The sequence below is a fragment of the Mauremys reevesii genome, linkage group 2 (assembly GCF_016161935.1).
Source record: "Mauremys reevesii isolate NIE-2019 linkage group 2, ASM1616193v1, whole genome shotgun sequence".
NCBI classification, from domain to species: Eukaryota; Metazoa; Chordata; order Testudines; family Geoemydidae; genus Mauremys; species Mauremys reevesii.
Window position 1 is genome coordinate 89607760 of NC_052624.1, and position 72089 is coordinate 89679848.

Here is a 72089-nt window from a genome sequence, read left to right on the forward strand (position 1 = left end):
GTATGCAGAGTCCCTAGGATGGGGGGCGGGGAGGGGAATGGAGGACAATGGTATGGGGGAAAGTGGGACACACAGAGACCCTACCATGGTGGGAATGGGGAGCCTCTGGAGAAATGGGGGGGTGCCACACAGAACCCTTAGCATGGGAGAGAGGGGAAATGGGGAGAGGAGGAGGCAAGAGGAGGAAGGTGGCACACAGGGAGTTTGTGAGGAGGACTGGAGGGATGCAAGGAGCCTCTGGTGCATGCAGTGTGCTCGGCCTACAGAAACAATGCAGTATGTGACCCTCTAGTAACATGGGACTCAGGCCTGCAGGCATATTTCTTGCTCAGGCAAAAGTGCCCATTTAGAATCTGAGGTACTTCCCTAACACTACAGAGCACTGAAACTTTCTTCTTCTTTGCTTTCATACACTCTGGACTCTGATTCTCATACACTGAGCACGGTAGACCTGATTCTCATTTCCATTAAGGCCCTTTACCCCTCTCTGACAGCCTACAGGAGCCTTAAAGGGGGAGTCAGTTACAATTACATTCCCGTTAAGGCCCTTTCACAGTGCCAGAGCAGAATAACAGGGCTTTAGTGCAAAGTGGAATCAGTCCCCCTGTTTTTACATACAAAATATTTTAATATATTAATGCCCTATATATGGGGGAAAATAGTTCACGTAAAAAATCTGTTTTTTGTTTGTTTGTTTGTTTGTTTTTTTAATTTCAGAAGCCACACTCAGGAAATTAGGTTTGATCTGCCTTACATCTTACATATATTTGTTATATTGTCTTGCAAGATTTTCAGGGCAAGACCTCGTTTTATTGTAAAGCATCACAGGTAAAATTTTCAAAAGCACGTCAGTGACATAATAGCCTAAGTCCCATTTTCAAAGGTGGCACTTGGGGCCAGATGTTTAAAAGTATTTAGGAGCCTAAAGATGCAGATGGACACCAAGTGGGACTGTCAAATGTGTCTACGTGAATTAGAAGCTTAACAGCCATTAATTTCAATGGGACTTTACATTAATGTATTCATTTTTTACTTGAAATATCCAACCTTCCAACCTATTACTATTGCATTCTGGGAAAAATCAGGGAGCTCTCCTGTAGTTAACTTCATGTTTGTGAATTCCTAAGCACAATACCCAATGACTGTGTAATCTCGTGTGTATATTCTTTTATAGGGCGAAGGTAATGAGCTCCAACTCTCTGGGGATGTGATTTTAGGAGAAAGCCTTCACAGCTTTTATTTTCTCAGCAGCCAATAGAGGCCTACATTTTCAACAGTTCATTATCATCATTCCCCAGTATCTGTGATTTACTGAAGTATTTGAACAACCTTTGCTTCAAGAAGCAAAACGTGCTGTACAACTGATTATTTCCACGAGGCTCTGCATGTGTCAACCTTGTTATGAATTAAGCACCTTGTCTGAGCTTTGTGGCTGAAATTTTCAAAGCTGCTTAAGTGGGGGGAAATGAATGGGAATTTGACAGCCAAATCCCCCAGGTGGCTTTGAAAATCTCAATCGATATCCGTATTTTTTAATCATGTTTTCCTGCCAGTTCTCCTATTGGTTTGACTGCATTAATTCTGCCATCTTTCTTTCTTTCTTTCAAAACAGCTTTACTTCTCTCCCCCTCTCTACCTTCACTTCTCTCAGCACTCCACCTTGCCAGAGATCACAGCAAACTTCTCAAAATCAAACCCCAACCCTAACCCTAAGAGGATCTGTGAAAAAGGCAGTACCTTCTCCCCATCTTTCTTTCCCTTCTTCTGCGCTCTCAATGGCCCCCCTTCAGTGAAATGCTTAAGCACATGCTTAAAGTTAAACATGTACTTAAGTCCATCCCTATCATCACAATCCTTAAACATTCAATTAATTTTAAGTGTGTGCTTACACCTCATGGTAGTCAATGGAATTTAAGCTTAAGGCTTAACTATGCTGCTGCCCTGGGGCCAGCGGGACAACTTGTGTATAAACGTAAGCATACATGGAATCAGGATCTATGTTTGTAAAGCCATGTGTAAATGTACAGAGAATTTATCACTATGGCCCTGATTCAGTGAGATACTTAAGAAAATGCCCATTGAATTCAACAGGACTACTACATACATGCTTAACTGCATCTGATCCTGCACTACTGAAATAAATGGAAATTTTGCAATTCACTTCAATGGGACCAAGAGTAGGGCCAAAGTTAGTACTCAAGGCCCAGATTTTTGAAGGTATTTATACGCTGCTATGCTCTTTATTACAATCAATAACTGATTTAGGAGCCTAAATCTCATTTTCAAAAGAAATTTAAGCATCAATGGAATTTAGACTCCTAAGTGCCTAATCCCTTTTAAAAATGAGATTTAGGCTCCTAAATCAGCTAGGCATTGCAATGCTGAGCACAGCAATGCCTAAGTACCTTTAAAAATCTAGGCTCAAATGCCTTGCTGAATCAAGGCCAAGGTTATGATATTTAATAATAACAAATTAGAAAAATATTGGCACTCTCAAGCAGCCAAATGCCACCACATTAACTGTGTGGGGAAATTTTTAAAAGGAAATTATTTAAATTAGTTCAGCCTGATCCTACAGACACTTATGCACAGGACTAAACTTTGCCCACCCAGGAGAGAACAGACATGACTAAAATGGTGTATTGTGCCAGGATAGCACAATACACAGTAAGAAGTTACTTTTCACCTATATTTTAAAACATATGGTAGTTACTCAGGATCATTCATGGAAAAAAAGACATTAGCCAAAAGTACATTACTTACTGTTTCAAATATAAAACTGAATTTAAAAAAACAGAGAGAGAAAGAAATGAAAGTGATAAACTGACCAATTTATTTGACTTGAACTTTCTCTTCATATGGGAAACAAATGACTATTTACATATTGTAAAGTCAAGTGTCTAGCCACCAAAGTAATGTCATCAAAAAGTCATCAGAAGAAAAAAATTATTATTTAAAAACACTTTTTCCTTCTGTGGTTTCTGCTTCTTAAAAACTAAATAAACATTAAAGCAGCAGCCACATTCCATCTATTGGGAGTTTGGGAGAGGTTGTGAGCCTTCTGGTTTAAAGTGTGAAAACTCTACCCTTGGTAAACAGTATGCACAGGCCCTCAGGGAGAGACTCACAGAACTAAACAATCCCCACGTGCCTTGATTAAGATATGGCATTGTAGGATAGGAAGACTTTTCCAATGCTCCTCAGCTGCAGCAGAAGGGAAATGAGCACTTCTGAGTGGTCCATCAGCAATATGTAACTTCCTCGTTACATATGTCACAAAATGTGTGATAACACTGGTCAGGTGATCACCACCAGATGGGAATCCTGTAATCAGGGCATGTAAAGCTACACACACCTCAATAATTTACTGGCCAAGGCAGTTGTTTTGTCATGGTACGTATTCGTACAAGGTGATGGTTTTATTCTACAAGGCCTTGAACCTGACAGGTGCTGAGCACCCTCAATTTCTTTTGACTCTAGTGGGAGCTAGAGGTGCTTAGTGCTTCATAAGATCAAGTCCTAAAGCCCTAGATGGCTTGGGACCTGCTTGCTTGAAAGACCTCCTCTCTCTGTGCTATCCCACCACAGTTGTGGTCAGCTGAGATGCTGAAGGTGGAGTCCCCTCCATTTAACAGGCAGGGAAAGGGTGGTAGAGCATTCTTCATGAGAGGCCCTCAGGTGAGGAATAAGCCTCCACTGCTGGTCCAAAAAGTCAGGGATGACTGACTTTTATTGCACACTGAAAAGTACATCTCTTTATGCAGTCATTTGAAGACAATGGTGCCTGGCCATACTGCCGATGGAGGATATAATTTTGGTGTAGAAAGTCCATCCAAGTGTGTTGTGGCATGGGTGGAGCTTTCCTGGGGATTTGTTGTGGTTACGTTACATAGTTCTTTTAAATAATGTCAAAGGCAACCAAAGGAGCAGGGTGACACCCTTTAAAAATTATAAACTGAGAAAAATATTAATAAAATACAGTCATAGGAGATCACCATGGGAAATTCCTGTGCTGAAAGTAACAGGATTAGTAAATTCAGCTGTAGCTGGCTCTCTTGCATCTGATTCAGGATTGATCCATTAATCTAGCACAGTGCTAAAGGAACTGTGTTGCTGCAGGTGCCATCTTTCAGATGAAAAGTAGAACTAAGGCCATGTTTATTTGTAGTCACTGTAGATCCTTTTACAAGACAGCTCTTATAAGAGGAAGGATGTTAACGTTATGATCTTGGACAAATGGTAATTAAGTTACACTGATCTAAATTCCCCCCAGGGCCATCTCCAGGGTTTTTGCTGCCCCAAGTGGCGGGAAAAAAAAGAAGCCACAATCGTGATCGGCAGCAGCTCCACCGCGCAGCTTTCTTCTTCAGCAGCAATTCGGCAACAGGTCCTTCCCTCCGAGAGGGAACGAGGGACCCGCTGCCGAAGAGCCCAACTTGCCGCCCCTTCCCCTTGGCCACCTCAAGCATCTGCTTGCTGAGCTGGTGCCTGGAGCCGGCCCTGATTCCCCCTGCAGTTTTACTTGGATAAATTCAACAGGCTTTTTCACTTCCAATATTGGTTAGGTACTGAGTGCGAAACAGGCACTCTCTCTCAGAATAGGAACTAGTCTACAGTGGCTGTTGCTCAATTTTAAGCCCAATTTAATCTGCATAAACCTCTACATAGAGTGCTTCCGCAGATGTGCACAGGCTGAAATTGTGAACAAACAGCACATAACCTCAGCCATACAGAACGCAACGCCATCCACAGCCTCAGAAACAACTCTGACATTATAATCAAAGGGGCTGACAAAGGAGGTGCTGTAGTAATCATGAACAGGTCCGCTTATGAACAGGAGGCTGCCAGGCAACTCTCCAACACCACATTCTACAGGCCATTATCCTCTGATCTCACTGAGGAATACCAAAAGAAACTACACCATTTGCTCAAGAAACTCCCGGCTACAGCACGGGAACAAATCTACACGAACACACCCCCAGAGCCCTGACCAGGGGTATTCTATCTGCTACCCAAGATCTATAAACCTGGAAACCCTGGACGCCCCATCATCTCAGGCACTGGCACTCTTACAGCAGGATTATCTGACTATTTGGACTCTCGCCCACTTCATCGGATGCACCCACGAAAGCTCATGCTCCAATACGTCTGTTAGTCTATAAGGTGCCACAGGACTCTTTGCTGCTTTTACAGATCCAGACTAACACGGCTACCCCTCTGTGCATTGGTGATCTTGAAAACACCATCCTGGTCACCAGGGATGCAGGAGCGCTTTACACCAATATTCCACATGAGGATGGACTACAAGCTGTCAGGAACAATATCCCTGATGAGGCCACAGCACGCCTGGTGGCTGAGCTTTGTGACTTCGTCCTCACCCACAACCATTTCAGATTTGGGGACAATTTATACCTTCAAGTCAATGGCACTGCTATGGGTACCCTCATGGCTCCACAGTATGCCAACAATTTTATGGCTGACTTAGAACAACGCTTCCTCAACTCTCGTCCCCAGTGCCCCTCCTCTACTTGCGCTACATTGATGACATCTTCATCATATGGACCCATAGAAAAGAGGCCCTTGAAGAATTCCCTCTGGATTTCAACAATTTCCACCCTACCATCAACCTCAGCCTGGACCAGTCCACACAAGAGATACACTTCCTGGACTACAATGCAAATAAATGATGGTCACATAAACACCACCCTATACCGGAAACCTACTGACTGCTATACTTACCTACATGCCTCCAGCTTCCATCCAGGACACATCACACGATCCATTGTCTACAACCAAGCCCTAAGATGCAACCAAATTTGCTCCAATCCCTCAGACAGAGACAAACACCTACAAGATCTTTATCAAGCATTCTTAAAACTACAATACCCACCTGGGGAAGTGAGGAAACAGATTGACAGAGTGAGATGGGTACCCAGAAATCACCTACTACAGGACAGGCCCAACAAGGAAAATAACAGAACACCACTGGCCATCACGTACAGCCCCCAGCTAAAATCTCCACAGCGCATTATCAACGATCTACAACCTATCCTGGAAAATGATCCCTTACTCTCACAGACCTTGGGAGGCAGGCCAGTCCTCGCTTACAGACAACACCCCAACCTGAAGCAAATACTCACCAGCAACTACACACCACATCACAGAAATACCAACCCAGGAACCAATCCCTGTAGCAAACCTCGTTGCCTACTCTGTCCCCATATCTACTCTAGCGACACCATCAGAGGACCCAACCACATCAGCCACACCATCAAGGGCTCATTCACCTGCACATCTACTAATGTTACATATGCCATCATGTGCCAGCAATGCCCCTCTGCCATGTACATTGGCCAAACCGGACAGTCCCTATGTAAAAGAATAAATGGACACAAATTGGACATCAGGAATGGTAACATACAAAAGCCAGTAGCTGAACACTTTAATCGTCCTGGAAATTCTATAGCAGATTTAAAAGTAACTATTCTTGAACAAAAAAACTTCAGAAACTGACTTCAAAGAGAAACAGCAGAACTAAAATTCATTTGCAAACTTAACACCATTAATTTGGGCTTGAATAGGGACTGGGAGTGGCTGGCTCATTACAAAAGCAGCTTTGCCTCTCCTGGAATTGACATCTCCTTATCTATTATGGGGAGTGCACTACATCCACCCTGATTGAATTGGCCCTGTAAATACTGGTTCTCCACTTGTGAGGTAACTCCCTTCTCTTCATGTGTCCTTATCTAATGCCTGCATCTGTAATTTTCACTCCATGCATCTGAAGAAGTGAGGTTTTTTACTCACAAAAGCTTATGCCCAAATAAATCTTTCAGGTGCCACTGGACTCCTTGTTGTTTTTGTGGATACAGACTAACACGGCTACCCCATGATACTTGATATAAAACACTTTATCACCCTTGATGTTTTGCTAAATCTTTGCTTTAAGACATGCACTTCCATTTTCAATTGATACTACCCAACACTGAGGCATCATTCCCCAGAGGATCTTGTGTTGTATAGGTCCATATGAGACAAGGCAGCCTCACTCCCATCTGGGTTGCCAGTCCATTGTTCCTGGCTGCCACCAGTAAGCTAATGTAAATAATTTACACAGCCTGATCCCATCATAATAGAGATTTTTACCACCATGGGCGTGTGAACATCTCGGATGTTAGCCGGGGCACCTCACATGTGATACGAAATGAAAAATAAAGACACAAGCATTCCATTCATACCAAGCATTCTCCCAACAGCACATTTAAACAAATCTAACTATTTAAGGGACAGAGCAGAACTGGAGACTGTCTGCTTCCATTTAAATCTGTCCCTGAATGATGTCCATGAGTTAGCAGGGAGAATTACAAGGAAAGGAACAAATAAACAAGAAGAGAAGTAAAAATAAAAAGAAAACCAGACATTTTAAACAATCAGACTCCTAGATGGTTCCCAGGCTAGCATACATACATTAAAAAATTCTCTTCATGAGCATACCACAGTTAGCAATTCAAGAAGTATAACATATCCATGAATGAAGACACAAATATTACAGCATCAGCTAGTTGCAGACATGCAATACTTGAACCAAAACTCAAGTCTTCTCTTCCAATAAACAAAAATCAAATACCCCAGAACTCTAACACTTGAGCTTTAGCTACCATTAGCAATAGGTCTTATTTCACTTGTCAGGCCCAGAAGGCAAAACAATAGAGCTGGTTGGAAACTGCATAGTGTAGTCTTTTAAATTCTCTCTCCATATATGTATGAAATCTAAACAGGCATAGAGAGGTTATTTACCTGTAGCTTTTGTCCTTAGTGAGTTGCTTCTAGGCATTCACACCTGTGGGATAGAATATTGTTGATGGAAAACTGCACAACTGCCTTGAAATGTTGTCTCCACAAGAGATCTCATGTGACAATGACATCATTGCTTAAGGGAGTTCAATCCAAATCACCTCAGTTTCTTCTCCTTAAATTGAAGGGTCCTGATCTAAAACGCTGAGATACAGGAGAAAGTGGGCAGATAGTGTGAATGCAGTGAGGACTCTTGAAGAATAGTTACTAGTAAGTAACCTCTTCTTCCTCTTTGAGGGCCTCTGTGCATGCCCACTTGTAGAGAATAGCAGGCAGTGCTCCACCAGAAGGCTGATGGGTGAGGAGGTCTTAGCTAAATATGGACTGCAGCACCGCTCTGCTAAACTGAGCTTCAGAGCATGATGCTAAGGTCAAGGAGCAGTGCCTGATGGAAGTGTGCACAGACCTCCAAGTCACTGCTTTGCATATCTTCACCAGAGGAACCCTCCTGATACATGTCATAGAAGTTGTAATAGCTTTTGTGGAGTGGGTCTTTAAACCACAGGATACTGGCTTTCCAGCTTACATGTAACAATGTTCTATACATCTCCTAATGCAGTAAGAGAGTCTCTGTTTGATGGTAGGTTCTACCAGGCCTCTCTCCCCACATGCTACAAATAACCAATTAGATCTTCTAAAGGGCTTGGTCTTTAATAGGAAGAATAGTGTGACCTCTTTACATCTAAAATATGGAGACAAGTTTCCCAATGAGTGAGAATATTCAGGGTTTTTACGATCACCCTCTCCTTTCATAGCTGTGATCACTTGAACAGGATTGGATCTGAGGAAGAACATAGGGAGGGAAATACATTGAGAGAGGTGGAAATCTCAGATCAGTTTAGACATGAAACTGGGATGAAGCTTCATAGTGACTTTGTTCTTGTGAAAGTGAAAAAAGAGATAACACTGAAGAGTTACTCTGAAAAACTAGTTAGCAGAGCGTGCCAGAAACACACTGGGGCAAAAAAGTAGCATGCAGCAAACAGCAGTGCTGCAGAGTGTCATAACAAATGGGCTCCTTCATTACAAATCCTTTACCAGGGGCCTGGATACTAAACAGTATCCATTTTTGTCTATAATATTTCAGAGTGCAGCTTTCCCTGCATTGCACTAGGATGGCCTGAACCCTCTGAGAGCAGAAACAGTCCCCATAGTCAGCAGGCTAGCTCTCCTCCCTTGCTCTTCAGACAGGAGGTCTAGGGGGAAAGACAGCAGATATGGTGGCTCCTTGGCCAGCTGCAGGAAATCTAGTTATCAGGGCTGATGAGGCCATGTTGGGGCTGTTAATACAATCCTGCCTCTTTCTAATCTGATCTTCCTTATGACCCTAGATATCAGGTGAATGGGAGGGAAGGTGTATAGAGGACATTGCCTCCAGTCCAGCAAAAAAACATCTGAGAGATGGTTTTTCTTTTCATGCTCTTGATTAACTTGCCATTTGGTGTTTTATTCAGCCACAAATAGGTCTATTAGTGGGTGGCCCCACTTGGGAAATAGTGCATTGGTCACTGTTGGTGTTGATCCTGAGACCTCCTGCTGAGCGAGTTTGCCTTAACGTTCTCTTCCCCAGCAAGATGAAGAGCTGCTGTGTGGATTTGGGTCTGGATGCATCATAGCCAAAAAAAATTTAACTCAACAGATAAAGACTGGGAGCTTGTTGATGTAGTACATGGCTGTAGTGCTGTCTGTAAGCCCCTAAACTAAATACTGCTGCAGGGACGGGCGAAAGGCCTTGAGGGTCCACTGTAACAGCCCTGAGCTCCAGTATGTTGGGCTTTCACTGAAAGCTGGGCACTTAACTGCCCTTTGTGGCTTTGGAAATCTCCTCCTAGCTACCTAATTTTATGTGCCCAAATTTGAAAACTTTTGATGATGAACTTCTGATGAAAGTGGCCTGATATTAATTAACAGTGGTGAAGAAATGCAAACGCCTACAGCCACTACAAAATAAGGAAAACCCCAAAACTAACAACAGCAGGTTAAGTGATTTCCATATCCATCACAAATCCAATTTTGTCTGAACCTCTTGATCCATGCAGTATAAAAATTGTGTCCAAGTTTAATGTAGGAATTTTAGAGCTTGAGTGTAATGTATGTATTTTATATCTATCTAGAAAATATTAAACAAAGTCAATATAATGAAAAGCTTTCCCCTGTCTCTCTCCTGAAACTCCTCTTCAGCTTAACCCAATTTTCTAAGTCACTTAGAGGCCTTTAAACAAAATGAAATCCTAATGATGTCGCTGCCATGAATAATTAATTGTACTTGTACAATCTCCCAAACAAAATCCATTCTCATTAGATTAGAGGTTTTCTCAAGACACACGAGTTCATTATGGCATTTATACATCCTTCTTGTCTCCTATGTTTCTTTGTCTTTTCTTATCTATGTCTGAGATCAAGGATTCCATCACTCCTACAACCCTCCAAGATGTAGATATGCCCAGGTTGGAGATCGTAGAGAAACTGCACTTCAGCTGATGGCTTTTTCCTCTGTGGAACTGGCTATATTTTCAGGGCAAGGACTCTAAACACCAGATAGTATAGATGTAAGAGGCCACTGGTACTTCTTTCTGTCTGGCTTTGTAGGTATTTCACTATCAACTCTTTTCAAACTTCTGGAAACTCTTACAAGTTTGCCTTGTGCTAAAAGCTCATAAGCCACATAACAGCTTGGGGAATTATGTTTTTAGTTTTATGCCAAATTTTGTTGAAATTAATGAAAGTATTTTTAAGTTACAGGAGTGCAAAGAAGTAAAGTTTTATATTCAATTTTTGTGCATATTTCCATATTTTTCATATAGATTCTCACTGATAATATTGATGTCATTTGTAGTAGTGAAGTTAAGGATGGAGGATCAAATTTACCCCGAAACAAGCAGGCACAACTCCAAAGGCAGTGGGATCTGCCTCTGCTTAGACGAGAGCTGAATTTTGCTCACAGGCTGAGGAACCTGTTTTGGTCTATGGTGGCATTAGCCCATAGATAGAGCATCCCTCATAACTGACATAATAGATCATTAGTCTCTGTCTAAGCAAAGGACCTGTGTCACAATTAGAGTTCAGACACTACGAGGGGAAAACAGGGGTCTAAACACTAAAGAATAAGCAATTCAATCAACTAATTGTATATGTTATTGTATATAAAAATACATTGAGTAAAGTCTTTATGAAAGCTTGTAATGTTCTGAACTTGGTCATGATGAGATACGTATAGACTGTGGTTATGAATTTATGTATTTGTGTATAGAGAAAACTGTGCTCATAACCTGTACTACACTTTCACATACACCTCACAGCAGGGAGGAGAGCCTCCCAGGCCAGGTGTTTACACAAAACCAGAGGCAAAAAATGATCCATTTTACAATCCAGGAAAAGGCAACAATGGACAATTAAAGTTAATGGTTAAACACTGAGGCCTGGTCTACACTACGCGTTTAAACCAAATTTAGCAACATTAAACCAATTTAACCCTGCACCCGTCCACACAACGAGGCCCTTTATATCGATATAAAGGGCTCTTTAAACCGATTTCAGTACTCCTCCCTGACGAGAGTAGCGCTGAAATCGGTATTGCCATGTCGGATTAGGGTTAGTGTGGCCGCAAATCGACGGTATTGGCCTCCGGGCGGTATCCCACAGTGCACCATTGTGACCGCTCTGGAAAGCAATCTGAACTCGGATGCACTGGCCAGGCGGACAGGAAAAGCCCCGCCAACTTTTGAATTTCATTTCCTGTTTGGCCAGCGTAGAAAGCTCACCAGCACAGGTGACCACGCAGAGCTCATCAGCACAGGTAGCAATGCAGTCTCCTGAGAATCGAAAAAGAGCTCCAGCATGGACTGCACGGGAGATACTGGATCTGATCGCTGTATGGGGAGAGGATTCTGTGCTAACAGAACTGCGTTCCAAAAAACGAAATGAAAAAACATTTGAAAAAATTTCCAAGGCCATGATGCAGAGAGGCCACAGCAGGGACTCAGTACAGTGCCGTGTGAAAGTTAAGGAGCTCAGACAAGCCTACCAGAAAACCAAAGAAGCAAACGGAAGGTCCGGGGCAGGGCTGAAAACATGCTGCTTCTATGCTGAGCTACATGCAATTGTAGGGGGGGTCAGTCACCAGTACCCCATCCCTATCCGTGGATTCCGAGGTGGGAGTGGTAATCGCAGCCATGGCTGAGGATTCTGCGGACGGGGAAGATGAGGAGGAGGAGGAGGAGGAAGAGGACGACAAGCTTGCAGAGAGCACACAGCACTCCGTTCTCCCCAACAGCCAGGAGCTTTTTCTCACCCTGACGGAATTACCCTCCCAAGCCACTATCCCACACAATGAAGCCATGGAAGGGACCTCTGGTGAGTGTACCTTTGTAAATAGAAAACATGGTTTAAAAGCAAACTTTTTTAATGATTAATTTGCCCTGAGGACTTGGGATGCATTCGCGGCCAGTACAGTTACTGGAAAAGTCTGTTAACATGTCTGGGGATGGAGCGGTAATCCTTCAGGGATATCTCCATGAAGCTCTTCTGGAGGTACTCCAAAAGCCTTTGCAGAAGGTTTCTGGGCAGGGCAGCCTTATTCTGTCCTCCATGGTAGGACACTTGACCACGCCATGCATGTAGCAAGTAATCTGGTATCATTGCATGACAAAAAGCCTAGCTGCGTATGGTCCCGGTGTTTGCTGGCATTCAAGCAACATCCGTTCTTTATCTCGCTGTGTTATCCTCAGGAGAGTGATATCGTTCATGGTAACCTGGTTGAAATTCAGGAATTTAATTAAGGGGACAGAGATGGCCATTCCTACTAGGCTGTTTGCATGTTGCTAAAAAGAAATCCTTCCTTGCAGGTAGCCAAGCAGGGGAAGGGGGGGAGGAGGTGATTGGCGCTGAGCTTTTTTGGATTTGGCTAGCAGGGATCTTCCCTGCTACCAGCCATGCGGTGGGGCGGGGGGAAAGAGGGGTGTTTAGCAGTGATCTTCCATGATACCAGCCACGCGGTGGAGGGAGGGGTAAAGCGATCATCCCAGAGAATTGGATGGGGGGTGTGGTTTCTGCTGCTGCATGTTAACAGGAAAGAAGCAGCACTGAACGGGCTTTGCTTGGTATTTGGGAAAGGAGGGCACTGTGTATATGAAGGGTGCAGAAGCCGAAAGACAATGGCTTACCATGGCCGCATGCAAGTTGAATTCTGCTGCCCGGACCTGCGTCTGTGATCTCTAACACCAGAGCCGCAGGCACTCAATATTAAGATGCAAAATGCGACCTTGTAGTGAAATCACATGTGCTATGTAAGGTGAATAGTGTTGTTCACTGTGAAAGAGTATAACCATTGTTCTGTAAAATGTATCTTCTCTCCCTTTTTTCCCTCCCTCATGCAGCTGCAAATTTTTCAAGCCTTCCTACTCCATCCCAGAGGCTATCTCAGATAAGGCGGTATTAAAAAAAGACACGAGACGAAATGTTCTCGGAAATCATGGAAGTGACCCGCAATGAAAGAGCTCATCTGAATGAGTGGAAGGACGTGGTATCAAAGTACAGGAAAGATGCCAGTGAATGTGAGGACAGGAGGGACGCTAGAGATGAGAGGTGGCGGCAAGAAGATCAGAGGAGGCATGATGCAACGCTGGGGCTGCTGCGTGATCAAACTGACATGCTCCGGCGTCTGGTGGAGCTTCAGGAACAGCAGCAGGATCACAGAGGGCCGCTGTAGCCCCTGTGTAACCACCCTCACCATGTTCCATATCCTCCTCACCCAGACGTGTAAGAACACGTGGGGGGAGGTTCCGTGCACCCGCCCACTCCATCCCCGTGAACAGCCCAACCAAAAGGCTGTCATTATTTTGAAATTTTTTTAGTGGCCTTTTCCTTCCCTCCTATCCTCCTCCCAAACCCCACCCGGGCTACCTTGTCAGTTCTCTCCCTCTTTTTATAATGAATTAATAAAGAATACATGTGACAATGAGCTAAGGAATGGAGGACCACTGAAATGATTAGACCCTCCAAGCAACTGTTACTACCTCAGTCTTTCAGAAGAGACATAAAATTGAAGTCCTGATCACTGACACCCATTAAAAATCCAATGGGACTTTTCACAAGAGTAGGGAGTTATTTTCTGTATCCTGAACGAATTCCATCTTTGGAAATTGTTTTGCCTTTTTAAATTTCCCCTGCAGTTTCAGTTACAAATTCTTTGTAGTGTTGCTGTGCACTTTTAAGCCACAGGCCTTGCAAAGTACTGAACACACATACTTAGCTTTAAGCAGATGAGTAGTTCCATTGCCTCAAACAGCTGCTGTTCGATTTTTTTTTTTTAAGTGAAGGCTGCATGACATCAATGAGTCAAGGATTTCACATATTTATAGTTTACATATAAAATACTTCATAATCCTCTGTAGTTAATGGCACTATATAAATGAAGACATAAATCAATGGGAAAACTTTAAAGAACCCATTAAAATCAAAACTATGTTGGTTTGAGACATCATCATCCATGATTCCAATGAGAGTTAATGTTTTAGAATTGGAAATTGAACACAAAAACTAATTAAAATAAACTCACTATAATGATTCCTCAAGCTAGCCTCACACCTTTGTGTTTAAGCATAGCAGGGTCCAGAAAACAGTAAGTGACTAAATGCACGTGTGTACATTAGTACCAAGGCACCATGGCATAAACTTCAGGCCAAAGGGTTAAATTCACCCAGTGAATTGGCATTGTGCAAGGATTTATGTGCCGTTTAAGTGATGAGTACAGCCTCACACAAGCTTGGTGCACTGGGCAGGAGGTGGAATGTCACTATTTCCTGGGGTTTGTGGATTCAAGCAAATCTATTTGAGATACATTTTAAGGCAATGGGACTATTCATGTGCTTAAGTTCCTTTTTGAATAAGGACAAGTGGATAAAAATCAACCCCCATCTGTTCATCTGGGACAGAGGTGGGCAAACTACATCCAGCAGGCCACATCCGGCCCGCGGGACCGTCCTGCCCGGCCCCCGAGCTCCTGGCCCAGGAGGCTCGCCCCCGGCCTCTCCCCTGCTGTTCCCCCTCCCCCACAGCCTCAGCTCACTCTGCTGCCAGTGCAATGCTCTGGGCGGCAGGGCTGTGAGCTCCTAGGGCAGAGCAGCTGCAGAGCCCAGCCTGACCCGGTGCTCTGTGCTGCATGGTAGCGGCGGCGTGGCCCGGCTCCAGCCGGGCAGTGTGGCTGTAGCGCCGCCGGTGCTCCAGGCAGCACGGTAAGGGGGCAGGGAGAAGGGGGGGCAGTCAGGAAGGAGGGAGGTTGGATGAGGCTGCAGGGGGCAGTCAGAAGGGGTGGATGGATGGGGCAGGGGTCCCAGGGGGGGCATTTGGAATGAGAGGAGAGGTTGGATGGGGCGGCGGGGGTGTGTGGATGGGGCAGGGGTCCCAGAGGGGCCATCAGGGAACCGTAGGGATTGGATGGGGCAGAAGTACCAGGTGTGTGTGGATAGGAGGTGGGGGCTGGGCCATGACCCCCTCCCCTAAGCAACCCTCCATACAATTTACAAAACCCAATGCAGCCCTCAGGCCAAAAAGTTTGCCCGCTCCTGATCTGGGATTATAGATGGAGTTTAATCTGATGTCAATGTGATGTGGTTTTATTAGCCCTAGCTCAGGCAGAAGCATTCCACCTTACCAAATTCCTAATAATAAAATTCAGGACAACATGGAAACATTGGCAAGCCCAGCTCAGGAAAGGCCTAGCACTCAAATTGTTGTGCTACTAAATGGGGGGAAACAGAGGCAGAGATTTCCCCAGATTACAATCCGTTGCATTCATGGAACTTGGATATATATCATGATACCTAGCTTTGATATAGTGCTTTTCAGCAGTGTCTCTCAATGCACTTTACAAAGGAAGTCAGTATCATTATCCACGTTAATTGAATATAAGTGCACCAATAGGAGCGAGGTGTGCCATAGTCTTGTTCTAGGCAAAGAAAGAAATGCCACTACAAGGCAGCTTGAATGAAAGAACAGAAGTAATTCTTACCCTGTAAAAATTATTCAAGGGGAAAACAGCTAGACTATTGCATAGTGACCTAGATACATTTCTTCAACTTGACTGAAAAGAAAAAAGCAAAAGAAAACAAGACACTTCCCTTTTTTCCAGAAACACTAAATTGTATTTGCTCCTGTGCAGATGTCCGACATGTTAGAATGTTTGTATAAAGTAGGACAAAAGAAGCCTAAAGAAAATGCCTCCATCCCCCAAAAGTTCCCCTAAAGTATCATCATCAAAAGAATCTAAACCTGTTTCTATAGCGGCCTGCCTTCATACTGTACCAGTCAGCCTACAGAGGCCAAACAGGGATGCTTAGTACAGTGGAGGAGGGAGGAAATTAGAAGCACAAGCATTAGTAGCATCATGAGCATTAATCAATGCAGCAATAATTCAGGTTCTCAAATTTAACACATAAGAGGTTATTAAATTACAGTAACAAGAAGGGAGGAGGTATCGGGACACTGAAGGATGGAAGGAAATTTGGCTCTATTTCTCATAATGTGTGTTTGACCTCTCATAAATCAGATGTAACAGGATACAGTGGAAACACAGTCTAGCCACAGACACGGTCCCATGTAGTCAGAGACAGCTGAGAGATAACAGTATATACCTTCAACAGGCCTGGCTTGTGGATAGATGATTTTGGGCCAGATCCTTGGCTGGTGTAATCAACAAAGCTATGCCCATTGGCACCAGCTGAGGACCAGACCCTCACTTTGTTTGGTTTGGTTTTTGTTGTTTGTTTTTATAGTTCTGCCTACCCTTGCCCTTTATCCACACAAATTTCCTTTGAAATGGACAGAAACATAGGATATTATACAGAACATTTTAAAGTCCTGAAAATACACCCTCCAAGTTCCTGAACTGAACTTTGGAACAATAAGAGAAGAAACAGCCTCCAAGGAATCCATCCCATGTATTGGAATACTGTGTGGCTAGGCGTATAGTCATGTCCCTTAATGCATTTCCGGAAGGCACTCAGACGCTATGAAGATGAGAGCAGTATAAGAACCTGAATACAATAGAATATATGAATTCTCCCCTTCGCCAGTGAAATGCAGCCGCCAATATGGGGTGGGTGGGTGTGAAATCCGTCAGTCATTCTACCTATGCAACACCACACAACAGTTTGGCTAGGGGGAGAAGTTACTTGGATGATAAAGTAAACATTTATATTAACAGTTATCAAATAAAAAGGAAAATATATTTGCTCTCAAGAACCATACACAGCTTTCTTCTTTCCTAGTTGCACCCATGCTCCTCTTTGTATTATACTTCAGATGCAGTTCAGAATAATACAAAACATAGGATCCAAGTCTGGCATGAACATCTAAGTATTGAAAGCAACAAAGAATCCTGTGGCACCTTATTCATGTGGAAGTGAAATTTTTCAGGGGTTTATATATATGCAAGCAAGAAGCAAGCTAGAGATAACGAGGTTAGTTCAATCAGGGAGGATGAGGCCCTGTTCTAGCAGTTGAGGTGTGAAAACCAAGGGAGTTTGCACAGTAGCTACAATTCCATGTGGCTGCAGGAAAAAGAAAGAGGCAGAGAAATTGAATAGAAAGTAATAAAATGATGAATCCCTGATTCCCAGCACCAATACTATGTTACATAAAGTTGAGTATATGTGCCAGGGGCACATACCCCCTTAGGCTGCTTGGAAAATCCCAGCCTCAGTGCTTGAGCAAGTTGAAATATTACCAAATATTTCTGTGTGAGAGAGAATCTAGTTTGTGAAAGCTGCTGGACTTACAGCCTTGAAAGGTGAAGATCTTAGTCCACAAAATAGGCATAGCAATGGCAGCAGCAATGCAAGCTTCCCCACGGCTCTTTAGCAATATGCCGAGTTTCAGCTCAAAGCGCCACTTCCAGAAGTGAGAGGGAGGCCCAGTTTTGACCCCAATTAAATCACTAGTATCTCTGCTAAGACTACTAAAAAGGGCTTGAATTATAATTTTTTTTCCTCTTAATATGGAAACCTGCCCACTGGGAACTGGACTGACAGCACCAAACACATCTCACATAGGTCACTACAAGTGAAAGGCAACACATTTTAAACTGAAAATATTTTACTCAGACATAATTAACCCAAGGAACTCATTGCCACAAGAGAGCTGCCAATGGTTTATACATACATTTATATGGATGAGACCATCCATAATGACATTGTATAAAATGTATACATATTTATGAAAGGGATATGAACCATTGTGCTAGCAGGCATAAGCCACCCACTTACAGATGGGAGTTAGGGACAAACTTCTACATTTCAATCCCCACCTCTCTATTACCAAAAACATTTATGATGAAGGTAGTGGCCCAAGACATGATCCTAGACTTGAATAAGAACATAGGAATGGCCACACTGGGTCAGACCAGTGGTCCATCTAGCCCAGTATCCTGTCTTCTGACAGTGGCCAGTGCCAGAGAGGGAGCGGACAGGGTAACTGTAAGTGATCCAATCTCAGTCATCTATGTCCTAGCTTCTGGCAGTTGGAGGTTTAAGGACAACCGGAGCATGAGATTGAGACCCTGACCATCTTGACTAACAGCCATTGATGAACCTAGCCTTCATGAACTTATCTAATTCTTTTTTAAACCCAGTTATACTTTTGGCCTTCACAACATCCCATGGCAATGAGTTCCACGGGTTGACTGTGCACAGTGTGAAATACTTCCTTTTATTTGTTTTGAACCTGATGTCTAGTCATTTAATTGGGTGACCTCTATTCTTGTGTTGTTAAGGGATAAACAGAATTTCCCTAGTCACTTTCTCCACACCCTTCATGATGGTATAGACTATCATAACCTTCCTTAGTCATCTCTCTTCTAAGCTGAACAGTCCCAGTCTTTTAAAATCTCTCCTCATATGGAAGCTGTTCTATACCCCTAATCATTTTCATTGCCCTTCTCAGCACCTTTTCCAATTCTAATGCATCTTTTTTTGATGAGGGGCGACCAGAACTGAACACAGTATTCAAGGTGTGGGCACTGCATGGATTTATACAGGGGCATTATGATATTTTCTGTTTCATCATCCATCCCTTTCCTAATGGTTCCTAATAGTCTTAGCTTTTTTTAACAGCCCCTGCACATTGAGCAGATGTTTTAAGAGAGCTATCCATAATGACTCAGAGATCTTTTTTCTATGGTAACAGTTAATTTAGACCGCATCATTAGTTGGGATTATTTTTTCCAAAGTTCATTACACTTTGCACTTATCAAATCAGAATTTTATCTGCCATTTTGTCACCCAGTTTTGTGAGATGCCTTTGTAACTCTTCACTGTCAGCTTTGGATTTAACCATCTTGAGTAAAACCATCATTTCTCTATTGTGAAAACTGACCACTTATTCCTATCCTCTGCTTCCTGTCTTAATCGGTTACTGATCTACGAAAAGACCTTTTTGTTGATCATGACAGCTTGGTTTGCTTTAGATTTTTTGGTGAGGGTCCTTCATCAAAGGCTTTCTGAAAGTCCAAGTACACTATTGTGACCAGATCACTCTGGTCCACATGCTTATTGACACACTCAGAGGATTCTAATAGATTGATAAGCCATGATTTCTCTTTACAAAAGCCATGTTGACTCTTCTCCCACATATCATGTTCATCTATGTGTCAGATCATTTTCTTCTTTACTGTAGTTTCAACCAATTTGCCTGGTATAGAAGTTAGGTTTACTGGCCTGTAATTGCCAGGATCACTTCTGGATCCTTTTTTTTTTTTTTAAGTCAGCATTACATTAGCTATCCTCCAGCCATCTGTTACGGAGGCTGATTTAAACAATAGGTTACATACCAGAGGTCAGAAGTTCTGCAATTTCACACTGGAGTTCTTTCAGAACTCTTGGGTGGATACCATCTGGACCTGGTGACTTATAACTGTTTAATTTATCAATTTGTTCCAAGCCTTCAGTTTACAGGCAGTCCAAGAATGGAACTAACTTGGTAACATAAAACTGAACTGTCCTGGACAAGACTCTGTATAATAGAGCTAAAATTTAAAATGACATCTTACTGAAGGCACACAGAGCCCAAACTAGATTTTTAGCATGCCTGGCAAAAAAACAAGAATCAACCAGCCCCACCCCCTCATACCTACCTTCATCACATTCTGTTGGTATTTCAACAAGCACTATTATCTCCAGCAGTAATTTAGACACACATTCTCTCAAGAGCAAACATTCTCATATGAGAGTTTAAAATGGAATTTGTGCAACCTAGATTTGGGTGCAGTTATAGTACCATCTAGTGGGAGATATGAGAAATGCTACTGCCCTCATTCAGTTCCACCAGATGGAATTCATATTTACATCCTTTCTGTGAATGAGATTTGCTGAATTTCATACATGCACTTGTCTCCACTACATTTTAGACCACAGGTAAAAAACCCCAGTGTAAACATGATTTGTACCAACGAAGCTTACTCCTGTTGCTGACAGCTGCTTGCACGCTGGCATAGCCACATTTGCGGCACTTGCAGCAGCATTGGGAGCAGTGCATTATGGGCAGCTATCCCAGCATGCAAGTGACTGTGTGCTTTTCAAATGGGGGGGTGGGGTGGTGTGTGACAGAGAGTGTGTTGGGTCTATGTGGGGGGAGAGAGAGTGGGTTTTTGGGGGGATGAGAGCATGTCAGCATGCTATCTTGTAAGTTCAGACAGCAGCAAACCTCCCCCACCCCTGCCTCTCTCTCTCAGACAGCATTCCACACTAATCTGTCTCGGATCACACTTATCTGTCTCGGGGCAGATAAGCAGCCGGCTGCCAGAAACGGAGCTTTGAAAGGGCATATCTGCATTTCTACAGTGAGTTCAAAACAATGACAAGAGTGGCCACTTGACTTAAGGGGATTATGGGACGTTTCCAGAGGCTGATCATAGCGCAGTATGCAACACCTCGTTCACACTGGCACCACGGCGCTCCAGCAGGGGCGCAGCAAACATTATTCCACTCACCAAGGTGGAGTACCAGCAGCGCTGTAGCCATGGAGTCAGAGCGCTCTACATGCCTTGCCAGCGTGGACGGGTAGTGAGCTAGTGCACCCGGGGCTCCTTTGTTGTGCTGTAACTCGCAAGTGTAGCCAAGCCCAGAGTCTCAGCTTCATGATTCCACACACTGCCAATAATTTGTAATAGCAAAAGTACAGTAGCAGCCCAGGATCAGATTTTGATTGATCCCCACCTAACTATATCTTTTTTTAAATGTTCACATTTACACATAGGGATGTATGACTGTGTTGACTAATGACATTTCAACAAAGTGCAAAGCTTTGAAATAAGCATAAGTTGATGCTTTAGGAAGGAAGAACCACCATTAAGTGTTTTCTCCTTTACAAGTCCAAAAATCACACAAGGTTGTCTATATTTTTTATTTCTAGGCCATCTTCTTCCTGTACACTACTGTGGTTGACCTCCATATCTTCATATTAGTTTCCAAAGAAAGGGTTTTAAAGTTTAATCCATCTCAGCCCATGAGACATCAGTATGGGGAAGCTCACACTACTAGAGCCCTTGCTCTTACATACTAGTTTTGTGGATAAATAAAGTATGTCAGCCTCCAGAATGGTCAAACTAGCATCTTTCAAGAGCAGTGACCGGCTGAGATTCTGCAAATGAACAAATCCAACGATGAGCAGTAAACTGCCTTAAAACTGAAAACCACGCGGATGACAATTGTAGGGGGAGATTTTGGCAAACCAGTAAAGTGCCTGAAACCACTATGACTTATTGCTAAAAGCAGCCAAGTCAGCAGGCCATAAAGTAGCCATGTAGCAAACTTAGCTTGACCAAGGCAGGAGCACAGGGAGTTTTGGGTGCCACAAAAAGGACAGCTTGACCCCCCGTCCTTAGTGATAAGAATTGTGTTGAAGTTGCTGATTCCTGCTCTTCTAAAATGCATGTATGTCTATTGAGGCCTCAAGGCTACAAACTCTGGAAAAACCCCACACCTGGTTAATCAATAATCAGAAGGAAGCCTCTTGCTTGACCACTGAAACTACGTGCTTAACAAGTTTTCTTTAAGGGACATGGCATTCTATTACTAATGTTTAAATAAGGGGGGGAAAGTTTGAGGTAGGGGGACTCTTCTAGACTCTCCCTCTGGATGCATCGTGTTCCCCACCAGCACATAGGCTGCCGCTGTGCCACTCGAGAGCCACGCTCAGCTTCGGTAAGGGTTGGGGGTGTTTTACTAACTTGTTGCAGACATGTGTAAGTGCTTGAGACTAAGTAAAGTTTAGCTTTAAGTGAAAGCACTCGTGTTGTCCTGTTTGTGCCAGCCATCTATCAGTTGAACAGCCGTGTCTCCCCAATTTATTTCCTAACACCACCTCGCATAGAGTAAAAGTTACTAAGAGCTTTGGGTTGAAAGAAGCCCAGATAACAATAGTTGGACTAAAGAAATAACAGAGCACCTAGAAGCTGGCTACTAATACAGAATACTGTTGTGCAACAGAATTTTTTGGCATCGAGATCACAATTGGAGACATTTTATTGCACATTGTATTGGAGGTGTACTTCATTGTATTGGAATAAAGCATGTACTAATGACACATGATCAAGGCTAGTAGTGTCCCTGAAATAGCTAAGGATTTTGAATGATGCTAGTGTAAGTGACAGAACTCGCTTCCCACATACTCCACCCACCCCTGCAGACAGAAATCACGTCACCGAGTTTTAGAACTGATTTCTCACTCCGCTGTGGTGGACTGCAGCAGCTTCTTCCTTGCTGTAAAAACTGATGGCTGATCAGGCATGGTTCATGCCAGAACACTTTAAAATTCTAGCTTGCACAGGAAAGCTGTGGCAGATATCATTTCTTCAACATGGCAGGAAAATTAAGAGTGGTTTCTGTGCCAACTGCAATTCTTAGGAACTTTGCATACAAACAGCAGTTTCCCTACTGAAGAAGTGATGGCTGAGGAGCTCACTAGACCTCTACTGTTATTTTCAATAAGTCTTGAAACACTGGGAAAGTTCCAAAGAGTGGAAAAAAGTTCATGTTGTGCCAATATTTTAAAAGGGTATAAGGGATGACCCAGGTAATTACAGGCCTGCCAGCCTGATGTTAATCCCAGGCAAAATAATGGATCGGCTGATATAGGACTCAATAAAGAATTAAAGGAGGACAATATAATTAATGACAATCAACATGGTATATGGAAAATAGATACTGTCAAGTTAACCTAACACTTTTTTTGATAAGATTAAAAGTATGTTTGAGAAAGCTAATAGTGTTGATGTAATATACTTAGACTTCTGTAAGGTTTTTGACTTGGTACCACACAACTTCTTGATTAAAAAACAATATAAAATAAACATGGCACACATTAAATGGATTCAAAACTGGCCAAATGAGGTCTCAAAAAAAAAATCTCAAAATGTAACTGTAAATGGGGAATCAGCATCAAGCAAATGCATTTTTAGTGGGTTCCCACAAATCAGTTCTTGGCCCAACACTAGCGTTTTTAATCAATCACCTAGAAGAAAACAAAAACATAACTGATAACGTTTGCAGGTAACACAATAATAGGGGGAATGGCAGATAATGAAGAGGACAGGTCATAAGGTGCAAGCAGATAATGTGTGTTTTAATACAGTTTAATGTAAATGTGGAATTACGGGCCATCCTTACAGGATGGGGGACTCAATCTTGGGAAGCTGTGACTGAAAAAGATTTGCGGATGAAGGTGAATAATCAGTTGAACATGAGCTCCCATGGCAGTGCTGTGGCCAAAAGGACTAACACCATCCTTGGACGCATAAACAAGATAATCTCAAGTAGGAGCAGAGACGTTATTTTACCTCTGCATTTAGTACTTTACCACTGTTGGAATACCCTGTCCAGTTCTGGTTTCCACAATTCAAGAAGGATGTTGATGAACTGGAGAGGATTCAGAGAAGCAACACAAGACTAATAAGGATTAGAAAATATGCCTTACAGGGATAGACTCAACAGAATTCAATCTATTTATCTTAACAGAAAGACGGTTAAGGTGTGACTTGATTACAGTCTATAGGTAGCTACATGCGGAACAAATATTTGATAATGGGCTTTTCAATCCAGCAGACAAAGGTATAACAAGAGCCAATGGCTAGAAGTTGAAGCCAGACTCATTCAGATTGGAAATAAGGCATAATTACCTTCACTGTTAAAAAATTAACTATTGGAACAAGTTATGGTCTTGGTGGATTCTCCATCACTGGCAAAGTACTTGGATGTTCTTTTCTGAAATTATTTTGAGAAAGTTCTATGGCCTGTGTTATAGGACAGACTAGAAACAAGATAATCACAATGGCCCCTGCCTTAGCATTGGAATCTATGCATCTAGAATGGTGTTGGGAGTGTGCTTTTGTGAGACTGAAGGAGATCTCTATTGAAGGTAATATATACATGAAGTACACTCTACAGCCATTGCTGCTGCTTGTGTGTCAGAATGTGTTATCCGAGGAGCAATGGAGTGCTGAGGCTGGACACGGCCCGTTTTCCCAGCCAACTGGGAGCTCACAGACTATTACTGACCATGCTATCCAGGTGAACATGAAAAGGGATACACTATAATTTGTTCATGCAGATATTTAAAATGGAGGAGGAAGAGTGAGAGCTCCATGTTTCTGTGCACTGGCCTTCTTTTAAGTCAACTGATAAACAATGTAGTTATTGCTGAATGAACTAGAATGCCCGACTGAAGTGTTTCCACAGATTATACACAGGGAAAGTGAACGAAGTATTTAGACTGCACACATTGGTCTTCAAGGGGAGGGGCAATTGTGTTCAATGATGCTGGTGGCTTGCATCTGCCAGATTACTAGGGGTGATTGTTCTTGCTAATGTCCTCACAGAGTCCAAAGATATTTCAGATGGCATAGTCTTGTGTTAGTTCCTCAAACATTTTAGCCAGAATTATTTTCTCTAGGGGTGGTATATAATGCTGTGAAGTAGGGTTGGCCTTAAGAGGTGTAACGGTATCCTCTAAGGGTATGTCTACACAGCAAAGAAAAACCTGTGGCTGGCCCGTGGCAGCCAACTCGGGCTCCTAAGGCTGGGGCTGTGGAGTGGGAGGGCCCTAGAGCTCAGGCTCCAGCCCAAGCCTAGACATCTACCAAGCAATGAAACAGCCCTGCAGCCAGGGCCGGTGCAAGGATGTTTTGCGCCCAAGGTGAAACTTCCACCTTGTGCCTGCCCCCAGGTGCCCCCCTTGCAGCAGCTCTCCACCCCTCACCCCCCGCCCTTAGGCACCCCCCGCCAGCTCACCCCTGCCCCGCCTCCTCCCCAAGCACGCTGTGGCTGTTTCACTGCTCCCGCCTCCCGGGCTTGCAGCGCCAATCAGCTTAGGCACCGCAAGCCTGGGAGGTGGGAGAAGTGAAGCAGCCACAGCGTGCTCGGGGAGGAGGCGGGGCAGGGGTGAGCTGGGGTGGGGAGTTCCCCTGCATGCCGCCTCCCCCTTAATTGCTGCAGGCGGCCCTCCCCACGCTCCCCTGCCCCAGCTCCCTCCGCCTAAATCCGGCAGTGACCAGGGCGGCCGAAGACCCGTCCGCCGTGGTCACTGCCGAAGAAAATGGCACCCCCCAAATCCCAGTGCCCTAGGTGACCGCCTAGGTCGCCTAAATGGTTGCACCGGCCCTGCCTGCAGCCTGAGCTGGCTGGCATGGGCCAGTCACAGGTTTTTCTTTGCTGTGTAGACATACACTTAAGTGTAATATTCTGTGTCTCCCGTCAGCCGACCTGAAAATTTGGGATGGGGGGGGACTGACATTTTGTCTATCATAAAACATTGTCGTGTAATGCATGCAAGTGTTAAACAGTACATTCACATTGCTATTGGACAAATTCTGCTGCCTTACAAAACATCCTTTGACTTCAATGGGGTTGTTTGGGATGTAAAGTAGTGCAAAATTTGGTGATGCTGTGTATTTTGTGTTTTTGAGACCAGCTCCTAAAACAGAACAGACTGTAAGAAATGTGAAGAAGTATCTTATTAATCTTCAACTTATTTTTCTACTATTTCCATTTCTCTATTCTATTCTGCCATCCCCCACTTTTTATTTATATTCCATTCTCTTATTCTTTCACCTCCTCTTCCTCCTTTATCATGTGTCCTGCAACCCACCAACAGCAGGAAATTGATCCTTCACTGACTATAGTCATCACCCACGGCTCTCTCCTCTCAACTGGTCTTGAAAATTTTCCTTTGTGCATATATCCCCAATCACTTGCCCATTCTCCTTCCTGTCTCTATCCCCTTTATTTTCCTCCCCTTTACCTCACCCTCAGCCCCCCATTTTTACCTTCTTTGTCCACTCCCCTCTAGCTCTCCACACTTCTTTCCCAACTCTCCTCCTCCTCTTTCCAGTACCCATCCCTTGTCTCCTGTCACCCTCCAAGTTAGTTTTATTTCCTCCCCTCCTTTTCCCCTGCAAAACCCAGTAGAGGCAGGAGTTTCAAGGATCAATGTGCTCCTAGGAGCATCATTTCTTCAGGACTGGCCATCCCACTCCTCCAAAGCTATGGGTCTGGATGTAACCCTAAAAAGTTGCTCCTTTCCATGTTCCACTTAACTCATCAGCAGGTTCTCCTGTTTCGTTTGCCATTCTCCAGTCTTCTTACCTTCTCCACATTCAAATTTCTTCTTAGCTTGTCTGGCTACAATCAAGCAGGGACTCTTCTGTACTGGTCGCCACTATTACTGGCATAGGGCCAAAATCACTGTGGGAGTGGTACTCTCAAAAGCATCTGTCAGCAGCAGGGAGCTGCCAGCACTTGCTTGCTGCAGCATGAAAAAAGATGTCTCCCAGTAGGGAGCAGCTATTACTGTTGGGCTGCCACCATGTTGTAGCACTGCAGATGTTAGACACAGAGCTTGTAAGACAGCAGGGAAGACTAACTGCAGGGGGAACAGGTAAGGTGGGTACAAGCTGGAGATCTGGATGCCGCTAATATGGTGCTGTAGGCTACCACAAATTAGTCCTACAATGTCTAGGGTTGCCACTGAGTCCTATCGTTGTATTCAAGATCACTGTTTGCACAAACATTAATTTTACATCTATTAGGTGAGATTCAGGTACCCGTCAACTTGCCAAGGCAGCCATCACTTGGGTAGAGAGCCTGGACACCTCTATGCTATTGCATAACAAGGATGTAAACCAAAAGGGAGTTATGACTTATGTCCCAGTGAAAACAATGGAACAAAATAGCCTACTTAAAAATCAACCTATTATTTCTAGTACAGGGAGTAAATGAACTATTTTGAAGCCTTTAAGAGGGCATTACAAATGCTAGAGCATTAAGAACATAGGTATTTATGTACTGAGGGCTGATACTCATGGCTGGCTATTTTCTAGTTTAAGGGAAGCTCCTCTTTACTCCTGTCTGTATCAATTAGACTGGTTTTAGCATATCAGAAGTTAAATACTTCCTTACTATAGAGCTTTCAATAGTTAATACTGATATGGGCAGGCCATTTTAAAGTCTTGTTTTTCCACTTGTTCATAAATTCTCTTAACTTTGTCCTTTGGGTTGAATCTTCATGTTTGGGCAGAGCCAAGATATTAATTTCTTATTTTATTAAGAGAGCATCATCTGTTCAGCCATTTCTGAAGTAATCAAGCACAAAACATACAAGAGTTGTGGGCATCCATGTTAAATTGAACTGCGTAGTTCAACTATTAAATGGATAAGGAAAGAGTTACTTCCTGACTTTACTGCATACAGTAAGGTATTGTGCCACGGATATGCAATGTATTACTTCTCTCATTTAAAGGCTAACTACCATCTTTAGTTTTACCCCAAAAAGAATGCAAAACATTTTGTTTCTGCTATATTGAAATGAATAGTTTAAAAGTACAGAAATCACGAAATTGATGTACTATCTACCACATTATCTCCGCCATTATAAATATATACCTTTATTCACTATGTGCAATATGGCTGTTGTAACCATATAATTTCAATTTTGTGATTCATGTGTTCTCATCCTTGATGTGTACATGTAGGGTTTTGCACTTAAAAGCTTGTCTTTATAGGAACATGCATCCATAAGGGTTACTGTAACTTGGTTTTTATTAAAAAACTAATTACATGTGTCTATTTTCCAGTACATTTTTTTTTAAAAAGTACTGTATGTATCAAACATTGATGATGTACTTTATCACTGTTAATTTTCTTTGAAGAGCTGTCTAAAAGAGAAAATCACCCCAAAATTTATTGAAACTGGCTATATAGCCTCAAGATATTTAAACTTTCTAGCTTCTTACATGAGAGGCTTAGTACTTTCCCCAGGAGGATAAATCTCATTTTTAAAAGGTTTTTGTTGACATTTATACTTTAAACAGCTCTTCAAAGGAATAATCGTGCACACAACCTACAAACTTCTTGTCTCAGTGTAATGTACAACTAAAATTAAAATAAAACATGGAAGACCGGTATCTTTACATTTAATTCTTCTTTAGAAAAAAGAAGAACTTGAAAAAAAAATTAGTAGTCCACTTGTGCTTAAAATATTCATATGCATGAGAAAGCCAAAAGGGAAAAATACACATTTTTGTACACCATGATCAAAAAGTTGTTATAAATCTTTTGAAATTGCACTGTATTTAAAATACCCCCTAGATTCAGCTCCCTCTTCTATGTACAGCTTCTTATGCTGCCTGGCACAGTTCCTCTTGAGCCTAATTGCCAACCTGTGGAGGTCCTTCAGGAATGAGCGATGTGAAGAAGGTGGTGATGAAGGACCAAGCTGAAGCCATGAATCCAGGATGCTGCTCTGTACTGCCATCTTCACCAGCATCTTCTCTACTCTCTTCATCAATCCCATCATCCATAAGACGCTCCTTTTAAAACAGAAATTGTCTAAATGGTTTAATTGCTTTAATAAATAGGCAGAATATATTAATGGAAATATTTTCCTACATAAAGTAACTCTATTAACAGGGCAACTCCCTGTGAAGGATCTAGTAGCAAACATAAAACCCATTCAACAGTGGAGTAAGTCTAAGTAGCAATTCTCTATTAAACACTATAGACAAAGATGAAGGCAGGATTGATCTGGTTTTTCATAATAAGGCTTTTATCATTAAACATTTTTTAAAAAAAGCTAATTTCCCTTCTGTCCATCCCACATATTAAGGTTACTTTTTTTTTTGGTGGTGGTAAAAAAGAGAAGTGCATTTCCAACCTCATTCCCTTCCGATTCAAGCTGAATTTTGTACTACTATTCAGTTACAAATACAGATTATTTGAAGGAGAGCGAATACAGGAAAACATGAAACATCCAAGTTGACATTCACCTACCATCTCCTCAAGGTCAGGGTTATTTACATTTTGTCCATCACGGTTCACTTCTGCATTGTTATTGGCTGCCTGTTGCTGGCCTCCCTCTTGCCTAAAGGGGAACCATCCAGCTTGGTGTCTATTTAATAAAATGAACAATTAAAAACCTTATCTCTCTAAATTGTAAAGCTGCTGATGAAATTTCTACAATGGGAAAATAACTGCTATCTACATGCCCAAGTCTCATTAAACTTACTTGTAGATGAAGAATAGATAATCCATTCTTCATCTTGATTAGACAGTTGGGGGAATACTGGAGTCTGAGAATTATTTCTAAGTAACAAAACTAACTGAACAGATCCCTGTTAACCCAAATATAGAATAAAATGCTTCTTAGAACAGCTAATATCTATATTTTAAGTCAAAATTGAAAAATTCTGCATTTTTTTCCCTACTTGGCTGTCAAAAAAAAACCAACCAAAAACAAACAAACAAAAAACACCTTGATATTTTAGTGATGTCAGTGATCATGGTAATGTGCAAGTGAATATTTTGTTCCTGAGCTACTCAGTTTTAATGACGTTTCTGACAGGCAGTTTTAAGTCGGTAGCACAATGACATAGCAGAATCAACCATATTTTGTTGAACATGAGAATGCAAACATCTTAAATGCAGATCTTTTCAATTTTAATTCCTTAAAAATTACCTCTTGAAAGTAGCCCAAGACGAAAGTGCTATGTAATCATTAAGAATTTCTGGCACTTTCCACTTCCATCCAGATCACACTAGGTGCCTTCAGCCTAGCTGAGATGGCATTTTTAAATTCATTAAACCTCAGTGTCATTGTTAATGAATTTTGGTAGCAAAAGGCAGTAGCTTCCGTTTTTTTTGGGGGGGGGGGGGTGTCTTTTTTAAAAGGGTATGGTAAAAGCTTTCCTTTTCTGATATCTATAATGTCCCTGAATGTTGGATTCTGGAGTGTCTCCACCGAGCCCATACAAGTTACTGGGAACATTCAGTAAGTATATCGGTTTTACTTCAAAATTGAGTTCAGCTTTACAGTTCACCTTTAACAGTTAACCCCAATCAGTAACAATATATAATTTACGTCAATGCAAACAAATGCTTTTGAAATTAATCAAATGAAATTCAATTCTTCCTTCACTCACCTCTTAAGTTCTGTTTCCAAAATTCTCTGTTTTCCCTACAACAGTTAATAAGTTGACATCACCAATACCTAAAAAGCAGCATGTTTTAGGTGTGATGCCCATCAGTTCTCAGAGGAAAAGGGAACCTAGAACTCAAGAATTCTATATTTTGAGACTATATCTGAACATCTGTTTGAAAGCCGAGTTTCTATATGTGCCCTGTTAATGATTATTGTTAATTCTTCCCTTTTACAAATTCTTTGGAGTTCACCTTTACATTGGAATTCTGTAAAGTTATCCAATTTCACATCTTTAAAAGTTAGCTTATAATGATAGTCATACACTGATAATCATACTCCATGTAGCTAAACTACAGCTATTCATAACTGAATATTTTTTACTCACAAATAAACCAGTAGCATGGCTCCCATCACCATGACAAACCGACTGAAGGAAGAATAGAAGTATACAATGCTGAGAAGAATAGCTGCTCTAGAGAAGGTGTACATCCAGTCTAACCAGTCTCGATTGAAGTCCTCCTCATTCACTACTGGACCTCCTTGTGCATTCATTTGAACATTCTGGTTTACAGGTCTGTTCTCCTGTGCTGCTACGTTTGGCACTGCTGGGGGCTCATTTGCAGGAACATGCTCTGAATTTACAGGCTGCGCGACGGCTGATATGACTGGCTCAGTGCTGGATGTTGCCTGGGCTGAAACTGCAGCTTGACTGAAATTTAAAAATAGGTTTTCTGAAAAGCCAGCTTTGTATCAGAAGTAATAATATTTAAACCCAAGCTTCCTTACAGCTCTTTCGTACAGAGAAAAATGCCAGTTAAAGCACCTAGGAAACTTGAGATCTTAAATACAGTATTTAAAATATATACCAACTTCATAGGTATTGTGTGATAAAGAAGAAATTCCTCTTCTTTCTATAGTACCTCTGGACAGAGATGTGGCAGCTCTCACCCATCTTTTCCCTCCTCCATTTTATACATTGTTCTGCAATAAGTTTAGATACATACATGCAAAAAATCCCAAAATTAATTCAACTAAATTTTCCCTCTTCCTCCAAAACAGACGCACAGGATCCATTTAAGTAAAAGCTCTTTACTTTTTGAGTAGAACATCAAAGTTTGGAAAATAACATGAAATTTCATCTTTAAGAACCATTTTGTTAGCAAATAATAAGTATGTCTTCTCCGAGGTCTCAGATGATTGTGTGAAATAGCACAGAATCAAAGTTGCAGTATCTGGACACCACAAGGTGAAAGTAGGGAAGATTTGGCCTTTATTATAACCATTTTCCCAGCTGAGGACACTGCTTCTTCTGGACAAAGACTATGCTAACTCCATGCATCCAGTAGCAAAGATTATTAGAGTGACATGCAGCATTACCTCTCAGTCAGCAGTTGTGTGCTGTCTCCAGCCCCACCGCCAACTGAGTAAGGTGGGAGAGAGGAGAAGATCTACCTCTGGGACCAAAATTCTCATCCAGTATGATGCACTGACATTCAACAGGGCTACTTCCCTTGCTTTTTGGCTTAAAAATGACTGGAATCCATTTTACTTGGCATGGGAGATATTTTCTGGTCTTGCTAACCTCAACTTGAAAATACAATTTTTTTTTTTAAAATGATAATTGTGATTTGAGCCTATTACTAGCTAACCCCATCTTGCAGAAGTGTTGCCTGGGCAGTACAAGGGCCAAATGAGTCTAATGTTTGTATCACAACAATTCCAGTGGTGAATGTTAATAAAGATACTTTCAAACAAACAGAAGAATTCCACTCTCACTCATAAAACTTTAAAAGGAATACATTTTTAGAAGCAGGCTAAGTAATTTTTAATTGAATAGCCAAATTAAGTTAAGTGTAAAATAGTAAAACCAGACAAAAAGAAAAGAGGCAAGGCACAGAAATGTCAGTCACACAAACAGCAGCTAGTTAGTTTTTTTATGGCAAGTTGTCATCGCGGTAGGTGCACTAGGACGATACATGAAGTAACTTACTATTGCATGTAGTACTGACGTGCATACATTTGTTGCCACCATATCATCTGTAATGGGCTGAATGCAGGGTACATTGGAAATCCAGTAGAAACACCTTGACCTGGAAACTGGTTGTCTATGTTGCTACAAGGAATTAAAAGCAAAAAACCCACTCAGACTATGGCTAGTAATAATTACAAATACATTTATTATTCTAAAATATAGATTACACTGGGCACTTTTTTCATGTGCTCCGTAAGAATTCAATATCAATAAAATTGTAAAGACATCCTTTGGATAAATACCTGATCCATCACACAAACGGTATTACTGTGCAAAATGAAGAGCTCTTTGTCAGAGATAAAAGGTCACCACAATTATGTGATCAATCCTTATCTGAATGTACCAACATTATTTCCATTCTAAAACACATTTGTTGCATCTAGAAGCTCTGTCATTAACTACATCTGACTAATGGGTTTGTGGCCAAATAATCATTGCTAATTATTTCATTATTAGAAGACAAACTTCTTAAAATCAGAGCTGCTGATCAAACAGTGTGTATATATTATAGGGAAGGATTATCTGCATTAGAAGACTTCACACGTTCAGAACCCACTATTACAGGCATTTCAAGGAACTATCAGCATTTAAGGCCAGAAAGGATTACCAGATCATATATCACAAACCACCAACACCACATGCACACTAAACCCAACAACTAAAATTAGACCGAAGTATTACAGCCCACAGAAGACTTACATGCCACAGGCAGAAAACAAGAGGGACTGAGGTGCATGAATATCCAAGGCCCCAGCAATGGCAGGGAATTGATTAAAACGTACTTTAACTCTATTATAGCTTTCTCTTTGAAAGCAATGATCGAAATATTACTATTCACAACCACAGAATCAGCAAGGAGCGACTGGACACAGAAAGCAATCTACCCTCTCACCCCTAGAAGTAGCCCCTTCGCATCCTGGTTGCAAGACGCTGGAAGAACATTGTGGGTAACCTTACTCTAACATGGCTCATGCACTCTGTTTTGTGGATAAAAGAACTTTGTGCCATAGGGAACCTTTCCCATGCATTAAATTCACATGAAAAAAATAAAGAAATTCCTACATGGAAGCTGAAGGAAGTATTTTATATCTCGCAGTCACACAGTATGTTTTGGGACGATTCCCAATTCTTCCCAAAAAACTCTGGGGTTTCTTATGGCATCTTTCAATAGATTTTTCAGGACAGCATTACAGCATAAAGCAATAATTTTAAAAAGTTTATTCATACTACAGTTAGCAACAGAAGCAAACGCTGCAAATACACGGCAGGCTACAATTCTGTCCTGGGTAGACCACTGTCTGGAAAAGCATTACCAAGAGATCCCACTAGTCCACCAGATATTCAGATAGTCAAGGAAAGCCAAATGAGAGGAAGGAGGAGTGGAAGCTATCAATATTTTTGAAGGAATTTTTCATCTTTGTTCACTGCCCAAAGCACTCAAGAAAGGAGAGAGATGATCATATTATGAAAATGTACAGACTGGCGTCTCCTTTTGAAATCCCAAGTGGGATGGGTTTGGCATAGGGAATGAACTTGGGAGAGTATCATTACTTCCCCCTTCTTCCTCCTCAGTTGAACCCCTGGATATCAGTGCTACCTGGTATTATGCTGAGACAATTTGTAGGACCGTAGCAAGTACCTTTTTTTAAATATTTGGTATAGCTTTTAGTTGTGCTCCATGCTCCAGTAACAAGCTCTGAATTTACTCTATATTCTTCATTTTCGTGATCTGGAGCACATGCCAAAAAAACAAAAGCTTGTTTACAGTTGTTAAAAAAAATCTATTTTTTCTTCCCCCACAGTGATGCTGCTTGGAAGTGGTGTTTGGAATTTGTGATCCCACTTCATACCACATTTGAATATTTGTGACACGGTCTTAAAAAAAAAAAAAAGAAAGAAAGAAAAACCAACTCTGAAGGGAGAGGAAGGAACAGAAAAAGAAGCTAGTCAGTTAAGTCAAGGCTACGGGAGACTTTAATAATACAGGGTCGTAAGCTACTTCTGCTTCTCACACCAAAACTATTTGCATGCTTTATTATTGATTACTGGAGACTATGTTTCCCGAGAGGCAAGATACACTTTCATACCTAATAATGTCAAACTCTGAGGTCCACTGAGTTTCTCATTTTCTATCACTCAGAAATCTTGGCTTCAGAGAAGCACTCTGTGGTGCTAACTTGTCAAGCTATATTTGATTTACTTGGAAAACTCAACAGATGTTAGTACAAAAATAAGTACACAGCCAACACATTTGAAAGCTGTCAACAGGGGCATTTGGGAAAAATACAGGGCAATGCTTAGAACTCAATTAAATACATTGCATGGCAGAGTGGAAAAACAATATTTAACCAAAAAACTGACAGTCCCTCTCAAGTAAAGAATTGGTGCACTAAGAGGGAAAGAGGGAGCATGAGCACGCCTGTTCTTCAGTGGGGGTGCACATCTATATAATATTCTTTGGCTAAGGTTTATGGGTTGCCACTGCCTCCCCCACACACCATTTCATCTCCTACATTATTCAGCCAAGCTGTCTCCTACCTAAACTAACAGGAAGCAAAATCACCTCCCCAGTGTTGTCACTGTCACCTCTAATCTTCTAATGTGCTTAGATATCAAAATTTTAAATTAATTATTCTCATCCTTTTGTATATATTCTGTTTTGTTTTGTTTTTTTTCTGTACAAGATGGGAGTTTTCTCCCATCACATAAAATCCCTAGAAAACAGAGAAGCAAGTTGCAAAGGGAGAGGGTGCAAGATGTGTGACTTTGTTTACACATTCCTGAGCTAACCTCAAAAATCACTTTGAAAAAACCAAACCCCTACCTAAACTTACTGACATTATCTGGGGGTTTGTCTACATAGTCCTACACTTCAGACCACAGTGCACAACCACTGCACTGCAGTGCACAACCACTGCAACTTCCCCATGTTTACGTCAGCACCATTCACATGGGGCAGTTACAGCACAGCACTTTGCGGGGGCAAGAAACGTTGCAATTCACATCCCTGTAGTACAAATTGCAGCACAGTGCGGACATTGCCTAAGTGATGGAGTTCAGATTGAGAAGGGCTTCAAACAGAGGGTGTGCCTCAGATGAATGAAACTAGAAAGATTATTTTCTGTGGGAAGAATCTGGACTTCTTAGTAAGTTTTGTAAGAGGTTGTCTGTGTCCATAAGCATCAAAACACATTTTCTTTTTAAGTTGGATTTCCTTGGCCTGTCTGTGCATCTGAAAGATGATCACTGTGTTTTCCAGGTAGTTTGTGTCTGCATAGTTTGGAGGAGGATTTTGCAGTGGAGCAAAATATTGTCTATTCAAGATACTAGTCTCATTTTAGGTAAGCAACAGGTAAGAAATCCAAAAATTTCCAACATAATCCTTTTGTAATAAGTGTACAGGGTACTCTTTTTTAAAATATGTTGTTCCATTTACCTAAACCAGTTGTTTTGAATTATTAAAGAGCAATACAACTATTTTATTGACAATTTATCTTATGACTACATAGCCATAGAAATAAGGGGATTACAGGTGAGAGGGCCTAGCCTAATAGTAACCGGTCCTTGATAACATGCTACTGCTACATGTACATAGTTATCTATGCTGATGACTCAGATCTCCCTCTTCACTCTCCTTCTGTCCAAACTAACATATTTGTGACTTCCTGACACGAATATAAACTGATGCTTGGCATCCACAAAAGGGATGGAACAGAGCTTTTAACCTCTCATCTTCCTCAGTCCTGCCTCCCTCAGTCACTGTGGACATCCTCCTCCCTGTCATTCAGAACTGTAATCAATGTGCAGTCTTAGACTCTGCTCTCTCTAGGAAAAAAACAGGGGGGCTAACAGTTGCAAATTAACCTAAGTCATTAAGAGGGTCATGAAGAGGGCTGCTGTCTACACAAAGACAGCAGATAGGATTGGTACTGGCATGAAATAATTACTCAGCGATTACTGAGTCTGGTATCTAGTAACCCACAGCTAAAGATTTAAAAAAATAAAAATATATGGGTCAACCTGATGAAGTTCCATTAAATTATTCTCTAGAGAAAGCATCAAATAACTTTTTACAGTTCACTTTAACTGACCCCTTAGCCATACCTCTAGGTGTTAACATACCAAGCCTACTTTTCTATAACAGTGCATTCCAAGTCACCTGGACTTCGGTGTCAGTCTGCAGGTGAGAAGGACAAATGGTCCAGTTCATCATTTATCTAGATTGCACGCTGGTGAAATGTTTATGGCCTGTATGGCAAGTTCATGTGAAAAGCTGGATTTATCCAACCTTCCCCCAGACACCTCCCTCCACGCCACAAAAAAAAGATTTATAAGAAAATCCTCTGTGTATGATGAACATACCACGTTACCTTGAGAATGAGCTTATTACTCTACATTGAGCAGTTTCTCTGACAGTCAAGCTAGCCTCACCCAGTTTCCTCAAAGGCAAGTGTGTCACTATTTACCCAAGGAATAAATGTTCACAGTGCAACATAATACATAAATTTTCCTACCATATTACAAAGCAGATTTTTTTCTTCCTAGCAGAACCTGAAGGTAGTCTGTCAGGTTATGCTGCACACCAATACAAGGCAGCCTCTTATATCTGTTATCCAGGATATCCATAAATTACTTCTACAGTTCAATCCAATGTGGACTAGGAGCCAAGTGTAAAACTGCTTCTCTGTATGTGTGTATGCCATAAAAAATTAAGTCTCAACATTGTTCTTGTATGAATTTAATGTTAGCTAGTCTTGTTGCTTAAAATACAAGTGATGAGGAAAAAAACATCAGATGGTGTTTAGTGGATTTATTTGCTTGTGTTTCAACCACAAATGGGCACATCAGTCACACCACTCAAAAGTAAGAGAGCATCAGCAGAAGAGGCAAAGTGTACGAGGGTAGGACAGAAAAGGAAATAGTATGGAAAGCAGCACTGATAATGCTTACACAGGGACTTACTTTTAGATAATCAAAGAAGATACGTAAAGATGGATTACAGGAATTTTGAAAATCATAATATTAATTACAAGTCATTCCATCATAGACTATGGAGTAACCATAATTTCAACTAAAAACCTAAAAAATGAAAAGGAGGTATCTACAGCAAAAATACATATTGTAAACAGCGCTATGCCACGATGTTGAGGATTACTTCAAATTCACTTACCCTTGCATTAAATATGGGAACTGGTGGCTTTGCACAGGATTGCTTTGTGCTTGTGGAAGGTTACGATGCCTCACTCCATCTGAGATAGAGTTTATAGATGTAGATAAAGATTCTTGGCTTGTGGGTGATGGAGTTGTTGATCCAGAATGTTCTGAATTCTTAAAATAAAATAGTTTCCTTTAATATTTTCACCACACTTATGGGGGACTCAATATTTCTATATATTGCATTAAAGGAATGTTCTTAAGTGTGCTGTCTAAAGTCTCATTAATTTTATATGGTGTAGACCAGAGGTCTCAAACACGTGGTCCACGGGCCAAGGTTATTTTCTGCAGCCCGCGAGGTCCTCGTGGCCCCCCTGCCCTCCCCCTGCGTTTACCTAGAGTGGCTCTGGCCTGGCGCGCACCGGGGGCAGGGCAGGCTCCCTGCCTGTCTGCCCTGCCCCCGCGCCGCTCCGGGAAGCGGAAAGAACATGGGGGAGGAGAGGCGCGGGGGGGGGGGTTGATGTGGCTTCAGGCACCACCCCCAGCAGCTCTCATTGGCTGTGGTTCCCCGTTCCTGGCTAATGGGAGCTGCTGGGGGTAGTGCCTGAAGCAACAGCAACACACACCCCTGCGCCTCTCCTCCCCCACGTTCTTTCCGCTTCCCGGAGCAGCGCGGGGGCAGGGCAGACAGGCAGGAAGCCTGCCCTGGCCCCAGTGCGTGCCAGAGCCCGCCCCCCGAACCGCTCCTGCAGTCGAACCCCCTGCCCTGAGCCCCCAGCCACACCCCGACCTCCTGCCATACCCTGCACCCTGACCCCTGCCCTGAGCCCCCTGCTGCACCCCACACCCCTCCTGCACCCCAACCCGCTGCCCTGACCCCCTGCCGCACCCCAATCCCCTGACCCCCTGCCACACCCCACACCCCAACCCACTGCCCTGAGCCCCCCGCTGCACCCCTCCTGCACCCCAACCTCCTGCTGCACCCCAAACCCCAACCCACTGCCCTGAGCCCCTGCCGCACCCCTCCTGCACCCCGAGGACAGGGAGGGGGCGGAATTGGGGTGGGGATTTCAGGGAAGGGGTTGGAATGGGGGCAGGGAAGGGGTGTGAAGAGACAAGGCAGGGGCGGGGCCTCATGGAAGGGGTGGAGTGGGGGCGGGGCTGAGGGCAGCCACGGGGGAGGTGTCAGTAATGCAGCCCTGGGGCCAATGTACTAGTCCTCATGGTCATCTGAGTTTGAGACCCCTGGTGTAGACATATGCAACAAGAAACTTTCATTTTAAAAAAGGAGCTATCAGTGGGCCAGATTTTCCAAAAAAGCATGTAACTGCCCATCCAGGCATAGTAGGAAGCCAGGTTTACAAAACTGCTCAGCACCCAGCAGCTCCCACAGAAAAAAATCTAAATGGGAAATGTTGGGTAATGAGCCTTTTTTTTTGGTCTGGCTCATAAATCAGCACTTAACGATTCTAATCAAATGTTTAACAGTGAACTGAGATACTAATGGACATCATTAACAGAAATAGTTGTCAGTCTCTCTATTGTTCTTAAACAATTGCACAACCCAAGTCATGTCTGTCCTTTAAGTGCCCCCTGCTGGCTGAGCATGGCACTGTAGGCATTCCCGGCCTCAATTTCCTTCCTTCAGACACCTCAGTAACTCCACACAAAGACACCACTCAGTTCTGGAATGGGCCGCAGGTATAATAGGCCAGTGGAACACTGATGCTGACATCGGATGCCTAGTTGCAGATTTAGCAGGGGAAGTTTTTGCTTTATTATGCCCCATGTAGGTTCCAGGACTCCAGAGAGATTGTTGATAAACCCAGGAAGCTGAGTAGCACATACTGCCTCCTCAGCCACCCCAAAATCTGAATGGGGCATATCAAAGGCTCAGTTCTTCTTCGGAAGGAGATGCTGTGGCTTTTCCCAGGCAGCTTGGGATCTGGGGAAGGGAAGGGGAGGCGTGGCGCAGCTGGCCAGAGGCTCCTCCAGGCAAGTTGGGGGCTCCTCCAGCCGAGAGAGGGGTGCGCTCAGGCCTCCGGCCAGCCCATAGCTTCTCCAGCTGAGGGGGGGGATACTCGGGGCTCCTCTGAGTGGGGGGAGGGAGGCTCAACGCTCCTGTTGCGGGGGGGGGGGAGAGGAGGCAATATCAGGGCTCCACCCACGGGCATGGGTGGAAGGGGTGGAGCTGGGGGCTTGCATCCCCCAAGGGGGGGTTCCACCTGCCACCCACGAGTTCTGGAGATGTGGCGTAGCCCTCTGGCCAAGTCACAAACAAATGTAAACCCTTCTAAATATCAAAAGTTCAACTGAAGAGTCCCAACAAATAAGATTCTTCTACCCTTTGGGGGGTTTCTCTTCGGCCTTCTGGCTCTAGGATAGAGCACTTGGAATGGGGGCAGGGAAGGGGTGTGAAGAGATGAGGCAGGGGTGGGGCCCCATGGAAGGGGTGGAATGGGGGCGGGGCTGAGGGCAGCCAGGGGGAGGTGTCAGTAACGCAGCCCTCGGGCCAATGTACTAGTCCCTGGAGTACGCAATCTTCCACAGATGCTGGCTCAGAGCCTTCCACGGGAGCCTGCCTGCCTGCCTCCTGTGATTCTACACCAGAGTGATCTCTCTGTGTCCTCTTATGAGGCCCAGCTGTCCATTAAGCTATCACCTGACCCCTTATTCCTGCCTTCTCCGGCTGGGAAGCAGCTAATTAATTATGCCACAGATGCAGTTGACCTAAGTCTCCCTCCAAAGGGTCAGGCCAGCCAGTCACCCAGAAATGAAGATCAGAATGCAGAGTGGCAAATTTTCTAGTATAACCAGTCACATGGACTAGAATGTTTCTAATAAATACATTATCATATTAGCCTTCATAAACCCCAACTCCTAATATTAGCTTTTAAGTACAGTGTTTAAATATTACGAAAATCCATTCAAACAAAATTAGCTCTGAAGAACAGAAATTAGAACAAGGTCAACGTGCCACAGATGTCAGCATGGGAACAAACATCTATACAATCCCATCTGCCCGTAACAAAAAGCATGCAAGAGATAGTTTTACCTACTAGAGTGACAACTGAAGAACGGAATAAGGGAAGAATGATGGATAAAGTCCATCTGCTTTCTGATTGATGCTTTTTCTACTAGATTAGGAATCTGGCACTGTGTACTAACATGATTTAAAATAATTACTCTGCAGACAAGCATACCGGTAGTTTATAATGCAAAGCAATAAGAGTGGAAGCCAATTATTTAAAAAATGATCATATAAATGTAAACTTTCTGAAAAGAAATACTTACAAAATCCCTCTGAATAATTCATTATACTCAAGTATTGCCCAGTGCTTGGGGACTTCCCCATGTAGCCGAATAGCTTAAGCCATCTGTATGCTGTCTAGTGCAGGTGTGTCAAAGAGGGGACAAACTTGGCCTTCCAGTGAGGTGAGAATAAAGGAGACAGCTGGTCACTGCCAAAGTGCTGTTTTTGCTTATTGACTGTCAATCAACAGAACACAGGTGACATGTGCATATGTCCCAGCTAACCTTCAACAGCCTCTTGGAAAAGAGTCACATTCCCACCTAAGGAGAGGAAGCTCACCATAATGAAGGAAAAGAAGACTCTTAGAACCATTTTTACCTGCTATTCTATCACAGCCAAACACAGTAAAGAAAACTCCCACTTTCAGGCTCCAGGAAAGAAGGATTTTTTAAATATAAAATACACAGCAGTTTTGAAGTCACAAATTTTATCTTCTAATGAAGACTACAGAGATTTTAGAATTATTACAGTTACCAGAACGTGGGTCATATGTTTTTTTCTATTACCATTTTAATATTTGAAGCACTGCCCTTGAATACCCAAGTTTAATTGTACAAAACAGACAATTTACATAAGGTTGTTTTTACACCACATTTTGCACTTTGATTGTATTGTTTTACAAACAGGTTTTAAAAACTAATGGTAAGTGCTGATGAAAAAGACCATGATCAAATGAGAAAATCTCCACTCCATGTCTTAAAAAAAAAAAAACTCACTGAGCTGCTGCCAGATGTCGATGCTCCATGACACACGGAACTGATGCTTGGTTTTGGAGAACTTGGGGGGGTCCGTGAAGTACACACTAGATGAACCATATGATATTCATCTTGCTAAAATTAAAGAAATTAAAGAGTTTAAACAACAGTATTTGGGAAGTTTCTAGGTTAAATGGGATTAAAAACCTACTTTCAAAGTAAACTCACAATTAATAAGCCAGCATGATGCAAAGTTTAGTAGCCATACACTTAAGCCCACTATGACAGAGTTCCACATTTTGGATAAAGTATTTTCTAACCAATTCACTGCATCACTATGCACAATAGCGTACGTTCTGGCATATACACTTCTCTTGTCCCTGCCTCTAGAACTGAAGCATGTTACAACGGGTATGATACCACACTCGGAAACAGGAGACCGCACTTTGTTTCTAGCTTTGCCACTAACTCATGGTGACAAGTCATTTACTGTTCTGTGCCTTAGTTTTCCCACCTGTGAAATAGAAAATATGCTCATAAGTGGCTTTGAGATGTGTAATGAGTTCCATGTATAATTATTGCAGTCAAACAATAAATACTCAGTACTTACCGCATATACTCGTTCATTAGCCTGTTTATAAGCCGACCCCCCAAGATGGTTAAGTAAAAATAGCAGAAACTGTATGACCCTTTTATAAGCTGACCCTATATTTCAGGGGTTGGCAAACTTTGGCTCCTGGCCCATTAGGCTAAGCCTCTAGCGGCCTGGACATTTTGTTTACATGGAACGTTCACAGGCATGGAGCCCCTCAGCTCCCAGTGGCCACAGTTTGCAGTTCCCAGCCAATGGGACCTGCAGGAAGTGGTGCAGCTCCCATTGGCTGGGAACTGCAAACCGCAGCCACTGGGAGCCAAGGGGCTCCGTGCCTGTGAATGCTCCACGTAAACAAAACAATGTATTAGATATTCAATTCAATGATTCCACAGAGTTTAAAATAATCAAATCTTGGTGTAGACCCGTTTATAAGATGACCCCTCTTTTTGATGTGTCACTTTACCAAAAATATTCAGCTTATGAACTAGTATATATGGTACGTAGAATTGTTCAAAGTGATGTACAAACCTTAGTTCTGACCCACATGAGGTACAGAAAGTAGCTCCATTTTTATTTGGGGAAACTGAGGAAAAGAGCTATAGTGACTTGCCCAAAACCATGAGTCACTGGCAGAGTCAGACTTGGAAATCAACAGTTTTTGATTTGTACATAAAGTTGGATTCTCCAAGAACATGCTGTTTCTCAAACAGGGATGTGATAAAGACTGCTCAATCTGCAGGTATCTATTTTATTCCATAGGAAAAAACCCAATAGAAATAAATGGCTTAAATGGATATGGCCATAGCTATTTCAGGTGTGCTGTGACTATATTTAAATTGCACTGTGGGAGCCTGCCTCAGTTCTGAAGTCATGCTGCAGCACACTCCATGGCACAAATAAAATGTACAGTTATTACAATAGTTATCAAGATAAGTTTAGAAGTATTTTATTTTTTAGACAAGTCTAAAGCTTAGAACACTAACCCTAAATAGCCAGATTTAATTCTTCAAAACAGACAACAGAAAGGTTGCTTTTACACCACAAGTATCAGAGGGGTAGCCGTGTTAGTCTGGATCTGTAAAAGCAACAAAGAATCCTGTGGCACCTTATAGACTAACAGACGTTCTGCAGCATGAGCTTTCGTGGGTGAATACCCACTTCTTCAGATGCAAGAAGTGGGTATTCACCCACGAAAGCTCATGCTGCAGAACGTCTGTTAGTCTATAAGGTGCCACAGGATTCTTTGTTGCTTTTACACCACATTCTCCATTCCCACTTTGCTTGATTTTAAAAAAAAGAAGAAAAAAAAAAAAGAAACAGCCACCGTGGTGCTAAACCCCAACAAACGCCACTCCTGCTCTAGAGAGACAAGGTTGGTGAGATAATATCTTTTACTGGACCAACTGCTGTTGGTGAGGGAGACAAGCTTTCAAGCTTACACAGAGCTCTCCTTCAGGTCAAAAATAACTCTTATTTTTGACCTGAAGGAGAGCTTCTGTGGTAAGGTCGAAAGCTTGTCTCCCTCACCCACAGAAGTTGGTCCAATAAAAGATATTAACTCACCAACCTTGTCTAATATCCTGGGACTGACACAGCTACAACACCACTGCATACTCCCACTCTAGTCAACTCCATTCTTAGCCCCAGACTCCTCTCTTGCTTCCACTCCCTAGTTGGTACCTTCCTTCCTCTGCTATTCAGATCTGTCTCATTCAAAGAGCAGTGGGATTTGACCAATTTAAAAAATAATCTCCACATTGACTAATAAGGTTCCTCCCATACAGCTGCAACTTACAGAATGCTTGACATTATGGAACGTTCTTTCAAGCTTAGTACCTGAGTGGAACTGACCAATAGCACTGTCATCACATGTGTTATGGCTATACTCACGTACACAGGTTTTCAGTGCACATGTTCAAGGAGTTCGTACATGTGTGTAAGTACTATTTTGGACAACTGATGACACTCCATGTCAAGAGAGCAAAATGTCAGATGAAAATTTCAGTAGATATTCATCAAAGCCTTAGCTGATATCAGAGCACATGGCTAGTCAGACAAAGTACTAGAGACTATGGGCTAAAGATTATTTTCTTTAGAATCTAAAGCAATTGATGACACATTTGGGAAGGAGGATATGGTGAACAAAAATATATTTCACTTCCCATCTATCACAGTTTTTATTTCCCTTCCTTCCCCTTGCGTTACAATCTTTTCTTAATTAGACTGATAAAGATGCCCCCAACTCAGTTCTGGGGTCATACAGGGATGAAAAAAAAAATTCTTTAAGTCAAACAATTTGATGTATAGTAGCTGAAGACCGTTATGAAAATGTCTGCAGAATCAGACTGGTCCACAGGGTGAGCATGGTTTATTTATATGGGCTCTTCCTCCAGTAGATAAGCATGGCTTGAATTTGTGTATCAAAGAAAACAGGATATATAAAAAGGCCAACTCATCTATCTTACCACAAAAATCCAAAAGCCATGGAGCTACTGTAGCTTTTCAAGGCATGGAAAGAACTGTATTTTTTCTAAACTGATTCAGGCCTTTAGTTGTCACTAGTCAGCAATCACAGAAAATAAAGTTTTTGCACAAAGAGTAGATGCGAAAAATTTTATGAAACAAGAAAAAAAACTGGAATAGAAGATTTATTGCCAGTAAAAATAATTCCACAAATAGTTTTTCACTGACCCTAGCCATAATCTATTTAAGCTTGGTGGTATTTGATCAGATAAAAGTGATGTGTACATTTCAAAATTACCTTAATCAGCAGAGGAACAACACTATGAAGCTGTGGAGATTTGTTTAAATTATATTAATAAATATCCTTTTGAAAAAATTTCCTATTTGTCAATAGATATTTCACCTTAAAGCCATGCTAATGATCAGATCTCCAGTATTTCAGGATTCTGATACCATGTTACCCAAGCTTCCTCATGGTTTTCCATTTCATCTTCAAGTAACATGACATCACACAGATTTAAAGGTTTAACAATCGAACACACACTATTTGACTAGTTTTTTTGTTTTTTGTTTTTAAACCAGATTGAAACCGACTGAGTGGCTCTTCAGTAGCATTTTCATAGCACTTCTCATCAAGGAATTTTACAAATGAGGTAAGCATTATTATCCCTATCTGCCAGACAGAGAAACTGTTTTTCTGCATACCAGGCATATTCTTTTAAACTGCAAGGGTTGATAAATACATTGATTTCAATACTTTAAAGAATTCCAGGAACAGAAGTTAGTTCATCCTCACTGATGTTCAGGTATTGCATATTAAATGGTGTGTATGTTTTTATTACAAAGCAGTGTATTTCTTTATCCCGACAAAATAGCTTCAAGTGAAATCTTTACTGCTTTCAATGCATCCTAACCTCAGGAATGAGACTAAACTAAATGCATTATGGTTTCTACCACAGGCAAAATTCAGAGATTTTACTTAGATTTCCTGGTACAAAATAATCTCTCCAGCACATGATTTTGCTAAATGCACTAATCCTACACTATTCTCATTTGATCAAGTTCCTTCTGCCTGATGGTACTGACCCAGACTATTCTCTCCAGACCAAATACAAATTTTCTATGTTTAGATACTAAGTACTAAGACACACTATGTGTTCTCTTTCTGAGGCCTGAGTTCAAATTCAGTTTAGCCAGAGGAGCCTAAAATTAAACTAGTAAAACTAAATCAATCTGTAAGGTGAATCAGCAGAGGGGGAAAAAATAAAAAAGTAAAATAAAAAAAGGTGCACCAACCAAGTTAGTACTATCAAGCCATCACAGCAGTTAAAAATGTTTAAAGGTTAAAACCAGGATAGGAATCAGGATACTATGCAGAACACATTTCTACATATGAACAGCCATGCACTACCATCAATTTAAACAAAGAACTCCCATTTTTGTCCAAGAGTTCTGCTGTGGATTGAGGGAGGCATATTACTCTATAAATATAACTGTTTTCAGATCAATACAAAACTCAGCATTGTAGTGAACATATGCAGGATCCATGCTTCAAAGCTGCCAAAATTAAACTTATGTCATCACCCAACAGTGAAGTTAGCACTTGGGCCAGCTGTCAAAAACCAGTCATTCTATTCCTCATGCTACTAGCTAAAAATTAATGAAAAATATTCTACCCTCTCCCACCAAACCCCTCTCGGTCCTTCAAAAAACTCTAGTCCCTCTGCAGAAGGACAGGAACTTTCAAATTAGTTTTCCCACACATTTAGGCTACATATCTAATAAGATGCTCAATCTCAGTATAAGAATGAAAAGTTCGAAGTTAAACAACAATGCAAATTTAGAGTCCTATTTCCCCACACAATGGTTTTGCTTAAAATATCATATGGTGTTGATGTAAAGCTTACTTTTCTGAGAATATCTTTCAGTTGCAGATGATCAGGAAGCAGTCTGCCAGAATACACCAGTCTCTGATCCTTTGTAGACTACGAGATGGGACAAAAAGAGGAATTTAGCTTTTTTCCAGCTGTACAGATTGACGGCTGGAAACAACATTTGTAGATGAAAAAAAATCCCTTGCAAATTCCCACCACCTACTGTTAGTCTGCAAAACACATTTCAGTGGTTTTGTAATTTCAACTGTTATGGAAAATTGCTGATAGTGATAACAAAAGGTGGGGGGGATCCAGGAGTGGGATGAGAGGGTTCTGTGTTGGGCAATCTGGGTGCAGGTGGCTCAGTGGGGGGATCTGAGTGTGGGGGCGCTCTGGATGCACAGGGGCTTGTTGGGGGGAGGTGTTTCTAGGTGCAATAGTAATGGGACTCTGCAGGAGGGTCCAGGTGAAAGTGGGTGGGGCTCAGCAGGGGGGTCTGGGTGTGGGGTCAATAGAGCTCGGCAGTGGGGTCTGAGCAGCTCAGTGAGGGATCCAGGTGCAGTTGGTTGGGGATTGGGGTGGCTCGTTGCAGTGGTGCAGGCGGAGTGAAGCTCATCGGGGGTTCTGAGTGCAGGGGGGTGAGGCTCAGCAGGAGGGTCTGGATATGAGGGGGTCTGGATGCACAGGGGGTTGGGTGGATGGGGGAGCAGCTCCCTTTATAGGGATCCCTCCCCCCTGCAGCTGAGAAGTGATGGGTAGGGTGGCAGTTTGCAGAGTTTCATACAGCCAGGGGAGAAATCTGGGGCTGGGTCTGACACGGCCCCAGATGCTGTGCAGGTGAAGAGGGAGTCCCAAACTCCCCAGCCCAGCTAGGACTAGCAGCTGAGCCTGGTGCAGGGTAGGAGCCACCAGCCAGGTCTTCCCCAGTGCGATTTATCTCTCTGCCAGCTGCCCTGGGCACCCAAAACATACTGCTGGGGATGGCTGCAGGACCGCTCTTGTGGCTTCTTTTTGTTTCCCTGTTAGAAAGTCATTTTTCTGCAGGGAAACAAAGAAATCTGCAGGGGACAAATTCTGCGCATGTGCAGAATTTCCCCAGAAGTAGGAAGTACATGTGTGAGACCAAGTTACACTACTACAGCGCCCAATGCGATTTTGATATGGCACTATATGCAGAAAGAGACACCTTTGGTTTTACCTTTGCTGGTAGGATCAAACTGTTTTAATTGAATTACAAAATCATGCTATAGCCTTGGTGAAGTTCACAGTATGGTTCCATTTATAAAGGCAAAATGTAAGTGGTTTTAACAGTTTCAGGATGCCACTACATCCCTGAACAGCTTTTCTAGTTTAAATGGGCCCTGAAGCCTTATCTACAGTGGGATTTAAAAAAAAAAAAAAAAAAAGTTCCCCACCTTTGCTAACTTCACTTGAACAAGCACAAGCAACATTAAGAATCCTGGGGTAGAAAAGATTATAACTGGCAATGTTTTTCAGCACACCTAACTCAATATGGAGCAAGTCTTGCTGACATGATGCTTGATATAAACCACCCATTTAGACTACAGCTAACATTTGTGCAACTGAACCTGTTATCAGTGTATACACTGCTTAAGATTCTGCATTCCTTTTCCCCTTTTCTTAATACGCAGCTAAGTATGCAGTCTCATAAGTCACCATTCAGGACGAAAGATCTTGCTGAGATCCAGATTTCTAATGCAAATTTTTTTTTAAAATCCTTTGAGACTGTCTTTGTATGTCTCAGTGCAGCAGAAGGCAATACACTTTTTTTTTTTTTGCAATCACCTTTTATAGGCTCCTCTGTAATTTAGCAAGCTGTACTCTGGATACTACACTGGGTACAGATTTTTCTTCTGGAATAAGTCACATCACTACAAACATTCAGAACAACACTGGGCAAAGAATTAGAAAACGTACTGTAGTGTACAGTCCTGCCCTAGATTACCTAAAAAAGTTTCCTTCCAACTCCAATTTCTGATGTACCACATTCAATACAGTCACACTAGAAGGTCATAGGAGCATATCAAATATAAGCTGCCTCAAAAAAAGAAAGGCAAAGTTTACTGCAGGGGATATGGGTGGAGAACATTAGACATAAATGCACAAAACTAGTTTTGTCCTAGCAACCAAAAGGTGGAAACTGTACTGAAAAATAGTGACAAAACAAGTCCAAAGTCCCATCTTCACATTGTAAAGTCCACTTTAGGTTACTAGCAGAAAACAGTAAGTTATATTGCCCCATTGGTTATTGGCAAGCGTGAGCAACTTTTTCTGTATTGTAGCACACTGACTACATTCTTTCCACTTTTCACTGCTAGGGCTAATTTTTTTTTAAGAAAACATTCATAATTTGTAAGTTTTTACTCTCCATGCTTAGTGCCCTTGGCTTTGACCCATCTTCTTTAATTAACATTGTTTTGAATGGAGCTGAAAGAAAGGTGTTTGTTATGTAAGAACTTCAGTGAACATCGCATCCTATTGTTATAAAACCTCGGCTTTCAACATCACAGAAACAAGCATCACAGGAATAGAGTTAACTACTGCAAAGATAGTACAAGAGACCATATTTTTGTACTTACTACAAGATTTAAAATTTCTTTGGAGAGACAGACAAAAATCATATCACAAGAAAAATGCCACAGAGGATTTCTGAAGAATCCAGAGGGCTTACCTCATAAGATTATAATGCAAGTTAAAAAAAAAAAAAAGTTTGTCCTAAGTATACAGCTTGGAGGTGCTGGGGGGGCTGAAATCCCTTAAAATGGATAAGCAGCCAGTACAAGTTGCTTTCTGTTTTTTTTCTATGAGGTAGTCTCCTGCATGGTCAAATACCTGTGCCCTGCTTTGATAACTTTATATAAAAGTTCTAATACATGAAAAATTGTTTTACATCATCTAGTTACCAACTGCCTGCTCAAAAGCTATATAATTAACAAACGATAATTCTCTGGCATAATCCTTAAACTGAGTAGATTCTTGAGAACAAAACCCTAGAGTATTTCCTGTCTAGTAAAAATCCAGTAAATCCCCTTGCACAAACTTAAACATGTAACTGCACTTCTAATTAGCCTATGACAGTAAAAAAACATTTACATCTTGAGAATTACATGATTTTTTGCTAATCTGAAGTCTCTAGTTCAGTAATTCCTAGTGTGGTTTATAACTTTCCAGTGTTGCTTCTCCAAAAGACATGCAAATATTTTTGCTGAGTTTATTTATACACCTCTACCTCGATATAATGCTGTCCTTGGGAGCCAAAAAAATCTTACCGCGTTATAGGTGAAACCGTGTTATATTGAACTTGCTTTGATCCACCAGAGTGCGCAGCCCCTTCCCCCCGGAGCACTGCTTTACCACATTATATCCAAATTCATGTTATATCGGGTGGCGTTATACTGAGGTAGCGATGTACTATCAAAAGTAATATCTGGAGCACTATTACAGAGCTCAATTTCTCAACACTACTGTCTACTTTATATAAGTAACAACCTACAGCAAAACCATTTCTGCACTATATGATCAGAGTTATTTATGGCTAAGAGTAAAGATAATTCTGACGATAGCATCTCTACAGAATTTGGTAATGGACTAAGTTTCCTAAAGGAAATTTCTCTGTTTCTCGTCCAGCATCTCTCTCTGGTGGGTGGTAGAAATTCATGTTTTTGACACATAAGTATGGTTTCTCCCATCCCATTTTTCCACAGAAATTTAAATAAAAGTCCTTCAAGTGTCACTATTAAGAAAATATGGTCATCAATCTAATTTAAGCTTTGTCCATGTGCTCCTAATTCATTTACCACCACAAAAAAAAGGTTAATTCACTCAAAAACTACATTAACGTGAAGTCAAGGTTGTTAACATCCATTCCTAAATAAACACTAAAAAAAAGAAGATGCCAAGTTTGGATTCTTTCATGAACCTTCAAAATAACCTTTCATACGCAACATATTAATACTCAAATACAAAAGAATAGATGCATGCACTGTAATGGTTTGAACCTAGGATTTACCATACTAGAATCACCTTTTGAAAGCACAACTCAGTTTTTTTCCAAAGTATTTACACCTACAAGTAAACGTATCGCTTGGGGAAGTTGTAATTCAAGTGACTTGTCTATAAAAACTGCACTAGTTTAAATCGGTTTAAAATGTACACACACAAATCAATTTAATCCTCACTTAAATCCATTTATCTTAATTCAGTGAATTAATGCTAAAATCTGTCTAGACTGCAATGATTTAACTGGTTTAAGAGCACTTACATTGCACTGATTTAACTGGGCAGTTTTATAATAATACAAATTAGTACAACTGTTCTAATACAGACAATGCCCGAGTCTTCAGAATTCTGGGGTCCTTTGCATCATAACTGGGTTACTGACAATCATGTTACCACATGAAAAAATACCCAAAGTTAAAACATGGATTAAATGATCTATTAAACTTATAACAAGAGGCAACACTCTTAATTGTGAATCAATGTTGGTTAGTCTCACATTTGTTATAACATTATTACAAAATAAAAGTAAATAAAAATTCTTTCAATGGCTGGTAAACCTAAGCAGGGGACAAAACATTTATCATTTGAATATGCCATAAATAAGAGTATGAATTGACTAATGGTATAACAATGATCTACGAGGGTCATATAAAACAGCTTGAAAAGTTTATAATCAGTAAGTGATGGCAATTGATTTCTCCCTTCCATCACTAATTGAAATTTAGAAAGGAAAATGTTATGCCTATATGTAGCACTTGTGAACTGGTACATTCTTTTGTTGGCATTTTAACAAATATTAAATTAATTTTATTTCTAAACATTGTTTCTCAAACTTCTACAGTCACTAAAGTCCAACAAAACAGTATAAAGCATTTTTCTTTTAAGTTTTAGTAGTGCAAAAATTTTAATTGAACTTGGAAAAAAAATTAATTTCCAGAACTCATTAGTAAATTAAACCTTCCCAAGCCTACATATAGCTAAGATAAGTTTGCCAGTTTTACCCAACTTTTATTAGAGGGAAGGGGAGGAGAAACAGCTTCTAAAACCCAAATACTTTCCATCATGTTTTATAGGACACAACAGGATTTTTTTTTTAAAAAGACTCCTTTAATCAGTGACCATCAATCACAACCTAAAACATATGCAGTAAATCCCACTCCAACTGACACATGAACTTGCTGAATTAGTTAACAGTAACTGAATATGAGGTACAATGAAATTCTCAACACAAAAAAGCAAAACTGATTACATTAGCATTCTTGCCATCCTCTTCAACCCAGCATGTACACATATTTAATAGGTCAGGTAAAATTAAGGCCTGGTCTACACCTAAAACTTGGGTTGACCTAGATACATCACTCAGAGGTGTAAAAAAAATCATCAAAGCCCTGAGATGTAGCTAAGCCAACCTAAGCAACAGTGTAAACACAGCTAGGTTGACAGAATTCTTCGATTAACCTAGCTGCTGCATCTCGAGGCAGTGGACTTACTACAGAGACAGAAAAAGCCCTTTCATCCCTGTGATAAGGCCAGGTCTACACTTAAAAATTAGATTGACATAGCTATGTCATTCAGGGTTGTGAAAAATTTCACACCTTGAGCACCATAGTCAGGTCAGCCTAACCCCTGGTGGTGTAGATGTGGTTAGGTCGATAGAAGGATTATTGCATCAACCTAGCTATACCACCTCTCGGAGAGGTGGATTATCTACATCGACAGAAAAACCTCTTCTGTGGGTGTAGAAAGTGTCTACATTTCGGGCAGGTCTACACTATGGCAGGGATCGATAATCTGAGATCGTCAATCCACCAGCAATCGATTTAGCGGGTCTAGTAAAATTCCACCAAGTCGACTGCAGATCGCTCTCCAGTCGATCCCTGTACTCTACCTCTGACGAGAAGAGTAAGGTAAGTTGACGAGAGATTTTCTCCTGTCGACCACCCGCAATGTATACCCTGCAGTAACTCAACCTATGGTACGTCGACTTCAACTACGTTATTCACATAAGAGTGCTACAATGGCATAGCTGCAGCTGTACAGCAGACATAGCTTAAGTCTCCTGGTAACCAGAGACTCATTGAGAAGGAATTTATTACTCAACTAGAGTAAGTGTTTTTCACTAATCTGCTCAGTTCCCTGAAAAAGTAATGATGCAATGCATATAAATTTTCTTATGCATTAGAGTTGTTTCCTAAAGACTGATTCAAGTCTCTGCCTATGTCAGATCAGGGGAAGAGGTGTATTCACACACCAGTTCAACAAATTTTAGGAAAGTGTTTTCTATTGATGAAAACGTTGTAACCAATTGAAAGCGTGTGTTCATTTCCTTTAAAATGGACATGCTCCTTTCATACATAGTATAATTAACAGATAAATTCACAAGTTTTGCCCTCAGGGTATTTACTACTCCATCAGATGTCAGTGTAGCTTTATCAGTTACAATATAATCATGTTGTAAGCTAGATAAAAAATGATCTGCATGCCTGACAAAGCATACACAACAGTTCTATTTTCCTTCAACTTCAACTCCTTCTTAAAAAATATGGACCCTCTTTTAAAACATGAAACTACAACAATTTTACCACTAAAGCAAAATCCTACAACTGCACTTTTTGAATGATACTGATTAAGCAGTTGACCATTTTATTACACTCGCTGTATGCTAGCCATTTGCAATACAAACTCATCCTTTGTTCTATTCTTTTCCCAGTATTACAGTAGCATCCAGATGCTCCAATCAAGCCTACGCTCCCACTGTGCTGGTGCTATACAAAGATAAAATAAAACTGTCCGTGCCTCAGATAACTTAATCTATAAGTTTCATACATTCACAGAGTTTAAGGCCAGAAGGGACCATCAGTTCATCTAGTCTGACCTCATATATATATAACAGGCCTTAAATTTCACCCAGTACTGAATCCTTTTACCCGTGTTCGCTAAATCATCCAGTCTTGATCCGAAATCATCAAGACACGGAGAATCCACCATTTCCCTGTGTAGTTTGTTCACACATTTAATCATCCTCACTTAAAAAATGTATGCCTTATTTCTAATCTGAATTTGTCTGGTTCTTCTTATGCTTTTCTCTGCTAGATAAAAGAGCCCTTCACTAACCTGTACTTTTTCCACAGGAAAATACTTATATAGTATAATCAACTTACCTCTCAATGTGCCTAAGAACCAAATACACTACCTTCCTGCACATTTTAAATGGCAATTAAATAGCAAACAAGATTTATTCTGGATGTATTAAGAATGCACTTAATATATCTGAACCACCAATTTTTGTTTTTTACCTTAGCCCCCTGGGTACTACAGTTCTTTTAATGTGCAAATTTGGAATCTAACAAAGTTCCAAGTTCTTTCAATTTGCAAGTCACAAAATTTCTTCAGAAAACAACAATAAATAATTTTTAGTGTTAGTAAAAATGGAAAGCATTATATCAGGACAACCATCATCCACTTTTGTCCCAAGAGTATTTGCAAGAACTGAGAACACAACAATGGCCTTCAGTGTTAGGAAGAGCTAGTTTCTAAACCAAAGTTTGAGGAGAGGGGGGAGTGAAGTTTGGCCATTATGCTCTTTTTAAGCATTATCTTCGCATTGTTTAAGCATTCCTACAGCCCATCCCTTCCATAAGTATGTTATATGGTTTGTGAAACTTAGCAGTGACCCTCCCCCCACCTCCTCCAAAAAAACTCAGAGGCCTTCCGTTTACAGAAGTTTAGCCAAAAACATCTACCGCTCCAGTTAGCCTAGAGATGCCCAATTTTAGTTACTTAGCACATTAGCAAACTATTAATACACAATATTTATTAGAACAATTACACCCTTCAAGCCAAATGTACTGTGCCCCACTTAGACCATGCAAAAGGAGAAAGGTGCTGATTATGCTTCCTGTTTCCCCAAAACATAAAAGACAACTACACACTTTACTTGGCTTGCCAATTCTTCAGGGCAGGGATTTTTTTGTACATGTACCACACCAAGGATGGGGGGAGGGAGAGTTCAGTGGTTTGAGCATTGGCCTGCTAAACCAAGGGTTGTGAGTTCAATCCTTGAGGGGGGGTCCATTTGGGGATTGGTCGTGCTTTGAGCAGGGTGTTGGACTAGACGATCTCCTGAGGTCCCTTCCAACCCTAATCATCTATGATTCTATGAATGGGGCCCTGATCACGGCCCCTAGAAGTCGCTGCAATACCCACAGTACCGGGGCAGGCAGTAGGGCCCTGGGCAGAGACTTACCGGCTTGCTGGGGTAGACACTGGAAAGGTGAGTTTTCAGCTTGCCCACGGTCCAGTCCAGGAAACAGCTGATGGTCTGGTCGGTGTATTTCTGGTTGGGCGCTTTGATGATGAGGGTCACCGGGTGCCCCACCAAGCTTTGGTCCATGCTGCTCGCACAGGCTCGCTCTCCCCGCGAGGGGCCAAGCCGCTGAAAATCGACGGCCGGGGCGGGAGGCTCAGTGTCCGGGGGCAGGTTTCACAAGGAGGCTTCGGGCGCCCATCCCCGCGGTCTCGGTGGGAGCCGCCCCTACAGTACAGGGAGGGGGGAAGTAGGCGGGACCCCTCCGAGCCACGCCAGGGCGGTGTCCGCCTGCGGAGGCGGGGAGAGGGGCGAGTTAGGGGGCGTCACACACCGACCCCCCCCACGCAACAAGGGCCGCGACCCCCCCTCCCAGGCTCCCCCCGGGGGCCGGTAACCAGGGCGGGGCAGACCCCAGTGACTGGGAGCCCAGCGCTCGGGCGAGGCCTGGTCACACTCAGCGACCCCCGGGCGCGGCCTGCGTCCCCCTCCCCGCAAACAGCAGCGGCGGCGGCCGCAGCAGACGGGCCCCGACCCGCCCGTACCGAGCCCGGCCGCGCGCTCCCGAGAACCCGGCGGCGGCTCAGCCTGTCCCGGAGCGGTTCCGCTGGCGTAAAATGGAGACCGGAAGTGGTTCGCCTCCCTCCGCCTGCGACTCCCCGTGCGCGGCGCCAGGGGGCGCTGGAAGGGGCGGCGGACTGAGCATGCGCACTCCCCCCCCCCCCTCCCCCAGCGAGCAGAGACCCTGCAATTCCCCAGCCCTGGGCCTGCTCTTGGCCAAGCCCCTCCCAGGAAATCCAATTGGGCCGCACCAGCCCTGCTGGGGCCAGGGAAACCCAGTCACTCCGCCTTGGACCAAGGAAAAGGGCGCCCCCTGGTGCTCGGTGGCAGCAGGGTCTCAGAGGGGGCTGTCACACACAGGCTGCATCCAAGGCCCCTGAGAACCAAGAGCCACAGCAAGGCACCTTCCCTGGAGCTGTCTGAAGTCATATCTGCTCTGGGATGGGGGTGGGAGAAAATCCCCCGCTCGCTCCAGAGCTCCATGCCCTCTGCAACAAGTGTTTGGTCTTTGGCTAGTGCTCCGCACAGGGGACTGCTAGGTACACCTCTACCTCGATATAACGCTGTCCTTGGGAGCCAAAAAAATCTTACCGCATTAGAGGTGAAACCGTGTTATATTGAACTTGCTTTGATCCACCGGAGTGCGCCGCCCCATTCCCCCCCGGAGCACTGCTTTACCGCGTTATATCCAAATTTGTGTTATAGCCGGTGGTGTTATATCGAGGTAGCGGTGTACTATCATCATACAAACAATAACAAAAGCATCGAATACAAGGGAGTGTGTGTCGGGAGCAAACTGCAGCCCTGTGTGCTCTAGAGACATTTGCACCAGCAAAGTTGTGTCCACCTAATTATTATGCCAATGCAAATTTCCCTAATGCACAGTGGGCAGGCTGTGCTAATATGACCAATATAACAAATGAAAGTTTACCAGAGTCTCTATTACACTGGTTGAAAAATTGTTGTACATTTTGCTCATGTAGACAGGGTTTATGACACAGGATGTGAGTTGTCAGCAAACCTCATTGTCAGTATGCCACTGAACAAAATGACTTCAAGAGTAGACTATATCAGGGGTTCTCAAACTTCCTTGCACCCCAACCCCTTTTTGACAACATAAATTACTACACAACCCCAGGAACCTAAGCCCACCTGAGTCCCGCCACCCCAGGCTGGGGGAGGGAGGCACAAAGTCCAAGCCCCACCATGCTGGTTGGGAGGGCCAAAGCCAAAGCTCAAGGGCTTCAGCTGCAGGAGGGGCGGCACATAACCTGAGCCTCGCCACCCAGAGCTGAAGCCCTTGGGCAGTGCGGCTTGGGCTTCGGTCCCAGGCCCCAGCGAGTCTAACACCAGTCCTGGCGACCCACTTTGGGGTCCCAGCCCATGGTTGTAGAAGCCCTGGACTATATTAAATGGTGTCTTTTTCAAATAAATTAAAAGAATTCTACCTGGCACAGTGCGATAGAATGTACCCATGTCCACACCCTACCCGCTAATGTAATAATCTTTGTACACAGTATGCCTTATGAGATATTATTTGAAAACTCATAATTTGCTGGTTATTATTGTCCTGGTACAATGTGTGTGACAACATTGTATGCAAAGTTATAAGATTCCACTCTATGGTGTTATTAACACATTCCAAACTGAGGTTGGCAAATAGGTCTGTCTCAAACAAGCAAAGGAATGTGTGCTCTGCTTAAGCTGCATTTAAGCAATAACAGAGTCATCAAGCAGAAAGGGAAACAAAGGAAACTCAACCTGGTGTGGAAAAAGCAGCAGAGAACTTCCTTTCCTTTGTCTCCTGGTACCTAGCTGGAAATGTTTTTCAAGAAGGGCACTGAAAATAGGAAAAGGAGGGACAAACACCCCAATGTGCCCCCCCACCCCCCCGCCCATTGCATTCATGACACCTGAAGTGACAAAGAAGCATTAAGTGGATCCTGGAAGATCCTAAGAAGTCTGGTTAGTAAGACTGCTGAAAGCATATGTTGAGAAAGCTTTGCTTTGACTTTAACATAGTTAAGTTAGGCACAAGTTGCATTTTGTCTTTAGTTTTCCTGTAAACATTTCTGACATTGATGCCTCATTACTTATACTCACTTAAAATCTCTCTCTTTGTAGTTAATAAATCTGTTTTATCTAATCCAGTGTGTTTAAATTGAAGTGTTTTGGAAACTCCATTTGGGGTGGCAAGTTGTGTGCATATTATTTCTATTAAAGAAATAATGGACTTTATATAAACTTGTCCAGGAGAGGGCTTGGCAGTACAGGCCATACATTTTGGGTGTTGGGGTCACCCTGCAGTATAACCAAGGCTGGTGAGAGCCAGAGTGCAGTCCAAGTGTGGCTGGCAGGCTATAGTTGCACACAGACATACAGGATGTGGCTTGCATTCTGGAAGGCTGTTTCTGAATGGCCCAGGTGGGAACTCCTTCAGCAAAGCATCATATGGCACCCAAGGTTACAGAGCGGGGGTGACACAGCTGCTCATTAGTCTAGATTGTATCCTAGCATGTCACACAGACTTGTACAGCTCCCATCACTGTAACGTGATCAGTTGATGAGGTGAGGATAACTATCATCCCTTTACAGATGGAGAACTGAGGCAGACAGAGGGTGACTTGCCAAAGGTCTCATAGGCAGTGTGTGGCACAGCCGGGACTTTAACCCTTGTTTCCCTAGTCCCAGCATAGCGTCATAACAACTGGACCATCTTGTCTCCATTTCAGTTTCTGAGAGAGCATCCTTTAAATAGTATGTCCTGATTATAAAAAATTAAAAATTAAATAGGTCTTGTGACCACCCGTTACTGTTGTTAAGCGGACTCTACAGTAAGAGACAACTTGACTGACTAGACAGGAAAAACAGTAAATTGTCTATACGCAAAAGTGCTGTCAAATGCATATTGTAAACAAACTAAGGGGAAAAAAAGAGTTTTGTTAACTTTTTGCAGTTATAGTAACCTTCACTGTAACTATAGAAGGTCCAAAATTTTCAACCAATATTTTCAATTCAACTGTCACTTTAAGGCAAAGGAATTGCACCTTTGATTAATCTCAGCAGTATAAACAAGGACTATAACACAGAAAGGTTTGCTGGCATAGAAGTGAGCTTCAGAAATTACAGTGCATACAGGAAAAGATAAGAAAGGACCTAATGAAATAATGCAAACACCAGAGGCCCAATTCTCCCATTGAAATCAAACCTGGATCAAACCACCACTGATTTGAAGTTTTGCCAAAGAAAAGCAAATACAGATACAACCTTATTTTTGACATTTATTTACTTTTGACTATTTATTAGTACAATCTTAATGTTTAATATAGTGTTTCATATGGATTTGAAATTTGTCATCTACAGCACACACTGACCTTGTCTTCATTTATCATGCAGCTCATTGGGTCATAATGGGGGCCATAAGATATCTTAATGGCATTTTCAATTTTAAATATTTTCAAAGCATGACCTCTATTTGTACATCTGCAATCATTTGCGCTTGCAACGTTAAATATACTATCACCAGTGAATGCAATTTACAAGCACCATTCAAGCATTTGTGCACAAAAGTTATAGTACGCAAAGACCACTTGCTAGTTATGTACGTGCAAAGATGCATGCACAAAAATAAAGGCAAATTTTAGCTTAAACCTTGTTTAATGTTGACATGTTGTTTGAAGATTGGCCACTCCACATACATATTACACTCTGAGAACTTGAGATTTAGGGTGGTTAAAATGCCTTCTGAGCCACTACTAGAGAACAGGAAACTCTCCACATAACTCCACTGGAAATTGTACACTTTGATTGCCCAATTCTGCAGTGAGCTGAGTGTGGGCAGACCTCTGTGACAGCACAGAGCCCCACTGGATCAGGGTCAACTTATGGGGAACTCAATGCAGGACTGGGGCCAGAGGTAAAAGTAAGCCGCCCGGACCGGCTTCCCCAGCCTGGCAATTTAAAGGGCCCGGGGCTCCCTGCAGTGGCCGGATCCCAGGGGCCTTTAAATCGCCTCCTGAGCCCCACTGCAGGGAGCCCCGGACCCTTTAAAGAGCCACCCAAGCCCTGCCGCTGCTACCCTGGGGCTGGCTGCAGGGCTCAGGTGTCGTTTTAAAGGGCCTGGGGCTCCACGCAGCAGCCGGAGCCCCTGGCCCTTTAAATCCCCATGGAAGCCCGGCCGCTGCTATCCTGCCGGAGCCCCAGGGTAGCGGCGACAGGGCTCCGTCATCGATTTAAAGGGCCCTGAGATCCACTGCGGTAGCGGTGGCCAGAGCCTGGGACCCTTTAAATTGCCCCTGAGCCCCAGGGCTCCCAGCTGCCTCTGCAGCTGGGAGCTCTGGGGGTGATTTAAGGGCTCCAGGGCTCCCAGCTGCAGCCGGAGTCCTGGGGCCTTTAAACCTTTATTTAAAGGCCTCACCTCTTCCAGGTGAGGTCACTTCTCTTCCGGTTGAGGCCACACCCCTGCTCAGGACTCCAGCGTACCGGTAAATCCTTTAACTTACTTTCACCCCTGACTGGGGCATAGGACATCAGTCAATAAAATAGCCTAAATATGAATGCACATGCCAGGCAACATGCTACCAATATACATGATGTAGTATTATTAAGGTATATGTCAAAATGCTATTTGATATTTTCATATGCTATGGATTTATATAATTGTTCTTAATATGGATTTGTACTTGGCAAATCTAAAGTCACGTTGAACTTTTGGATAAACATGTATGTCTTATGATACTACTGTAGTCCAAAGGGAAACATCCCTTTAAATCACTTTTAAAATCTTAAATGGATAATGTAAACACTTTTCTTTTAAAAGAAATAGAAAATTTCTACATTAACGAAATTATGACATATCCATTTTCACAAAATGAGAAAGTCAAGTAGTTATTCCTGATCGAGTCTCTTTTCTAGTCCATGTTTCTTTATACCCTTCTCGTAGATTTCACATTGTGACAATTTGTGGACCATGTTGTGGCTTTATTACTATACTTAAGAGTAAGTCGGATTTCTCGCAAGAGGACTTTTTAAAAACCCAGACCACAGGGAATGACAAGGACGCTCCTGCACAAATGCTTTGTGAAAATAAGGGTCAAAAATCACTCAAGGGATTTGTGTTTTAGTCTTGATCTCATACATGAGAAACTTGATTCTCTCCAGAACACTTTGAGTTAGTAATTTGAAAAGACTAAAGGTGACTTCCACGGGTGGAAAAATGACTGTTTCCTTTTTTGCTTCTTTATATTGGATAAAGAAAACCTGAAAAGTTTAGGCTTTAAAAAAATAAAAAAGTGGAAGGTGGTGTTCTGCTGGGTTTTATAAATTCAGGTCTCATCTGCTCAGATCTGTTCAGGTCTATAGCAGTGGCTCTCAAACTTATTTGATCACTCCCCACTTCTTTTTGCCGATAGTAGTTTACCCCTCCCTCCCTCCGCCACACAAGTACATATACGGACAAAAAAATCATGCAACTCTAAATATTAAAAATAGTAAGGCATTGGTTCAAACAGAGCCATTTAAGTATATAGTTATGTACATATTAAGTGAGATACTGCTTACTGACATCACACCGTTGTGTGGAGCAGAACAATTCCACAAATTGCACAAATGAGCCAACAATCCATTGTAATAAGAGCCAAAGCAAAACTGCAATTGTGGTCAATGCTTACAGTTAAATGTGCACACTGCATTGTAGCAAACGGATTAATGTATAGATGGCAGTGACCTTGTATAATGCTATTCAAGCTTAACGGAAATCCATCAAAATGCACAGCACCATCTGAGGACCTGATATCTCTGGAGGAATCAGCTTTGCTAGTTATTAATTGCTGTGAGTAAAATGTGTGCAGTAAGGATTTTTTCCCTTAAGCTTCTCATGTCCACCCAGAATCCATTTTGCGCACGCGCACACACACACACACACACCCCTCAGTTTGAGAACCTCTGGTCTATAGCGTTGCCTACAGTAAGGAATTTTGCACACATGCATACAAGAATTACCTACTGTAAGCAAGGCTATAGACCAGGAGTAGGCAACCTATGGCACGGCGGCACGCAAGCTGATTTTCACTGGCACTCACACTGCCTGGGTCGGGGCCAGCGGTCCAGGGGCTCTGCATTTTAATTTAATTTTAAATGAAGCTTCTTAAACATTTTAAAAACCTTATTTACTTTACATACAACAATAGTTTAATTATATATTATAGATTTATAGAAAGAGACCTTCTAAAAATGTTAAAATGTATTACTGGTATGTGAAACCTTAAATTAGAGTGAATAAATGAAGACTCGGCACACCACTTCTGAAAGGTTGCCGACCCTTACTATAGACCCTTCCAGAGCAGACAAGAACTTATTTTCTTTTTTAAAACAAAAGTCTTTCAGGCCTTGTTTATCCAACATAAAGCAGCAACAAAAAGTACGCAAAGCAATTTTTCCATCCATGCAGATCACATTTAAGTCAGAGCCCTCGGGTAGAAAAAGTTCTGCTGGCTTTCAGTGTTTTTATCACCACATTAGTAGGAGAGACTAACAAGTTTGGTTGCTTATCTTAATCCACCAACATACCCAGAGGAAACAAAACTTGACAATCCTGATCTTTCTATGATAAAAAAAAACCAAGTTGAAATGAACCCTTATTTAAAAAATGTTTTAAAAAAAGTCTCCTTCAATAAGAAAGCTAAAAAAGGACAAATCCCCATATTTTTCATTTGCAGATCACCTTTAAGAAAATAATTAAAGCCCCATTTCTGCAATAGGTAGCATGAAGACAGACTGCAGCACACATGTGGAGTGCCAGTTGAGTGCAAGGGGCTTTGTGTGGTTGCAACATTCCACCCAAGTGCTAAACATTGCAGGATCAGGACTATAATCTCTTACTGGTCATGAAGACACTTTTACTGCTTTAGGGTCCAATCCTTAAGACACCTAGTATTGGGTGTAGCACTTACCAGCATGAGTAGATACGCTGATTCCCTGCAACAAATTTTTGCAAGATTTAAAAAGTAAGAGTCTCACTAGAAAAAAAACGAATGATATGGAGAAGGATTGAAATCATAATCTTTGTGCCCAAGGACTTCTTCATGCCATCTGGCTAACGGCGCAGGGATATATACAGGTAACAGACATCTCTTGGTTCTGGCATCTACCAAAGAATGTCATGTAAGGTCTTTGATGAAAGCCTGTGTCACATTTGTCATTGGACTCATTGTGAAATGTATGTACAGAAAATGTGAAGAGTTATGTATGTATACTAAAAAGTATGTTCTCTAGGTCTATGAGTTAAGGCAAGTCACTGAAAAGTGATCCACATACCCTGGCAGGCAGGGAGAAGCAGGGCCGTAGCAACAAAGAACGTGGCCCCCTCCGAACATATGTCCGGGGCCCCTTACAATGCAGAAACTGGAATGCAGTATTTATTTTATACAATATACAGGGTTCATATTATGTATACATAGGCCTACAGTGTACATGTATTCCGTATTTACGCAAAGCGCTTCTTTCGAGCCTTGTTCTCCGCAAATTGGTTAATCAATGCATCATAGTCCAGAGATCTGGCAATCTTGTTTTCGATTGAGGTAACTGCAAGCGCAGAAAGCCTGTCATCTGTCATGGTTGAGCACAGGATATTCTTGATCAGTTTCATTCTGCTGAAGCTCCTTTCAGCACCGGCGACAGTAACTGGTGTGGTCAGAAGAATTCTGATGCAAATGCAAAGATTCGGATATATCTCCTGAAGGCTGTTCTTGTATATGTACATTAAAAAATTGTTTGCCGTGACAAGTCCTCTCTCTTTCTCGATGACATAAATAAAACGATTCAATTCCATTATGAGTTCGTTGGCATCAATGTCTCCCATTTTTCTTTCAAAATTTTTGCTGTGATTCTCCAGTTCATTTTCTCTGTGACACTGCTTCAGGCTGTTAGCGTTGTACAGAAATCCCAACAACTTATACCACTCCACGAGTTGGTCAAATCGCGACGAAACAGAAGATATGGCCTGATCAGTGAGAAAGTATATCGTACCAAGTGTACACAGTCAGAACAAAAGGCCACGTAGTAACATGGTCTAAAAGCGCACCGGCTTCTGTTGCTGTATTGCTATCTTTCTTTTCGAGCGCATATTCTCGCAAAGATGACAAAGCATTGCACAATTCTTCCAGGTGAAAACGCAATGGTTTCACAGCATCAATTCTCGACTCCCAACGAGTGTCCGATAACCCTTTAACAGATATTGGCAAATGTTCTTGAAGTATATCCCAACATGAAGGTGACGAAGAAAAGATAATGTATATTCTGTTAATCAGACCGAAAAAGTCAACGGCATATTTCGATGACTTTGCCGCGTCTGAGATCACAAGATTCCAAGTGTGAGCTCCACATGGTACATACAAGGCACGGTCATTTATTTCTAGCATGCGGGCTTGAACTCCTTTATTCTTTCCTCTCATATTTGTGCCATTAGCATAAGCTTGGCCTCTCATGTCAGCAATGTCTATTCCTAAGTTGTTTGCCTTTTCAAGAAATGCTTCCAATAAGCCCTCACCAGTTGTATCATGAACATTAAGAAAACCAACAAACGCTTCACGAATATTGACACCATCTTCACCGTTGCATTCAACAAAGCGTAACACCACAGACATCTGTTCTTCATGTGACACGTTGGGAGTACAGTCCAAAATAACTGAATAATATTTTGCTTTTTTAAGCTGCGCTATGTTGGCCTCTTGAATGTTACTGGCAACAAGTTGAATCAGCTCGTTTTGGATCTGTGGACTGAGGTACTGAACATGTGTCTCTGCCTTCTTAATCCTCTGTAAAAGTTCGCTGAGGACAGTATCATACTTTGCAAGCAATTCAAACAGTCCCAAAAAGTTGCCATTCGAAGGATCGCCGAGCTTTTCATTACTTCCTCGAAATGCCAAGTTTCTTTCGGACAAGAAAATAACGACATCAACCATGCGTTTGACAACATTTCTCCAGAAATCTCTTTCTTTCAGAAAAGCCGGCAATTCGAGTTGGTCAATAGATGTACGGTTTACTATGCCTGACCGAAGGTCAAACCATTTCACCATACAGTCTTGATGACCTTTGCCTGTTTCATGCTGCTGAAGTCTTTTTGACAGTGCTTTCCAAGCAGATGTTCCACGACGTAGCGGTATGTCGCCAGTGCCAAATAATTTACAACAAAAACAAAAAATGGCATCTTTCTGAACTGAGTACATTAACCATGAACATCTTATTTTCTCGCCATTTGCCATGGTTCGATAGAAATGAGTACTTGTGAACCTCCGTCTTTCCTCGTTAAATGGAAATTCGTAACTTTCATTCTGCTGCGGTGGGCCACGTGCAACAATGTCACACACTTGCCTGTCCGATATTATAGACGGCCAATCTCCTGGATCATCAGTCAGTGGTTCAGATTCAGATACTTCTTTCCCTGTGGCAGCAGCTGGAATATCTGTCACAGTTTGTTTGGTAGAACAACTGGCTTCACCTTTGACCTCACTTGAAGCACTTCTGGATACTTCTGGATATGATTCGTCACTGCTAGCGCTGTCCGTTTCATGTGCCTGTACCTGTATGTTGGATTGCAGCGCAAAATATGTTGACAACTTTGGAATTTTCTCAAGTTGCTTCTCAGCATCTTTTGCTGCCTTTCGTTTACTAGCTCCGCTCTTATACGTTCTCTTAGACATCACAAAGCACGCTTCTGCGTTGGAAACGATAAAAAATTAAACAACTAAATTAATAACATTTATCCGCCGACCGCCATTATGAACGCAAATACACATTCTTTGAATGGGTCCAACTAAAATTCGAAACTGACCGACAGACAACTGATGTAGCCAATAGCATTATGATGTATCATAATGACTTCACGGTTTTGTCAGTAAAACCGACATGGATTGTGCAATAGCGTCAATAAATGTCACGTACCTAGTTATACCTTACATTTTTTTTGCCACTTTTAGGGGCCCCCTTCCTTGTGGGGCCCCCTCCGGTCGGAGGGTACGGAGGGCGCTCGCTATGCCTCTGGGGAGAAGAGATGCTTATCTAACTCTGGCTGGTCAAATGCCAGTTGTATATTGTATGGTACACACTGGACACCCATTTTCAGTCAGAGCCAATGCTAAGCCGTAGATTGCAGGGGCTAAATGAAGGCACAAAATCAGCAGAGATTATCCTGTTTAGGAGTAAGACAATGAACTTTTGAAATGATATCTGGGATGCAGATGAACCCCTAGCTATTCCTTCAATCTGTGAGGACAAGGTGCAAGTTTGATTTTATGAGAAGTGATCTCAGCCAAACTACTTGAAAATGCTATGAAAAGGACCTGGGGTAAGCTATCTTGAAGGACATAGGGCAGCGGTTCCCAAAGTGTGGGTTGCAGCCCCAGAGGTTGCGGCGATCTCTAGTGTGCAGAGGAAGCCATTTTGCTCGGTACAGCGTGACCAGGCACGTACAGTGCATGTGAGGTCACAATGCATGGAGGACACTATTTTGCTCTATAAAATGACATCCTCTGCCTAGCGTGACCTATGATGTGTCTCACTGGGTGGAGGACACCATTTTGGGAATCCTTTGGGAATAGTGAATCTAAAAGTTCTGTGAGTGTTCAGGGGAACAGGGCTGAGCAGACCAGAGGGACAGTCTGAGGATTTTGGGACTGGTGTGGGGCTATTACTAACCTGTAGAGAGAGAGCGAGGCCACAAAGGCCTGGAAAGAAGTGCTTGTTTTGCCAGAGACTGGTGGTTTGAGGGATCTGATCCACAGCAGGCACAGAAAACTCACACTAAAGGCAAGTGGTGATGAGGTGCTTTACAGCCATAGGCACCTCTGAAAGTATCACAAATCTTACAGTGTTTAATAAAAGCATAAAGATTAAAGCTAGATAAGACCTGTGAAAGCCATCTAACCCAACACCCTCCTTAGACCCTGATCCTACACCATTAGTCAGTATTGGAGGGGTAGCCGTGTTAGTCTGGACATGCATCTGACAAAGTTGGTATTCATCCATGAAAGCTTATGCTCCAATACTTCTGTTAGTCTATAAGGTGTCACAGGACTCTTTGTCGCTTATTAAAGTCAGTGAGAGCTTTGTCATTGATTTAAAAAAAGTGTAGAATCAAGACCCTAGTGCAAGATTATTGTTGTATTCTTGTATAGTTGTATGTAACATGTATTCTACATGTGTTTTTGTTGTGTAGAATTCCAGGTAAATATTAATTTGGAACCTTAAATATGAAAGTCTTTCTCCAAATCGTAAAATAATCTACTGAAGAGTTATTCACTCGCAAATGTTTTTGCTCTGTTGCAGCTCAGAGACTTCAGAGGAATAACAAAAACTGTCTTCTTACATGTGAGATATTCCAAATGAGAAATACAAGAAATGAGCAAGAATTTCTTGGTGTCCTGTTGTTTCAAGAAAAGCCAACTGATAAACATCCTGGTTAAACCACTGCATTGATAGAAAAGATTTAGAGCAGTCTAGCAGTAGCTCCCTGCATTTCATCCCTATCTCACTCTCCTTTATCCTGTAAGGTTACATGAAAAAAATATCTGCACTGCTATGCTTTACAATCCCAAATAAGAACTCTGATTTGAATAGTGGATCTCTCTGTTTTGGAACATTTTTATCCAGGTTGCGTTGTTTTGATTTTTAAACACAACACATAATGAACCTGTGGAACACTTTGCTTCAAGATAATCACTGAGGCCAAGAGTTTAGTAAGATTTAAAAGTGGATTGAATATTTATATATATAATGCAGACATCCAAATTCATGACAGAATAAAACCTTTTTAAAGATACGTAAACCCTCATGCCTTGTGACAAACCAACAATTTATGGGACTAAGAAGAAACTTTCCCTGTAAGCTGGTGTGATGGGGTTCAACTCACCACTGTGGCGCCTCCTGCTGGCTGCCCTGGGAATTAGCTTAGTTCACTAATGCACCCTTGTCTGATGACACCTCGCTGCCATCACATCTGCTCCAGAAAACATGTTGTCCCAAAGGGTACAGAGTCCTCTTCAGGACATAGCACTCCAGCTGTGTCACACTCTGTTCTCCCATCTTCCGGAGGAATGGCAGTCCACTGTTCCGCCACTTCCGCAGTGACGAGTGTGGGCAGGGACCCAGGCCCTCCCACTACTCCATGTCCCAGCCCAGGGACCATGAAGATGGCAGCCACATGCTGCAACCTCTCCAACCTCACAGTCTACTGCCCTGGCCCACATTCCCGCAGCCCCAGCACCTTCTCCGCCCTTGTCTCAGGGCCTCAGCAAGCTCTTGCTCCCCTGATCCTGCCCACAGGGGCGGCTCTAGGCACCAGCAAAACAAGCTGGTGCCTAGGGCGGCAAAATGTAGGGGGCGTTTCCTGCCACCGGGGGGGGCGGCAGGCTGGGCCGGCGGACCTGCCGCAGTCATGCCTGCGGGAGGTCCACCGGAGCCCCGGGAGGACCGGACCTGCCGCAGGCATGACTGCGGAGGGGGCGCTCGTCCCGCGGCTCGGCTGGACCTCCCGCAGGCATGACTGCGGCAGCTCAAGTGGAGCCGCCGGACCCGCGAACCGTCCGCAGCCGCGGGAGGTCCGGCCGAGCCACGCAGGACCAGCGGTCCCTCTGCAGTCATGTCCGCGGGAGGTCCGCTGCTCCCGCGGCTCCGGGGCGGCCAAAAACATAGAGCCGCCCCTGCCTGCCCAGCACTGCTCTGTCCAACTTGCAAGCTCTCCTCTGCCTAAAAGTCAGCCAGTACTCCTCCCTCCTCAAGCTCCAGGAAGTGACTGACCTGTTTTGCCGTGCGACTCTTCTTATGTAGGCCTGCCAGGCCCTGATTGGCTGCTCCTTGTAGCCCTCTCCAATTGGCTGTCTCCTGCACAACCTCCCTAGGGTCCTCTCCAATCGGCTGCCTGTTGCGCAGCCTCCCTTTATGGGCTAGTGTGGGGCAGATGCTCCATCACAGCTGGTTATTCCATAATTGTCTAATATGGAGTTTCTTGCCCCTTCTCCTGAAGCTGGACATTGTCAGAGACAAGATTCTGGACTAAATAGTCTATTGCATTATAGTAATGCCTATGGACTCAACTGAGCACTTACATCACCATTCATACTGAGCATATTACAGGAAACAATGTATAGTAACAGCCTAGGTTTGTCCTTTGTGCTTATCATATATTTAGAAAAATAAATAGAAATCTTTTCAGAAGAGCACCATTCAGATTGTAGCATTAGGTCTGATGGCTTTCCAGACTAGAGAGTGATTGTGAAAGGGTAGACGCTGTCTAGCTTCTCTTTTTAGAGCTGAGTTTTACACTCCTATTTATTATTTATACAATGAATGCCCCCCGAAAATTGCTGAGTTCCATGTAAACAGAACAGACATGTCTCTGTTCAGAAGAGTTTATAGTCCGAAGCCCTGTTCCTGCAAGTGTGAGCATGCCATTGTGCCTATGTGGAGCCCCATTTGACTCAAAGCAGTAGCTTCACAAATGAATGATCCCACTGAGTTTAATGGGTCCACTTGCATATAAGTGTTTGCAGGATCAGGGCCTGACAGGTCTGGAAACAGATATATTCTTGTGTAGTTGTAATTTGTGGTTTTAACACAATGGTCTAAAAGTTATGTCTGGCTGTTGTGCTGCCATTTTTGAGTGGAAATAAACTACTTTTACTGATCAGGTTTATATCCTGCTCCTGACTACTTCTGTCTGATATTTTTCTAGGACAGAAACCTGTGTCATCCCAGCACATACACAGTAGTAGATACATGAACTCCCCAGCGTGCGAGGGTATTCCTGTAGCCTTTTAGAATAGCGTGTTATTTTTCTTTAGTATGTTCAACACTTATTTTCAAGTCAATAGAAAAAGTCCTCGAAGATTAAAGCATTAACAATGAAGTGAGTTTAATCAAACTCTTAATCATATCACAACTGTTGCTCATATGGTATGGAAGACCACATAATATTCTGAGAACCCCTGATGGAGGCTCATTGTCATCTGCAATACCAGGGCATGATAAGATACGTTAGCTCTGAATAGCTTTGCTTTTCATAATTTTAGAAAGAGCCCACAGGCTACTTCAATATATTTTCTGTAAGTGATGGAGATTACACACTGTTAAAATGAAACCTAATCTCTGCCAAAGTTGTCACAAAGAAAGATGCAATTTTCTGACAGTGACACTTCAAAGTTAAGTGTCAAGCATATAATTTGGATGCCCCAATTCCAGTGAAGTTCGTTTTCTTTTACAAGTGAACTTAGGCCTCTTAAAACATAGTAACATCTGCAATCTGAAGTGACAGCACTAGCAAGCTGCAGTCTATCTACAGAGCAGTTACAGCACACACAGCACAGCAGGTTTCCCAGCACAGTGTTGTCTAGAGCTGAGAAGGCACGTTAGGCTCCATCCACCATACAGTTAAAACCATGATTCTATAACCAGTTAGAAGGTGCATTCAGCTTAATCAGTTACTCTGGACAGTTTGTATCCATGAAGCAGTTTTTCTAACAGCACAACTGTGTTTTTGAATTCACACCTAGCATTCTGCCTGTGTTCAGGAGTGCATTCTGGAATACAACTGTCTGAATTAAGAACTAAGGGGATATTTTTTTCAGAGATCTAATCCACACACACTTTCTGCCTAACAGTATGTGATTTCTAGTAACCATTTAGTATCATGGAGACCTTCCTGACATTCTCCTGCTTCTTGGGCAGCTTCAAACTACGGCCCGCGGGACCCTCCTGCCTGGCCCCTGAGCTCCTGCCCCGGGAGGCTCACCCCCAGCCCCTCCCCCGCTATTCCCCCTCCGCCGCAGCCTCATCTCGCCCCACTGCTGGCGCAATGCTCTGGGCAGCAAGCTCCTGGGGCAGCGTAGCTGCAGATCCCGGCCTGACCCAGTGCTCTGTGCTGCGCGGTGGCGTGGCTGACTCCAGCCGGGCAGCGCAGCTGCCTATCCTGCTGCTCTGGGCGGTGCGGCTGTAGTGCCACCAGCCACCAGTGCTTCAGGCAGCGTGGTAAGGGGGCAGGGAGTGGGGGGGTTGGATAGAGGGCAGGGGAGTTTGGGGTGGTGGTGACGGGGCAGGGGTGTGGATACGGGGTGGGGCGGTCAGTGGGCGGGGAACAGGGGGGTTGAATGGGGCAGGGGGGGGGCAGTCAGGGGACAGGGAGAAGGGGTGGTTGGATGGAGCAAGGGTCTGAGGGGGCAGTCAGGAAGGAGAGGGGGGTTGGATGGGGCAGCAGGGAATCCGGGGGCTGTCAGGGGACAGGGACCGGGAGGGTTGGATGGGGCAGGCGTCCCGGGGGGGGCATCAGGGGGCGAGAAGCGGGGGGGGGGGTCGGATATGAGGCTGTGGCCAGGCCACGCCTGGCTGTTTGGGGAGGCACAGCCTCCCCTAACCGGCCCTCCATACAATTTTGGAAAACGGATGCAGCCTTCAGGCCAAAAAGTTTGCCTGCCCCTATTCTAGGGGCTACTGTAATAAAAACAACAATAGTTCATCCATGTACACTCTCTTCACATTTTCAAGGCTCTCTTCATATATGCCTAAGGACTAAAAACTTTTTTTAAAATGAAAGATTCTGCAGAACAGATCTGTGGCAACAGGTGCATCCCATGACAAATTCTACAGCACAGAATATATGGGCCATGCTGCACCTCGAGTCAAGGCTCCATTCATAACTACCACCCTCATATCCCCATTACTGCTACAAACAGCTCTTCAACAAACACACAGTAAAAAACCTTGCACAATTCCTGAGTCAGGCCTCATGTTTCCACACTGCTTAGTCGGCTTTCTCTTTACTCTTTTTCTCCATCAGCTCATCCAGCTTGGCTTCCCTGCTGTCCACAAGATGAACTGGTTCAGTGCTGAGTCTAGATGCAAGCATCCAGTCTAGCACTTTCAAGAAAGTAATGAAAATGGCCCATTTCCAGCACTTGACAAGGAGATATAAAGAACTGTAGCGGCCATTACACAAAGTAAAAGTATTTCCCCATGCTTATCTCTCCCCCCAGTTCCTTATATCTCCTTGTCAAGTGCTGGAAATGGGCCATTTTCATTACCACTACAAACAGTTATTTTTCTCTCCTGCTGACAACAGCTCACCTTAACTGATCACTCTCCTTATAGTGTGTATGGTAACACCCATTGTTTCATGTTCTCTGTGTATGTGTGTATATATATATACATACACACACACATATATATATACCGGTATATAGATCCTTCTGTATTTTCCACTACATGCATCCGATGAAGTGAGCTGTAGCCCATGAAAGCTTATGCTACAATAAATTTGTCAGTCTCTAAGGTGCCACAAGTACTCCTATTTTTTTTGCAGATACAGACTGACCCGGCTACTACTCTGAAAGAAGTAACACAGTGACTCTCAGTTCCGGGCAACCTGAGCAAGACATCACAACTACTGTGAATGACACTGTATTTTGATAGCAGATCAGGTTTTTAAAAACTGTTTTAATATAGAGATGCAAAATCAGAGTACTGAAAGTCAACGTTTCATTGGCTACAACTTTAGACAGGAAACGGAGATTGAAATAAATGATAAATCCATAAACTTGCTGTGCTTAATCTTGTTATCCGCTAGATGTCTCTATTGCTTCACAACATTTGGAGGAGAAAAATTTCCTTCAGATATTTTTATTGCCAGGAAGGGGAGAGAGAGGTTTTTCACAGTTTAAACAGCAACTGACATCTCATGAAAACCTTTGAATTTTAAGATTTAGTTCTGCTTACACA

The 72089-nt window shown here is 42.6% G+C and overlaps 1 protein-coding gene across 1 annotated transcript; it reads right to left on the reverse strand.

Annotated features, from left to right (window-relative positions):
* Positions 1 to 28305: 28305 nt before the first annotated feature.
* On the reverse strand, positions 28306 to 55447 carry HERPUD2 (HERPUD family member 2). The gene is made up of 9 exons (XM_039527295.1): positions 55313 to 55447; positions 54708 to 55058; positions 46475 to 46552; positions 41531 to 41644; positions 37518 to 37675; positions 32306 to 32428; positions 30701 to 31024; positions 29169 to 29286; positions 28306 to 28708 (listed from the first exon to the last, which is right to left on the reverse strand). The coding sequence occupies exons 2-9, from the start codon at positions 54852 to 54854 to the stop codon at positions 28547 to 28549; spliced, it is 1224 nt and encodes a 407-aa protein (XP_039383229.1). The 5' UTR covers positions 54855 to 55058; positions 55313 to 55447; the 3' UTR covers positions 28306 to 28546.
* Between the last annotated feature and the right edge of the window lie 16642 nt (positions 55448 to 72089).

Coding starts and splice junctions, on each gene's coding strand:
- HERPUD2 (XM_039527295.1), bottom strand. CDS start 54,854: ATGGACCAAAGCTTGGTGGGGCACCCGGTGACCCTCATCATCAAAGCG. Junction 31,025..32,305: donor CGTCAGTACTACATGCAATA/GTAAGTTACTTC, acceptor TTTAAATTTCAG/TCAAGCTGCAGTTTCAGCCC. Junction 29,287..30,700: donor GCCATGCTACTGGTTTATTT/GTGAGTAAAAAA, acceptor TTTATTAAATAG/ACACCAAGCTGGATGGTTCC.